The sequence below is a fragment of the Oncorhynchus gorbuscha genome, unplaced genomic scaffold (assembly GCF_021184085.1).
Source record: "Oncorhynchus gorbuscha isolate QuinsamMale2020 ecotype Even-year unplaced genomic scaffold, OgorEven_v1.0 Un_scaffold_360, whole genome shotgun sequence".
Classification (NCBI taxonomy): Eukaryota; Metazoa; Chordata; class Actinopteri; order Salmoniformes; family Salmonidae; genus Oncorhynchus; species Oncorhynchus gorbuscha.
The window spans coordinates 109042-159910 of NW_025745215.1; the positions used below are offsets into that span (position 1 = coordinate 109042).

The 50869-nt window shown below is 43.4% G+C and overlaps 2 protein-coding genes across 2 annotated transcripts; one reads left to right on the top strand and one right to left on the bottom strand.

Moving 5' to 3' along the window:
- Window positions 1-9222: 9222 nt before the first annotated feature.
- Window positions 9223-20946, bottom strand: LOC124017969 (nucleoporin SEH1-like). The gene is made up of 7 exons (XM_046333215.1): window positions 20699-20946; window positions 20332-20350; window positions 20235-20242; window positions 19218-19364; window positions 18823-19034; window positions 16442-16897; window positions 9223-10777 (listed from the first exon to the last, which is right to left on the bottom strand). Exons 1-7 carry the CDS (start codon window positions 20807-20809, stop codon window positions 10570-10572), a joined length of 1161 nt encoding a protein of 386 aa, XP_046189171.1. The 5' UTR covers window positions 20810-20946; the 3' UTR covers window positions 9223-10569.
- A 3740-nt stretch (window positions 20947-24686) lies between these two features.
- Window positions 24687-37314, top strand: LOC124017984 (tyrosine-protein phosphatase non-receptor type 1-like). Its single transcript, XM_046333233.1, has 8 exons — window positions 24687-24827; window positions 28228-28318; window positions 28450-28550; window positions 29894-29992; window positions 33651-33788; window positions 33878-34087; window positions 36954-37193; window positions 37272-37314. The coding sequence occupies exons 1-7, from the start codon at window positions 24771-24773 to the stop codon at window positions 37149-37151; spliced, it is 894 nt and encodes a 297-aa protein (XP_046189189.1). The 5' UTR covers window positions 24687-24770; the 3' UTR covers window positions 37152-37193; window positions 37272-37314.
- The last annotated feature ends 13555 nt before the right edge of the window (window positions 37315-50869 follow it).

Genomic DNA, 50869 nt, shown 5'->3' on the forward strand with positions numbered 1-50869 from the left:
CCTCCTTCTTTCCACTCCTCTCCTCTTTTGACCTCACCCTCTCACCTTCCCCCCCTACTCACAAGGCAGGCAATACGCTCGACCTCATCTTTACTAGATGCTGTTCTTCCACTAACCTCACTGCAACTCCCCTCCAAGTCTCCGACCACTGCCTTGTATCCTTTTCCCTCTCGCTCTCATCCAACACCTCCCACACTGCCCCTACTCGGATGGTATCGCGCCGTCCCAACCTTCGCTCTCTCTCCCCGCTACTCTCTCCTCTTCCATCCTATCATCTCTTCCCTCCGCTCAAACCTTCTCCCACCTATCTCCTGATTCTGCCTCCTCAACCCTCCTCTCCTCCCTCTCTGCATCCCTTGACTCTCTATGTCCCCTATCCTCCAGGCCGGCTCGGTCCTCCCCTCCCGCTCCGTGGCTCGATGACTCATTGCGAGCTCACAGAACAGGGCTCCGGGCAGCCGAGCGGAAATGGAGGAAAACTCGCCTCCCTGCGGACCTGGCATCCTTTCACTCCCTCCTCTCTACATTTTCCTCCTCTGTCTCTGCTGCTAAAGCCACTTTCTACCACGCTAAATTCCAAGCATCTGCCTCTAACCCTAGGAAGCTCTTTGCCACCTTCTCCTCCCTCCTGGATCCTCCGCCCCCTCCCCCTCCTCCCTCTCTGCAGATGACTTCGTCAACCATTTTGAAAAGAAGGTCGACGACATCCGATCCTCGTTTGCTAAGTCAAACGACACCGCTGGTTCTGCTCACACTGCCCTACCCTGTGCTCTGACCTCTTTCTCCCTCTCTCTCCAGATGAAATCTCGCGTCTTGTGACGGCCGGCCGCCCAACAACCTGCCCGCTTGACCCTATCCCCTCCCTCTTCTCCAGACCATTTCCGGAGACCTTCTCCCTTACCTCACCTCGCTCATCAACTCATCCCTGACCGTTGGCTACGTCCCTTCCGTCTTCAAGAGAGCGAGAGTTGCACCCCTTCTGAAAAAACCTACACTCGATCCCTCCGATGTCAACAATTACAGACCAGTATCCCTTCTTTCTTTTCTCTCCAAAACTCTTGAACGTGCCGTCCTTGGCCAGCTCTCCCGCTATCTCTCTCTGAATGACCTTCTTGATCCAAATCAGTCAGGTTTCAAGACTAGTCATTCAACTGAGACTGCTCTCCTCTGTATCACGGAGGCGCTCCGCACTGCTAAAGCTAACTCTCTCTCCTCTGCTCTCATCCTTCTAGATCTATCGGCTGCCTTCGATACTGTGAACCATCAGATCCTCCTCTCCACCCTCTCCGAGTTGGGCATCTCCGGCGCGGCCCACGCTTGGATTGCGTCCTACCTGACAGGTCGCTCCTACCAGGTGGCGTGGCGAGAATCTGTCTCCTCACCACGCGCTCTCACCACTGGTGTCCCCCAGGGCTCTGTTCTTGGCCCTCTCCTATTCTCGCTATACACCAAGTCACTTGGCTCTGTCATAACCTCACATGGTCTCTCTTATCATTGCTATGCAGACGACACACAATTAATCTTCTCCTTTCCCCTTCTGATGACCAGGTGGCGAATCGCATCTCTGCATGTCTGGCAGACATATCAGTGTGGATGACGGATCACCACCTCAAGCTGAACCTCGGCAAGACGGAGCTGCTCTTCCTCCCGGGGAAGGACTGCCCGTTCCATGATCTCGCCATCACGGTCGACAACTCCATTGTGTCCTCCTCCCAGAGCGCCAAGAACCTTGGCGTGATCCTGGACAACACCCTGTCGTTCTCAACTAACATCAAGGCGGTGGCCCGTTCCTGTAGGTTCATGCTCTACAACATCCGCAGAGTACGACCCTGCCTCACACAGGAAGCGGCGCAGGTCCTAATCCAGGCACTTGTCATCTCCCGTCTGGATTACTGCAACTCGCTGTTGGCTGGGCTCCCTGCCTGTGCCATTAAACCCCTTCAACTCATCCAGAACGCCGCAGCCCGTCTGGTGTTCAACCTTCCCAAGTTCTCTCACGTCACCCCGCTCCTCCGTTCTCTCCACTGGCTTCCAGTTGAAGCTCGCATCCGCTACAAGACCATGGTGCTTGCCTACGGAGCTGTGAGGGGAACGGCACCTCAGTACCTCCAGGCTCTGATCAGGCCCTACACCCAAACAAGGGCACTGCGTTCATCCACCTCTGGCCTGCTCGCCTCCCTACCACTGAGGAAGTACAGCTCCCGCTCAGCCCAGTCAAAACTGTTCGCTGCCCTGGCCCCCCCAATGGTGGAACAAACTCCCTCACGACGCCAGGACAGCGGAGTCAATCACCACCTTCCGGAGACACCTGAAACCCCACCTCTTTAAGGAATACCTAGGATAGGTTAAGTAATCCCTCTCACCCCACCCCCCCCTAAGTTTTAGATGCACTATTGTTAAGTGACTGTCCCACTGGATGTCATAAGGTGAATGCACCAATTTGTAAGTCGCTCTGGATAAGAGCGTCTGCTAAATGACTTAAATGTAAATGTAATGTAAATGAAATATCCAGTCAATTCACTCCGGTCCAAGCAACAAGTTAACCAACAACACAAAGTAAAACAAGATCCTGTCACATTGTCCCATCTAGATGAATATTAGATGGCCAGATAAATGTAGTCAATGTAGATAATGTAGTCAAATATAGATAAATGTAGTCAATGTAGATAAATATAGATAAATGTAGTCAATGTAGGCAGTCATTTTTGTCGTTGTGGCCTGACAAAACTTACCTTGACAAACTTTCCTGTGTGTCAACACAAGTTAAGTTATAGTTAACTACAAACACTTTAACCAAAGTGGATGTACACACAAATAAACCTTTTAATCTAACTTACTGAACAGTTTAAAGGCCAGTACTTTCCCCAAAATGCCGAAAGTAAAACAGCGTTACAATGTTCACAACAAAATGAAGAAGCTTCTTCTCTCCCGGAGTGAAAACCGACGAAACGGAGCCGCAAGACACCGTAACCTTACTGTTTCTAACGTAACAACACGTTTAAGTGACTATTTCCTTACACAATTAACTAAAAGTTAAGATAATTATCTATTTTCATAGCCAGTTGAAAGTGTAACGTATTTTTTGTCGGTAACAAACCGTAGCAGGAGCCTCGGAGAAACACTGTATTCGGTTGGACCAATCACAGGAAGCCCGCGCTAAGCGACCATCACTGTGGGCGGGACGGAGACAGGAATGAGACGTTTTGATTGGACTAACCTCTCTGACCGTGTGAAAGGATGTATCACCATTGGATTGTTATCTTGTCATTTAACTATAATTAGTCCAATTGTAGAGGCCTATTCACATACATACATATATATTCTGAAAGTATAGGCCGTCATTGAAAATAAGAATGTGTTCTTAAACTGACTTGCCTGGTTAAATAAAGGTAAAATATATATATATATATTTTTAAATAGCATTGGATTTAAGTGCTTCTCGTCAACTAATTGTTGTCATTTCGAGTTAAATTGTATATTATTTTTGCTCATGAAATGTATATGATATATATTCAAAATGTGTAGCACTTGTTGCAGATTCAATAGGATCCATACCATATGATCCATCCTAAGTCTGAGGAGTGGTCAGGAACTTGCAGGAGTAGCACATGTTCCCCACAGCAGCTGCAGCCATCACTTGGCTAGTTGACAGCTGCACAGTCAATACAACACACCCTACCAATGCTGACCGACTCCCATCTTTCTACAGACTTCAGAGAGATACTTGCTGTGATTTGTGTACAGTGTGAGAAGGACAAGACAGTTTCATGAGAGAAACCTAGTGTTAGAATGTAAAGTGCCCAGGGCCCTCAGTCTGATAGTTTCATGAGATAAACCCAGTGTTAGAATGTAAAGTGCCCAGGGCCCTCAGTCTGATAGTTTCATGAGATAAACCCAGTGGTAGAATGTAAAGTGCCCAGGGCCCTCAGTCTGATAGTTTCATGAGATAAACCCAGTGTTAGAATGTAAAGTGCCCAGGGCTTTCAGATCAGAATCCTGGCTCAGACCATGTGATGCCTCAGGATCACTATGTATTATTGTAAAGGATGATTCACATGGTAGTCTGTCATGGATGATTCACATGGTAGTTAGTCATGGATGACACATTGTGAGTGTAAAGGATGATTCACATGGTAGTTAGTCATGGATGACACATTGTGAGTGTAAAGGATGATTCACATGGTAGTCTGTCATGGATGATTCACATGGTAGTTAGTCATGGATGACACATTGTGAGTGTAAAGGATGATTCACATGGTAGTTAGTCATGGATGACACATTGTGAGTGTAAAGGATGATGATTCACATGGTAGTTAGTCATGGATGACACATTGTGAGTGTAAAGGATGATTCACATGGTAGTTAGTCATGGATGACACATTGTGAGTGTAAAGGATGATTCACATGGTAGTCAGTCATGGATGACATTGTGAGTGCACACGTGCATGGGATACATGGGCTACACAGCTACATTGTATAACCGCGTTGGGTTTTAATGTTACCGTGGTGATGGCATAGTCAGTTTTGACATTTAAATGAGCATTTATTATTTCAAATCTCTCATATGCATCGACTAGCCCCCATTTCATTAATGCAACAACATTAGGCTTGAAATTAAACACACGCACAGGAATTACACCCACATTAGTTACACCCACAGAAATTACACCCACATGAATAACACCCACGGGAATAACACCCACAGGAATAACACCCACGTGAATAACACCCACGTGAATAACACCCACGTGAATAACACCCACGTGAATAACACACACAGGAATAACACACGCAAGAATTACACGCACAGGAATTACACCCTCGGGAATAACACCCGCGGGAATAACACCCGCGGGAATAACACCCACGGGAATTACACACGGGAATTACACCCACAGGAATTACGCCCACGGGAATTACACGCACATGAATTACACCCACATGAATAACACACGGGAATTACACCCACAGGAATTACACCCACAGGAATTACACCCACATTCATTACACCCACAGGAATTACACCCACATTAATTACACCCACATTCATTACACCCACAGGAATTACACCCACACAGGCATTACGCCCACATTAATTACACCCACAGAGCCACGGTCTTGTAAAGACACATTCCAACACAGTGATGTGAGTTTGAACCGCCAGGCACCGTAGTAAACCAGCATGTTGGTTTTTAATTAAATAAAAACACAGATCAAATATATCTAGAGAATCATCACTCACAACTCTGGGAGACTACATCTGGGCCGACTGCCAAGGAGGCAGACTGTCAGACTGTCAGTCAGCACTAGGGCTGTTTAATAATATATGATAATATATGCCATTTAGCAGACGCTTTTATCCAAAGCGACTTACAGTCATGTGTGCATACATTCTACGTATGGGTGGTCCCGGGGATCGAACCCACTACCCTGGCGTTACAAGCGCCATGCTCTACCAACTGAGCTACAGAAGGACCACGTATGGAGGGACTATCGTAAACAAAATGGCTAAGAAATCATTACATTTTTGCTCATGAAGATTCACTGGTTTTATGCACCAAACCAAACTGTTCTGGGAGAGGGGAAGGTCTTCTTCTGATTAGTCACTAAGAAGAAGAGTATCCTCCCAGTCAGCTGTGTTCAGGCAGGGTGTTGAGGGCTCTAGAGGGTCAGTCGTGTTCAGGCAGGGTGTTGAGGGCTCTAGAGGGTCAGCCGTGTTCAGGCAGGGTGTTGAGGGCCCTAGAGGGTCAGCCGTGTTCAGGCAGGGTGTTGAGGGCTCTAGAGGGTCAGCCGTGTTCAGGCAGGGTGTTGAGGGCTCTAGAGGGTCAGCCGTGTTCAGGCAGGGTGTTGAGGGCTCTAGAGGGTCAGCCGTGTTCAGGCAGGGTGTTGAGGGCTCTAGAGGGTTAGCCGTGTTCAGGCAGGGTGTTGAGGGCTCTAGAGGGTCAGCCGTGTTCAGGCAGGGTGTTGAGGGCTCTAGAGGGTCAGCCGTGTTCAGGCAGGGTGTTGAGGGCTCTAGAGGGTCAGCCTTGTTCAGGCAGGGTGTTGAGGGCTCTAGAGGGTCAGTCGTGTTCAGGCAGGGTGTTGAGGGCTCTAGAGGGTCAGTCGTGTTCAGGCAGGGTGTTGAGGGCTCTAGAGGGTCAGTCGTGTTCAGGCAGGGTGTTGAGGGCTCTAGAGGGTCAGTCGTGTTCAGGCAGGGTGTTGAGGGCTCTAGAGGGTCAGCCGTGTTCAGGCAGGGTGTTGAGGGCCCTAGAGGGTCAGCCGTGTTCAGGCAGGGTGTTGAGGGCTCTAGAGGGTCAGCCGTGTTCAGGCAGGGTGTTGAGGGCTCTAGAGGGTCAGCCGTGTTCAGGCAGGGTGTTGAGGGCTCTAGAGGGTCAGCCTTGTTCAGGCAGGGTGTTGAGGGCTCTAGAGGGTCAGCCGTGTTCAGGCAGGGTGTTGAGGGCTCTAGAGGGTCAGCCGTGTTCAGGCAGGGTGTTGAGGGCCCTAGAGGGTCAGCCGTGTTCAGGCAGGGTGTTGAGGGCTCTAGAGGGTCAGCCGTGTTCAGGCAGGGTGTTGAGGGCTCTAGAGGGTCAGTCGTGTTCAGGCAGGGTGTTGAGGGCTCTAGAGGGTCAGTCGTGTTCAGGCAGGGTGTTGAGGGCTCTAGAGGGTCAGTCGTGTTCAGGCAGGGTGTTGAGGGCTCTAGAGGGTCAGTCGTGTTCAGGCAGGGTGTTGAGGGCTCTAGAGGGTCAGTCGTGTTCAGGCAGGGTGTTGAGGGCTCTAGAGGGTCAGCCGTGTTCAGGCAGGGTGTTGAGGGCTCTAGAGGGTCAGCCGTGTTCAGGCAGGGTGTTGAGGGCTCTAGAGGGTCAGCCGTGTTCAGGCAGGGTGTTGAGGGCTCTAGAGGGTCAGCCGTGTTCAGGCAGGGTGTTGAGGGCTCTAGAGGGTCAGCCGTGTTCAGGCAGGGTGTTGAGGGCTCTAGAGGGTCAGCTGTGTTCAGGCAGGGTCAGTGTTGAGAGCTCTAGAGGGTCAGTCGTGTTCAGGCAGGGTGTTGAGGGCTCTAGAGGGTCAGCCGTGTTCAGGCAGGGTGTTGAGGGCTCTAGAGGGTCAGTCGTGTTCAGGCAGGGTGTTGAGGGCTCTAGAGTGTGAGTACAGTCTGTGCAGGGACAGAGGGGATTGGGGGGGCTGGCCATGGATGGCCATGGTGGACTGGGGGAGCTGGCTGTGGGGGCTGAACTGGGCATCAGAGTGCTCTATCAGAGAAGGGGGGCAGCAGGTGGCCACCTGGACCCTGCCCTGGGGGCATCCAGAGGGGGGAAGAAATACCTGAAACAAGAAACAGGGAACAGACAGGAAACAAGACAACAATGGGATACAAAGAAATAAACAAAAACAGAGAAATGAATTAAAATAGGAAAAGGGGAGACATGAACAGGCTACAGCAGCTATACAGAATAAAGAGGGGAGGTGAACAGGCTACAGCAGCTATACAGAACAGAATAAAGGGGAGAGGTGAACAGGCTACAGCAGCTGTACAGAATAAAGAGGGGAGGTGAACAGGCTACAGCAGCTATACAGAACAGAATAAAGGGGGGAGGTGAACAGGCTACGGCAGCTGTACAGAACAGAATAAAGGGGGGAGGTGAACAGGCTACGGCAGCTGTACAGAACAGAATAAAGAGGGGAGGTGAACAGGCTACAGCAGCTGTACAGAATAAAGAGGGGAGGTGAACAGGCTACAGCAGCTGTACAGAACAGAATAAAGAGGGGAGGTGAACAGGCTACAGCAGCTGTACAGAACAGAATAAAGAGGGGAGGTGAACAGGCTACAGCAGCTGTACAGAACAGAATAAAGGGGGGCTAGGAGGAGGTGCAGAAGACACTGTATTCAGCAGAACACAGACACATTAACACAACAGAAGACACAGTATTCAGCAGAACACAGACACATTAACACAACAGAAGACACAGTATTCAGCAGAACACAGACACATTAACACAACAGAAGATTCTGTACTCAGCAGAACTAACAGGAGACTATGTGGTAAGGTACTCAGCAGAACTAACAGGAGACTATGTGGTAAGGTACTCAGCAGAACTAACAGGAGACTATGTGGTAAGGTACTCAGCAGAACTAACAGGAGACTATGTGGTAAGGTACTCAGCAGAACTAACAGGAGACTATGTGGTAAGGTACTCAGCAGAACTAACAGGAGACTATGTGGTAAGGTACTCAGCAGAACTAACAGGAGACTATGTGGTAAGGTACTCAGCAGAACTAACAGGAGACTATGTGGTAAGGTACTCAGCAGAACTAACAGGAGACTATGTGGTAAGGTACTCAGCAGAACTAACAGGAGACTATGTGGTAAGGTACTCAGCAGAACTACAGATCTGTATTGTTATATACTGCTGCTCTTTGTTTTTCTTAAAAAATATATATATTTTCTTAAAACTGCTTTGTTGTTTCAGGGCTTTTAAAATCAGCATTTACCTGCTGTATTCGGGCACATGTGACAAATACAATTGGATGTGTAATAAAGCAACACCTATTAGAAGTATTGCCGAAGCAGTGGCATCCTGGTCCATGCATGGTCACCAGCGTGCTCGCTGCTCAGCGGGCTTTAGGCTAACAGTACGCACGCTGGTGGAGTGTCTTCGGGGCAGGCAGGCAGGCTCCGCAGGCGAGGGCTAAAGGGGATCCTCTGGCCGTTCCTGTGTGCATGCAACAAGCAGCATCCCATCACGTCCAATAGACCACACAGGGATGAGTCCTTATTGAAAACGGGACAATAATGCGCAAGCAAACTGCTTCATTTTTTAAAATTAGATTGTCTGAATGAAATTGTACAAAACACACAGTCGTCAACGAATCACAATACGATGCATTTTTTTAAATCAAAGATTGGACAGGAGTACAGAAAAAGGTTGTCATTAAAAACAGAGAAACGTAACACCATACAATGTAACAGGTTAGCAGAGGCCTTGCAGAACGGAGTGGATTTTAGGGCAGAATAGTCACCTCTAGTGAGGGATAATTAGGCTTTTCTTATGGACCATTATACAGTACTAGGAGTATAATGTCTGGAAACTGAATGTTGACTGTACTAGGAGAGAGTATAATGTCTGGAAACTAGGAGAGTATAAAGAGTATAATGTCTGGAAACTGGATGTTGATGTACTGTACTAGGAGTATAAACTGATGTTGATGTACTGTACTGTATAAACTGAATGTTGATGTACTGTACTAGGAGTATAAACTGGATGTTGATGTACTGTACTAGGAGTATAATGTCTGGAAACTGGATGTTGATGTACTGTACTAGGAGAGAGAGTATAATGTCTGGAAACTGAATGTTGATGTACAGTACTAGGAGTATAAACTGGATGTTGATGTACTGTACTAGGAGAGAGAGTATAATGTCTGGAAACTGAATGTTGATGTACTGTACTAGGAGTATAAACTGAATGTTGATGTACTGTACTAGGAGTATAAACTGGATGTTGATGTACTGTACTAGGAGTATAAACTGGATGTTGATGTTGTACTAGGAGTATAAACTGGATGTTGATGTACTGTACTAGGAGTATAAACTGGATGTTGATGTACTGTACTAGGAGTATAAACTGGATGTTGATGTACTGTACTAGGAGTATAAACTGAATGTTGATGTACTGTACTAGGAGTATAAACTGGATGTTGATGTACTGTACTAGGAGAGAGAGTATAATGTCTGGAAACTGGATGTTGATGTACAGTACTAGGAGTATAAACTGGATGTTGATGTACTGTACTAGGAGTATAAACTGAATGTTGATGTACTGTACTAGGGTGGAATATTGAATATAAACTCAGCCATGTGTGGTGTTAAAGCACTAGCATGGCTCAACAGCCTTCAGTCATTATTTCATTCAGATTCATTGCAGATTACCAGCAGGTTAATAGGGATTATTACCAGATTATATCCCAGATGCTCCTACAACATGCAAAGATTAGGGATTTGGTAATTGTTTTATATATTGAAAATATACGTTTATTATTTATCAATATGCCATCCAAACATTCTACACATGCTATTATAAGATTACATCAAAAGAGTCAATTATTCAATTTAGCCTGTATGTTTGGCCCTGGTATGTGAATGTCTAGACATGATGACCATTTCCAGGGCATTATGTGAGGACCACAGACATCTGGAACGACTCATCTAACATGTAAAAAATGTTTATATTCTTCAAAATAACATTCATGTTCCAATCAACATAAAATGGTGTCAATAAACAATTACCATAAATTATTGTACAATCCAAACATCAGTCTGCTGTTGTACGAACATTTAAAAAACTGTAGCAAATAGCCCTCCCAAACGGTCCTTTTATGACGAGCAGACAGACCTGCCACAGGGAGCAGGCCTACGTGCTGGGTCTGGTCTGCTGGGCCTTGCCACAAGCCAAGCTCTTTGCATGAGCGCAACACACAGTGTCAGTTGACCCAGGGAGGGGTCAGCGCTGCAGTGTCAGTCAGGCCCAGAGACAGTAAAGCAGTGAGGCAGGCAAGTCAGTCGCCAGCTCTGGCCGGCCGACAGCGGGCGCGGCCTCCTACCTTCCTGCAGCAGAGCCGTTCAGTGCATTCTGGGAGGTCTGGACAGTGGACCCCACCATGGTATTCATGGCACCGGGTTGTCCTGACGACCCGTTGACCGGACTTCCGTCTCCCTTCAGGATGCCTGTACACTTCCAGTTGTCCATATAGTTGGCTGGGGACCAGAAGATGGGAACCAATGAAACAGTGTAAATGTGTGGGGGACTTTACACAGTTCACGAGGAGACGGACACTTCTGAAACAGATCCCTGTTTTGTACACTGTCATCCATTCTGTGCACTACGTCATCCATTCTGTGCACTACGTCATCCATTCTGTTGTTTGTGCACTACGTCATCCATTCTGTGCACTACGTCATCCATTCTGTTGTTTGTGCACTACGTCATCCATTCTGTTGTTTGTGCACTACGTCATCCATTCTGTTTTTTGTGCACTACGTCATCCATTCTGTTTTTTGTGCACTACGTCATCCATTCTGTGCACTACATCATCCATTCTGTTTTTTGTGCACTACATCATCCATTCTGTTTTTTTGTGCACTACGTCATCCATTCTGTTTTTTGTGCACTACGTCATCCATTCTGTTTTTTGTGCACTACGTCATCCATTCTGTTTTTTGTGCACTACATCATCCATTCTGTTTTTTGTGCACTACGTCATCCATTCTGTTTTTTGTGCACTACGTCATCCATTCTGTTTTTTGTGCACTACGTCAACCATTCTGTTTTTTGTGCACTACGTCATCCATTCTGTTTTTTGTGCACTACGTCATCCATTCTGTTTTTTGTGCACTACGTCATCCATTCTGTTTTTTGTGCACTACGTCATCCATTCTGTTTTTTTGTGCACTACATCATCCATTCTGTTTTTTGTGCACTACGTCATCCATTCTGTTTTTTTGTGCACTACATCATCCATTCTGTTTTTTTGTGCACTACATCATCCATTCTGTTTTTTTTGTGCACTACATCATCCATTCTGTTTTTTGTGAACTACATCATCCATTCTGTTTTTTGTGCACTACGTCATCCATTCTGTGCACTACGTCATCCATTCTGTTTTTTTGTGCACTACGTCATCCATTCTGTTTTTTGTGCACTACGTCATCCATTCTGTTTTTTGTGCACTACGTCATCCATTCTATGCACTACGTCATCCATTCTGTTTTTTCGTGCACTACGTCATCCATTCTGTTTTTTTGTGCACTACGTCATCCATTCTGTTTTTTTGTGCACTACGTCATCCATTTTGTGCACTACGTCATCCATTCTGTTTTTGTACACTACGTCATCCATTCTGTTTTTTTGTGCACTACGTCATCCATTCTGTTTTTTTGTGCACTACGTCATCCATTCTGTTTTTTGTGCACTACGTCATCCATTCTGTTTTTTGTGCACTACATCATCCATTCTGTTTTTTGTGCACTACATCATCCATTCTGTTTTTTGTGCACTACGTCATCCATTCTGTTTTTTTGTGCACTACGTCATCCATTCTGTTTTTTTGTGCACTACGTCATCCATTCTGTTTTTTGTGCACTACATCATCCATTCTGTTTTTTGTGCACTACATCATCCATTCTGTTTTTTGTGCACTACGTCATCCATTCTGTTTTTTTGTGCACTACGTCATCCATTCTGTTTTTTGTGCACTACGTCATCCATTCTGTTTTTTGTGCACTACATCATCCATTCTGTTTTTTTGTGCACTACGTCATCCATTCTGTTTTTTTGTGCACTACATCATCCATTCTGTGCACTACATCATCCATTCTGTTTTTTGTGCACTACATCATCCATTCTGTTTTTTGTGCACTACGTCATCCATTCTGTTTTTTGTGCACTACGTCATCCATTCTGTTTTTTTGTGCACTACGTCATCCATTCTGTTTTTTTTTGTGCACTACGTCATCCATTCTGTTTTTTTTTGTGCACTACGTCATCCATTTTGTGCACTACGTCATCCATTTTGTGCACTACGTCATCCATTTTGTGCACTACGTCATCCATTATGTGCACTACGTCATCCATTCTGTGCACTACGTCATCCATTCTGTGCACTACGTCATCCATTCTGTTTTTTGTGCACCAAGTCATCCATTTTGTGTGTTGTTGTGCTTTAAGCTGTGATATGTAACTTTTTGGGGAGACCTGACCAAATACACATAGAAATAGAAGTTATAGATCTGTTATTTTCTATGCTACCCGGTCTTGTGTCTTTTACCTTTGTACACCAGCTTCAAACAGCTAAAAATACAATACGCTTATGGACAATATTTCACAGTGATTTAGATGGTACCATTATTACATTAAAGTTGCTTTTTTGAGTCACAAACAGAAAGTAATCAAACTATTAGAATTTCAGCAACCAGGAAATGGAGCGATTTCTCCATAGTACATCTTTAAGATCCCAGAGTGGATCATTAATAGGATCTCTGTGTTCCAGTCTATACAAGATAGATCACCTTCCCAGAGTGGATCATTAATAGGATCTCTGTGTTTCAGTCTATACTAGATAGATCATCTTCTCAGAGTGGGAAACAGCCTTTTCAGTCTATAATAGATAGATCTCCTTCTCAGTCTATACTAGATAGATATCCTTTTCAGAGTGGGAAACAGCCTTCTCAGTCTATACAAGATAGATCACCTTCCCAGAGTGGATCATTAATAGGATCTCTGTGTTCCAGTCTATACTAGATAGATCACCTTCCCAGAGTGGATCATTAATAGGATCTCTGTGTTTCAGTCTATATTAGATAGATCACCTTCCCAGAGTGGATCATTAATAGGATCTCTGTGTTCCAGTCTATACTAGATAGATCTCCTTCTCAGAGTGGGACACAGCCTTTTCAGTCTATACTAGATAGATCAGCTTCTCAGAGTGGGACACAGCCTTTTCAGTCTATACTAGATAGATCAGCTTCTCAGTCTATACTAGATAGATCACCTTCTCAGAGTGGGAAACAGCCTTTTCAGTCTATACTAGATAGATCACCTTCCCAGAGTGGATCATTAATAGGATCTCTGTGTTCCAGTCTATACTAGATAGATCACCTTCTCAGAGTGGGACACAGCCTTTTCAGTCTATACTAGATAGATCACCTTCCCAGAGTGGATCATTAATAGGATCTCTGTGTTTCAGTCTATACTAGATATATCACCTTCCCAGAGTGGGACACAGCCTTTCAGTCTATACTAGATAGATCTCCTTCTCAGTCTATACTAGATAGATCTCCTTCTCAGAGTGGGACACAGCCTTCTCAGTCTATACTAGATAGATCTCCTTTTCAGAGTGGGAAACAGCCTTCTCAGTCTATACTAGATAGATCTCCTTTTCAGAGTGGGATCACCTTCTCAGTCTATACTAGATAGATCTCCTTTTCAGAGTGGGACACAGCCTTCTCAGTCTATACTAGATAGATCTCCTTTTCAGAGTGAGAAACAGCCTTCTCAGTCTATACTAGATAGATCACCTTCTCAGTCTATACTAGATAGATCACCTTCTCAGTCTATACTAGATAGATCAGCTTCTCAGTCTATACTAGATAGATCACATTTCCAGTCTATACTAGACCTTTAGATCAGCTTCTCAGTCTATACTAGATGGGAGTTCAGCTTCTCAGTCTGATACTAGATAGTATCAGCTGCTCTCAGTCTATACTAGATAGATCAGCTTCTCAGTCTATACTAGCTCTGAATGGCTATGATCTGCAACTTCAATACAGCAAGTCTAAAACTAGATAGATCAGCTAATTCTATCAGAAAACTCAATATGTACATTATACTAAGTCAGAAAAAGTTTGTCAGTGTACAAAAAATATATATAAAAAAATATATATTTAAAAAGATAGATCACATTTCCAGTCTATACTAGACAGATCCCAGGTTCCAAAGTCGGATCAGTCAGTCATCAATGTCTCGGCTTTCATATTTCCTGATCAAAGACAGAGAATTTCCCTCTTAAGGTAAGGAGTCTCTGACAACATGATAACGTGAACTACAAGACCAGACTCTCCACACCTGGGAGTGAACTAAAAGACCAGACTCTCTCTGTCAACATGATAACGTGAACTACAAGACCAGACTCTCTCTGACAACGTGAACGTGAACTCAAGACCAGACTCTCTCTGACAAGTAGACCAGACTCTCTCTGACAACTGCTGAACTAAAAGACCAGACTTCCTGACAACATGATACAGAACTACAAGACCAGACTCTCTGACAACATGATAACGTGAACTAAAAGACCAGACTCTCTGACAACATGATATAACATATGACCAGACTCTCTGACAACATGATAACGTGAACTAAAAGACCAGACTCTCTGACAAATGCTAATGATCTGACCAGACTCTCTGACAACATGATAATACAGACCAGACTCTCTGACAAAAAATGAATATAGACCAGCTGACAACATGATCTATCAGAAAACATGATATGTACATTATACTGATAACGTGAACTAAAAAAGTTTGACAACATGTAACGTACAAAAAATGATATACTAAAAAAGATATATATTTAAAAATCTGACAATTTAACGTGAACTAGAGACTGACAACATGATTCGTGAACACCAGACTCATGTACCAACTGTATAAGATCCTAGTGTTTTCATTATACTAATAATTTGGACTGACCTAGTGTTTTCATTATACTACTAATGTAATAGGACTGACCTAGGTTTTCATTATACTAATAATGGGACTGAAGTGTTTTCATTATACTAATAATGTAATAGCCAGGACTGACCTAGTGTTTTCATTATACTAATAATGTAATAGGACTGACCTAGTGTTTTCATTATACTAATAATGTAATAGGACTGACCTAGTGTTTTTATTATACTAATAATGTAATAGCCAGGTAATAGGACTGACCTAGTGTTTTCATTATACTACTAATGTAATAGGACTGACCTAGTGTTTTCATTATACTAATAAGGTAGAGACCTAGTTTTCATTATACAATAATGTAATAGGACTGACCTAGTGTTTTCATTATACTACTAAGTAATAGACTCTCTGACCTAGTGTTTTCATTATACTAATAATGTAATAGGACTGACCTAGTGTTTTCATTATACTAATAATGTAATAGGACTGACCTCTGTTTTCATTATACATGAGGTAATAGGACTGACCTAGTGTTTTCATTATACTAATAAGTAATAGGACTGACCTAGTGTTTTCAACTAATAATGATAACGTGAACTAAAAGACCAGTTTTCATTATACTAATAATTTAATAGGACTGACCTACATACATGACTAACGTGTTTTCATTAACTAAAATGTACCAGGACTGACCTAGTGTTTTCATTATGACAATAATGTAATAGGACTGACCTAGTGTTTATTATACTAATAAGTAATAGCCAGACTGACCTAGTGTTTTCATTATACTACTAATGACTGACGTGTTTTCATTATACTAATAATGTAATAGGACTGACCTAGTGTTTTCATTATACTAATAATGTAATAGGACTGACCTAGTGTTTTCATTATACTACTAATGTAATAGGACTGACCGTGTTTTCATTATACTAATAATGTAATAACTGACCTAGTGTTTTCATTATAATAATAATGTAATAGGACTGACCTAGTGTTTTCATTATACTACTAATGTAATAACGACCTAGTGTTTTCATTATACTACTAATGTAATAGGACTGACCTAGTGTTTTCATTGTACTACTAATGTAATAGGACTGACCTAGTGTTTTCATTATACTAATAATGTAATAACGTGAACTAAAAGTAATACCAGGTAATAGGACTGACCTAGTGTTTTCATTATACTAATAATGTAATAGGACTGACTAGTGTTTTCATTATACTAAAAGTACCAGACTGACCTAGTGTTTTCATTAACTAATGTAATAGGACGACCTAGTGTTTTCATTATACTAATAATGTAATAGGACTGACCTAGTGTTTTCATTATACTAATAATGTAATAGGACTGACCTAGTGTTTTCATTATACTAATAATGTAATAGGACTGACCTAGTGTTTTCATTATACTAATAATGTAATAGGACTGACCTAGTGTTTTCATTATAATAATAATGTAATAGGACTGACCTAGTGTTTTCATTATAATAATAATGTAATAGGACTGACCTAGTGTTTTCATTATACTAATAATGTAATAGGACTGACCTAGTGTTTTCATTGTACTACTAATGTAATAGCCAGGTAATAGGACTGACCTAGTGTTTTCATTGTACTCGTAGATCTGAACCTTCCCACCGTACATCACGTTGCTGTCATCACTTCCCACTGCTATCATGGGAGGGTGGGCGCGAGAACTAAGGAGACAATGATAAATAGACAGTTATTAAACTAGGTAACATGTTAATAGGCATCAATACAATAGCCCATTAGTATCTACAGCTGCTGATAAATAGAGTTATTAAACTAGGTAACATGTTAATAGGCATCAATACAATAGCCCATTAGTATCTACAGCTGAAGGAGAGCTCCAAATGCATTTTGACAGCAGTGGAACACTCAAGTAACATCTTGAGAAACTCTACAGCCCTCAAACTCAACTCTAGAAACTCTACAGCCCTCCAACTCAACTCTAGAAACTCTACAGCCCTCCAACTCAACTCTAGAAACTCTACAGCCCTCCAACTCAACTCTAGAAACTCTACAGCCCTCCAACTCAACTCTAGAAACTCTACAGCCCTCCAACTCAACTCTAGAAACTCTACAGCCCTCCAACTCAACTCTAGAAACTCTACAGCCCTCCAACTCAACTCTAGAAACTCTACAGCCCTCCAACTCAACTCTAGAAACTCTACAGCCCTCCAACTCAACTCTAGAAACTCTACAGCCCTCCAACTCAACTCTAGAAACTCTACAGCCCTCCAACTCAACTCTAGAAACTCTACAGCCCTCCAACTCAACTCTAGAAACTCTACAGCCCTCCAACTCAACTCTAGAAACTCTACAGCCCTCCAACTCAACTCTAGAAACTCTACAGCCCTCCAACTCAACTCTAGAAACTCTACAGCCCTCCAACTCAACTCTAGAAACTCTACAGCCCTCCAACTCAACTCTGGACCTCGAAGCAGCGCCACTGCATTTTATCATTGTTCTAATTTAGACCTGGGACCCCAGGTGGGTGAGTCCCCTCTAATCAGGGACTGGTTTAGACCGGGGACACCAGGTGGGTGATTCCCCTCTAATCAGGGACTGATTTAGACCTGGGACACCAGGTGGGTGATTCCCCTCTAATCAGGGACTGGTTTAGACCGGGGGACACCAGGTGGGTGATTCCCCTCTAATCAGGGACTGGTTTAGACCTGGGACACCAGGTGGGTGATTCCCCTCTAATCAGGGACTGGTTTAGACCTGGGACACCAGGTGGGTGATTCCCCTCTAATCAGAGACTGATTTAGACCTGGGACACCAGGTGGGTGATTCCCCTCTAATCAGGGACTGGTTTAGACCTGGGACACCAGGTGGGTGATTCCCCTCTAATCAGGGACTGGTTTAGACCGGGGACCCCAGCTACGTGCAATTCATTATCAGGTAGAACAGAAAACCAGCAGCCTCTGGACCTCGTAGGGTCAGAGTTGAATACGCAATGCTATAGAGAATGTAACACAGGCGTGTAACAGCGTGTGCACTGTACAATCAGCAACACCAATGAACACTGTAGTTCATTGGACACTGTGTCAATCAACAACACTGTAGTTCATTGGACACTGTGTCCAATGAACACTGTAGTTCATTGGACACTGTTCCAACACTGTTCATTGGACACTGTCCAATCAGCAACACTGTAGTTCATTGGACACTGTGTCCAATCAGCAACACTGTAGTTCATTGGACACTGTGTCCAATCAGCAACATCAATCAGCAAATCAGAACACTGTGTTCATTGGACACTGTGTCCAATCAGAACACTGTAGTTCATTGGACACTGTGTCCAATCAGCAACATCAATGAACACTAGGTCATTGGACACTGTGTCCAATCAGCAACACCAATGAACACTAGGTCATTGGACACTGTGTCCAATCAGCAACACCAATGAACACTAGGTCATTGGACACTGTGTCCAATCAGCAACACCAATGAACACTAGGTCATTGGACACTGTGTCCAATCAGCAACACCAATGTAAACAATTGACAAATAAAAGTGATTTAATCTTAAAAATCACTGACTGGTTTCACCTGGAGTGAATTGGGCCTAAATCTATGGACTCAGTGAAGCTGACCTGGAGGGGTTCCAGGAGATACAGGAGCAGCTGAGTTTACAGGAGATCTCGTGCTGCAGGGACCACTGACTGAGGTTCATCACGTCTGGAGCCTCGTAGACCCTCACAACCCCGTCTGCTGAGCACGTGGTCAGCATCAGACCCATGTGTTTAGGAGCAAACTTCACGTCCGTCACCGATGTCCTGCTGTCCACCAGAGTGGTCCTCTTTATCTAAAGCAGAATGAGAGTTTGTTGCCGATACTGCACACCAAGGCACATGTCTCTTTTACCCAATAACTTGGGTCAAAGAAATCACCACACAGCAGTGGCTGGATAATAGCCTGGTACAAGATCGGCAGGAGAATACAAATATATGTGGGACCAGGCTCGTAGCTGAATGTCCAGGAGTCTTACCCAGTGGCTCTGCCCCCTCTGTTTATCATTAGACTCCCCAACTATCTCCTCCCACACAGCGGCTGTTCGGTCGAAGGAGCAGGAGGCCAGCACCTGTCCAAACTCAGGGTGGGCCCATGTCACCCTCCATACTGACCCGCTGTGTGTCTGCAAAGACAAGTCAATAACAAACCTTCATTCTACAGACCATTTCAGAACTGAATAAGCAAAGAAAGTCCTTTCAAAAAGGGAGAGGAGCTAGCTACAATTCAAAGCACACTTTTAAATCTTGGCGTGTAAGAACTAACACAGACTTAAATCTTGGCGTGTAAGAACTAAAACATACTTTTAAATCTTGGCGTGTAAGAACTAAAACAGACTTAAATCTTGGCGTGTAAGAACTAAAACAGACTTTTAAATCTTGGAGTGTAAAGAACTAAAACAGACTTTTAAATCTTGGAGTGTAAAGAACTAAAACAGACTTAAATCTTGGAGTGTAAAGAACTAAAACAGACTTTTAAATCTTGGAGTGTAAAGAACTAAAACAGACTTTTAAATCTTGGAGTGTAAAGAACTAAAACAGACTTTTAAATCTTAAAACAGACTTAAATCTTGGAGTGTAAAGAACTAAAACAGACTTTTAAATCTTGGAGTGTAAAGAACTAAAACAGACTTAAACTTGGAGTGTTTTAAATCTTGGAACTAAAACAGACTTTTAAATCTTGTAAAGAACTAAAACAGACTTTTAAACTTTTAAATCTTGGAGTGTAAAGAACTAAAACAGACTTTTAAATCTTGGAGTGTAAAGAACTAAAACAGACTTTTAAAGTAAAGAACTAAAACAGACTTAAATCTTGGAGTGTAAAGAACTAAAACAGAAAATCTTGGAGTGTAAAGAACTTTTAAATCTTGGAGTGTAAAGAACTAAAACAGACTTTTAAATCTTGGAGTGTAAAGAACTAAAACAGACTTAAATCTTGGAGTGTAAAGAACTAAAACAGACTTTTAAATCTTGGAGTGTAAAGAACTAAAACATACTTTTAAATCTTGGAGTGTAAAGAACTTAAAGAACTAAAACAGACTTTTAAATCAGAACTGGCAGTAAAGAACTAAAACAGAGTGCCACAGTCCCCACTTTCACTCTTGTCCCAAACCTGAAGGATGCAGAACATTGACAATGGTTCACCAAAGCAACCTCTGGTTACAGTCTGGGCATTTTGTTTACATCCTAGCTAGCATAGCAAACTGGCTGCATGGCTTGCAAACTAGCTAAGTTAGCTTAGTTAACGTTAGCTAGCTAACTGTTTTAAAACTGCAAATATTATCAGTGAATTACTTTTATCTAAAAGTGGGTAATATTAATCAAGTAAACTAGTTAGCTGCAGTTAATTTGATTGCTGAATTAGCTGTTTAGTTCAATATCAATAAGGTAAAGAGTTAGCTAGCAAGCTAGCCTGCTACTAGCTAGTTAGCTTAGCTCACTAGTTTTTTATTTTTTTTACCTTGACACTTTGGTCACTTGAACACGTTGCCATTCTCCGGCCGTGAAAATCGTAGGAAACATCGTGGATTAGATCTTTGTGATCTGCTGCAATGCTACGAGCCACAAACATGTTTATTTTAGTAGTTAAGTGATTTCCCCCACTGAGCCTCTCCTTCTCAGAACGGATGCTGCTGTCATGTGGCCTCGGATCCCAGTGTTCACATGGAGACCACAAAGAGGCGTAACATGTGCTAGACACAATCAAGAGAGTGGAGCTACGCTAAAGAAACTTCACTGGTTATGAGTACCAGTCTTTAGTACTAATTTAAAACCATAAAAACCTTGTCATTTTTTTTTTAAAGAAACGTCCCCTCACTGTCACTGTATTTTCAGCAAACTTAACATGTGTAAATATTTGTATGAACATAACGAGATTCAACAACTGAGACATAAACTGAACAAGTTCCACAGACATGTGACTAACAGATTTTTTCTTTTGGAAATGTTTTATTGACACAATTCCTTTAAAAACAGCTCATACATTTTTTACATCATTTAAACGGCAACAAAGCATAAAACACAGCATTTGACAGTTACATTTAAATTTGTTAAAAAGTATATGTTGTTAAAACCAATGAAAACAGATATGGAATAATGTGTCCCTGTCAAAATCAAAAGTAACAGTCAGTATCTGGTGTGGCCACCAGCTGCATTAAGTACTGCAGTGCATCTCCTCCTCATGGACTGCACCGGACTTGGGAAAACACCCTTTACAATGAAGATCTGTGAAGTTATTTGGAATTTTACGAATTATCTTTGAAAGACAGGGTCCTGAAAAAGGGATGTTCCTTTTTTGCTGAGTTTATTTAGTTTTCTTCTGTGCACAGGCTGAGCGAGAGCGCATGCGTATTTAAGGGTGTAGCAAACTTCTTCGGTGGGGTTTATCGGCTGTTGGCATCCAATGTTAAGGTGCATTACCGCCACCTATTGCGCCACCTATTGTACTGGAGTGTATGACAGAGACGGGAAGACACTAAATCCTACCTGCCAGCCCCGTTGCTCTTTAAAACAAATAAACAACTATTTGAGACTATATCTAATGACGTTCAACTCAATATACTCTTGAAACTAATTTCCTGTACCCCCCCCTCATACTTAATCTCATCCTCTCTCTTTCCCTCCAATAATGTCCACTCTGTATCAATAGATGCTCCACTGTCTCTGTTTCCTGTCATTACTCACATCTTCCTGTTGGATGTTTTAATTTCACATATAAGGTCGTATTCACCTGGCTGTGTCCCAGCCTTAATCTTGTAAATATAGCCTCCTCTCTTCTATCCCTACCTGCCTTTCTCCCCTCCACAACTTTCCTCTGTACTTGAAATCAATTCCTGCCCTCTATTCCACTGCTCCTGCCATCTCTGCACCATCACTGTCCATATCAGGCTTTTAACCTCTGCTTTTCTCATTGAAACTACCACATCAACATCCCCCACTACTTAGTGCTTGTTTAGCCATTCCATCAACACCCCCACTACTTAGTGCTTGTTTAGCCATTCCATCAACACCCCCACTACTTAGTGCTTGTTTAGCCATTACATCAACACCCCCACTACTTAGTGCTTGTTTAGCCAGTACATCAACACCCCCACTACTTAGTGCTTGTTTAGCCATTCCATCAACACCCCCACTACTTAGTGCTTGTTTAGACATTACATCAACACCCCCACTACTTAGTGCTTGTTTAGCCAGTACATCAACACCCCCACTACTTAGTGCTTGTTTAGCCATTCCATCAACACCCCCACTAATCAGAGCAAATAACTACTCTTTCTGGTATACCTTCCTCCACCCACTGCAAGGCCAACAGTATGGCCATCATCTCCTCCGTATATACAGCCAGATCTGTACTACGTTTCCTGACTTTCACCCCATATTCCTGCTCTACAAACACTGACCCACAACTTCCTGTCCTTGGATCTCCTTGAACCATCTGTGTAAATGGCCACAACATCCTGATACACAGTATCCAGATGTCTCTTAAACCAATCAGATGGATCAACACCCCCCCTTTCTTTCTGTAGTGTCTCCAGATGGATCAACACCCTCCCTTTCTTTCTGTAGTCTCTCCACCACTTCTAGATCTACTATTGGACGTGGGAGGAGCCATGGTGGATTTACAGGAATCACTACCGTTGGGCTAAACTCCCTTCCATACAGTCCCATCTCCTTCGCCTGGGTATTACCCACCCACCCACCCAAAGCTTGTGTTCTGTCTTCGCTCCTGTTCCCAGCATGCCTGTAAAATCCCTTTTGCAAGATGAGATACCCCATGTCCCTGTAATCTGACCCAATAATTCATTGCCAGCTGCTGTCTCCTAATCTGCAATGGCATCCCCCCCCATCTCCACCTGTGCAGCCACTAGGGATGTACGAAACACCTCACTACATATTATTCCTCTCTTCCATAAGGCCCCGTCATCTGCAAATAACGACCCCCAATACCCGTCTGTACCTGAGAGTAAACATCATTGATCGTGACTGAGAACAACAGAGGACTAATCACGCTGCCCTGTGGTGTACCATTAACCACAAGGTAGCTGCCGGAGAGACTTCCCCAGCCTCACTTGGATAGACCTTCCAAACAGGAAATCCTTTATCCAGTTGTATGTTCTTCCTCCTACCCCCGTAATATCAAGCTTGACTTACAAACCCTGCTTCCACATCATACGCTTTCTCCACATAAAAAAAATACAGCTACAACAGTCTCCTTGTTCACCTGAGCCTTCCTGACCTCTGCTTCTAAGCAGAGCACTGGGTCCATAGTTCCCCTCCCATTCCTGAATCCACTCTGATGTGGCGATACTAACCCACTGCTCTCCAGGAAGTAAGCACTGGGTCCATAGTTCCCCTCCCCTTCCTGAAGCCACTCTGATGTGGCGATACTAACCCACTGCTCTCCAGGAAGTAAGCACGGGGTCCATAGTTCCCCTCCCCTTCCTGAAGCCACTCTGATGTGGCGATACTAACCCACTGCTCTCCAGGAAGTAAGCACTGGGTCCATAGTTCCCCTCCCCTTCCTGAATCCACTCTGATGTGGAGATACTAACCCACTGCTCTCCAGGAAGTAAGCACGGGGTCCATAGTTCCCCTCCCCTTCCTGAAGCCACTCTGATGTGGCGATACTAACCCACTGCTCTCCAGGAAGTAAGTTAGCCTCTCCGTTATCATATGCTCCATAATCTTACATACATGTGATGTTAAGGCTATTGGCCGATAGCTTATTGGCCTCGTTAGGTCCTTCCCTGGCCTCCAAATTGGTACCACTACTGCCTCCTTCCAACTGCCTGGTAGTACCCCCCTCATCACTAACATGGGCCTCATCACTAACATGGGCCAACATAATATAGCACACCTCATCTTTCCCAGGTGAAGTTAACCCAGCCTTACCTATTGCCCTTTACACCTGTCATGGCGCATTCAACACATCATCTACATCCTCCCTCCTATCCAGCACTCCAGGATGCTCCGCCTCCTCTGACAAATGTACAGAGCTATGCACTGAGACTTTGGCCATCATCTCTGCTTTCTCCAGAGCTGTTACTGCCACATCCTTCCCACTCGTCAACACTGGAAAATCCCACTCCCTTCTGACCCCACTCATCCTTTTAATAATTTCCCACACTCCTCCCACAGGTGCCGCCCTTCCAATGGTGTCACAGAACCGACGCCAACATGACTGATAGTTCTCCTCTACAGGGTTCTGGTGGTTTCCCAAACTATGTCCTGTGTGTACATTTTTGGGCTGATTTAAAATAACCAACTCATAATTACCCTTTGATGATTTGAATCAGCTGTGTAGCGTTAGAGAGCAACAACCAAAACGTGCACCCGGGACCAGAGTTTGGGCAACTCCCCCCCCAGACGAGGTGAACCATCCGTCAGGCAAAGAGGTCTGGCGGATATGACGTAGATCCCCCCCACACAGTCGGCTGACTCTCCGCGGCTGTCAGTTGGGGCTAGCCAGCTAACTCACCTATTAACGATAACATTCAGACTATATTCACAGGACAGAAATATCAATACCTAAAATGGAAAAACAGTTTGAGGAAATAGATTCGTCTGGGCAGTGGCAAAACCTTTATAATGTAAGTTGGGCATTCAATTGTGTTATTTTCGGTTGCTAACCTAGCTAACGTCAGTTATGTTGCTAACTAAATTGGCTAGCTATCTGCCCGGTTACCAGCTAGCAATTATGCACATTTATCCATCATACTAGCTAGCACCAAACTATGTCATTTTAACGGTATATTGAATGGATAATACCAGTTAAACTGGTGTTCATCCTGAAAGATAAACTAAGCTTTTACAGGAGAAGAGTCAGACTTCCGGGAAATGTGTATCAACATTAGCTGGCTCGCCTGTTTCTGAGAAGTCGCAAACACTTCCTGAAATAATATGTGCGCATGCGTTGTCATATCTAGGAAACTGGGCAGATTTACAGCGAAGTGGATGTCTGGAGCTCAAGTTAAGAACAGCCTATATAACTACCTACTCGGCCACAAGGAACACACAGTCCTGTTTTCTAGTTGTTATGACAGTGTTATGGTTCATGTTTGAGTTTTATATCCCTGGAGTTGAAAAATGTGTGATAGTAGTGCAGCAACAGTAGCCTTCTGTGTGTTATTACAGTTGGTTTTATACCATTACTTTTTCCCATAGGGATTTTACTATGACAAACAATGTCAGTATACAACAAGGTATTGCTCACTTATACCCTTTAATCATACATAATTGGAAAGCTTATTGGAAAGACACATTTTCAGAATGTTCATGTCAACAGACCTCTAGTGTTCATATCAGAATGACTTGTATAAATGGCTTTAAAAAAGGAAACTCTATTTTACAAGTGATTCTGAAAGGTCATGAAATTACCTTTCCAATTATATATATCATGTAACCAACTTTGAATGCACCAACACCAAACACCACTGTTGTTTAAAAATCGCCCATAAAGGTGCCATTGTAATGGGGCAGCTATGTTTTTGAAATGTGACTTTGGTTATAGAATCACCAAGTTACACACACACACACACACACAGCTAGAACAGGGATTTGTATTTACAGGGCCATCACAGTTCACACACAGCGAGAACAGGGTTTTAAAGGGATTTGTATTTACAGGACCATCACAGTTCACACACAGCGAGAACAGGGTTTTAAAGGGATTTGTATTTACAGGACCATCACAGTTCACACACAGCGAGAACAGGGTTTTAAAGGGATTTGTATTTACAGGACCATCACAGTTCACACACACACAGTGAGTTAGGTAGTGTATACCCAGTAGTAAGCTGACCTAGGTAATTAGTTAGGTAGTGTATACCCAGTAGCTGACCTAGGTAATTAGTTAGGTAGTGTATATCCAGTAGTAATCTGACCTAGGTAAATAGTTAGGTAGTGTATACCCAGTAGCTGACCTAGGTAATTAGTTAGGTAGTGTATACCCAGTAGCTGACCTAGGTAATTAGTTAGGTAGTGTATACCCAGTAGTAATCTGACCTAGGTAAATAGTTAGGTAGTGTATACCCAGTAGCTGACCTAGGTAATTAGTTAGGTAGTGTATACCCAGTAGTAATCTGACCTAGGTAAATAGTTAGGTAGTGTATATCCAGTAGCTGACCTAGGTAATTAGTTAGGTAGTGTATACCCAGTAGCTGACCTAGGTAAATAGTTAGGTAGTGTATACCCAGTAGTAAGCTGACCTAGGTAATTAGTTAGGTAGTGTATACCCAGTAGTAAGCTGACCTAGGTAATTAGTTAGGTAGTGTAAACCCAGTAGCTGACCTAGGTAAATAGTTAGGTAGTGTATATCCAGTAGCTGACCTATGTAATTAGTTAGGTAGTGTATACCCAGTAGCTGACCTAGGTAAATAGTTAGGTAGTGTATACCCAGTAGCTGACCTAGGTAAATAGTTAGGTAGTGTATACCCAGTAGCTGACCTAGGTAATTAGTTAGGTAGTGTATACCCAGTAGCTGACCTAGGTAATTAGTTAGGTAGTGTATACCCAGTAGCTGACCTAGGTAATTAGTTAGGTAGTGTATACCCAGTAGCTGACCTAGGTAATTAGTTAGGTAGTGTATACCCAGTAGCTGACCTAGGTAATTAGTTAGGTAGTGTATACCCAGTAGTAATCTGACCTAGGTAAATAGTTAGGTAGTGTATACCCAGTAGCTGACCTAGGTAATTAGTTAGGTAGTGTATACCCAGTAGTAATCTGACCTAGGTAAATAGTTAGGTAGTGTATATCCAGTAGCTGACCTAGGTAATTAGTTAGGTAGTGTATACCCAGTAGCTGACCTAGGTAAATAGTTAGGTAGTGTATACCCAGTAGTAAGCTGACCTAGGTAATTAGTTAGGTAGTGTATACCCAGTAGTAAGCTGACCTAGGTAATTAGTTAGGTAGTGTAAACCCAGTAGCTGACCTAGGTAAATAGTTAGGTAGTGTATATCCAGTAGCTGACCTATGTAATTAGTTAGGTAGTGTATACCCAGTAGCTGACCTAGGTAAATAGTTAGGTAGTGTATACCCAGTAGCTGACCTAGGTAATTAGTTAGGTAGTGTATATCCAGTAGTAAGATGACCTAGGTAAATAGTTAGGTAGTGTATACCCAGTAGCTGACCTAGGTAATTAGTTAGGTAGTGTATACCCAGTAGCTGACCTAGGTAAATAGTTAGGTAGTGTATACCCAGTAGTAAGCTGACCTAGGTAATTAGTTAGGTAGTGTATACCCAGTAGTAAGCTGACCTAGGTAATTAGTTAGGTAGTGTAAACCCAGTAGCTGACCTAGGTAAATAGTTAGGTAGTGTATATCCAGTAGCTGACCTAGGTAATTAGTTAGGTAGTGTATACCCAGTAGCTGACCTAGGTAATTAGTTAGGTAGTGTATACCCAGTAGTAAGCTGACCTAGGTAATTAGTTAGGTAGTGTATACCCAGTAGCTGACCTAGGTAATTAGTTAGGTAGTGTATACCCAGTAGCTGACCTAGGTAATTAGTTAGGTAGTGTATACCCAGTAGCTGACCTAGGTAATTAGTTAGGTGGTGTATACCCAGTAGTAAGCTGACCTAGGTAATTAGTTAGGTAGTGTATACCCAGAGCCTTCTCAGAAGTTGATAACCTGTTTGTTAGTGCTCTGACTGCAGATGTCTGCTGGTAGTTGCTGTAGATCAGACCTGTAGATCAGACCTGTAGATCAGACCTGTAGATCAGACCTGTAGATCAGACCTGTAGATCAGACCTGTAGATCAGACCTGTAGATCAGACCTGTAGATCAGACCTGTAGATCAGACCTGTAGATCAGACCTGTAGACCTGTAGATCAGACCTGTAGATCAGACCTGTAGATCAGACCTGTAGATCAGACCTGTAGATCAGACCTGTAGATCAGACCTGTAGATCAGACCTGTAGATCAGACCTGTTCACATTTCAATGAAAATCGTATTCACAGTCGCTGGCTGGTGTTTGTTCTCATTCTTTCTCAGGAAATCCGAAACCAAGCCAGCGACTATTCATATAAGGTGGCAAAACTTCCGGAGAATCAGAATCGAAACCGATATAGAGATGTCAGCCCCTGTAAGTATCTTTGTCTGTGCCATTATCATTCATGAAGTACGCTTCATTGAGTCATCAATGTGATGAATGTTTACACCTTGACGAGTCGCAAATAGTTTTAATTGACACATTTTAAATATATCTGGTTTCAGATGATCACAGTCGCGTTAAACTTGAAAACTCTGAAAATGACTACATCAATGCAAGTCTAGTCGTGGTGGAGGAAGCTCAAAGAGCCTATATTCTGTCTCAGGTCAGTACATACAAGAAGTTTAGTCATAGTGGACAAAGCTCAAAGAGCCTATATTCTGCCTCAGGTCAGTACATACACTATATTCTGTCTCAGGTCAGTCCATACACTATATTCTGTCTCAGGTCAGTACATACACTATATTCTGTCTCAGGTCAGTACATACACTATATTCTGTCTCAGGTCAGTCCATACACTATATTCTGTCTCAGGTCAGTACATACACTATATTCTGTCTCAGGTCAGTCCATACACTATATTCTGTCTCAGGTACATACACTATATTCTGTCCATACACTATATTCTGTCTCAGGTCAGTACATACACTATATTCTGTCTCAGGTCAGTACATACACTATATTCTGTCTCAGGTCAGTTCATACACTATATTCTGTCTCAGGTCAGTACATACACTATATTCTGTCTATATTCTGCCTCAGGTCAGTACATACACTATATTCTGTCTATATTCTGCCTCAGGTCAGTACATACACTATATTCTGTCTATATTCTGCCTCAGGTCAGTACATACACTATATTCTGTCTATATTCTGTCTCAGGTCAGTACATACACTATATTCTGTCTCAGGTCAGTCCATACACTATATTCTGTCTCAGGTCAGTTCATACACTATATTCTGTCTATATTCTGTCTCAGGTCAGTACATACACTATATTCTGTCTCAGGTCAGTCCATACACTATATTCTGTCTATATTCTGTCTCAGGTCAGTACATACACTATATTCTGTCTCAGGTCAGTACATACACTATATTCTGTCTCAGGTCAGTCCATACACTATATTCTGTCTCAGGTCAGTACATACACTATATTCTGTCTCAGGTCAGTTCATACACTATATTCTGTCTCCGGTCAGTACATACACTATATTCTGTCTCAGGTCAGTCCATACACTATATTCTGTCTCAGGTCAGTACATACACTATATTCTGTCTCAGGTCAGTCCATACACTATATTCTGTCTATATTCTGTCTCAGGTCAGTACATACACTATATTCTGTCTCAGGTCAGTACATACACTATATTCTGTCTCAGGTCAGTTCATACACTATATTCTGTCTCCGGTCAGTACATACACTATATTCTGTCTCAGGTCAGTCCATACACTATATTCTGTCTCAGGTCAGTACATACACTATATTCTGTCTCAGGTCAGTTCATACACTATATTCTGCCTCAGGTCAGTACATACAAGTAGCTCAGACATTTCCATTCATTCTGTACTGATCACTAAACAGTGTACTAAGGATTATGTATCTACATTTTAAGGGTTGGTCTGTGTTTCAGTTGGTGATGAAGCAGTGTGTTGTGTTTTCGCCCAAAGGGCCCCTTGAAGAACACCTGCGGTCACTTCTGGTTGATGGTCTGGGAGCAGAACTCCAAAGCTGTTATAATGCTGAACAGAATCATAGAGAAGGGGTCTGTAAGTAGCCTACATACATGTTATAATGCTGAACAGAATCATAGAGAAGGGGTCTGTAAGTAGCCTACATACATGTTATAATGCTGAACAGAATCCCAGAGAAGGGGTCTGTAAGTAGCCTACATACATGTTATAATGCTGAACAGAATCATAGAGAAGGGGTCTGTAAGTAGCCTACATACATGTTATAATGCTGAACAGAATCATAGAGAAGGGGTCTGTAAGTAGCCTACATACATGTTATGATGCTGAACAGAATCCTAGAGAAGGGTCTGTAAGTAGCCTACATACATGTTATAATGCTGAACAGAATCATAGAGAAGGGGTCTGTAAGTAGCCTACATACATGTTATAATGCTGAACAGAATCCTAGAGAAGGGGTCTGTAATTAGCCTACATACATGTTATAATGCTGAACAGAATCCTAGAGAAGGGGTCTGTAAGTAGCCTACATACATGTTATAATGCTGAACAGAATCCTAGAGAAGGGTCTGTAATGTAGCCTACATACATGTTATAATGCTGAACAGAATCCTAGAGAAGTCCCCCCCAACAGGGAACAGACTGACTGATGTATTGTCCCCCCAACAGGAGAAGTGTGCTCAGTACTACAGCTGACTGATGTATTGTCCCCCCAACAGGAGAAGTGTGCTCAGTACTACAGCTGACTGATGTATTGTCCCCCAACAGGAGAAGTGTGCTCAGTACTACAGCTGACTGATGTATTGTCCCCCCCCCAACAGGAGAAGTGTGCTCAGTACTACAGCTGACTGATGTATTGTCCCCCCCCAACAGGAGAAGTGTGCTCAGTACTACAGCTGACTGATGTATTGTCCCCCCCCAACAGGAGAAGTGTGCTCAGTACTACAGCTGACTGATGATGTCCCCCCCAACAGGAGAAGTGTGCTGTACTACAGCTGACTGATGTATGTCCCCCCCAACAGGAGAAGTGTGCTCAGTACTACAGCTGACTGATGTATTGTCCCCCCCAACAGGAGAAGTGTGCTCAGTACTACAGCTGACTGATGTATTGTCCCCCCCCCAACAGGAGAAGTGTGCTCAGTACTACAGCTGACTGATGTATTGTCCCCCCAACAGGAGAAGTGTGCTCAGTACTACAGCTGACTGATGTATTGTCCCCCCCAACAGGAGAAGTGTGCTCAGTACTACAGCTGACTGATGTATTGTCCCCCCCAACAGGAGAAGTGTGCTCAGTACTACAGCTGACTGATGTATTCCCCCCCCAGTACAGGAGAATGTATTCCCCCCCAACAGGAGAAGTGTGCTCAGTACTACAGCTGACTGATGTATTGTCCCCCCAACAGGAGAAGTGTGCTCAGTACTACAGCTGACTGATGTATTGTCCCCCAACAGGAGAAGTGTGCTCAGTACTACAGCTGACTGATGTATTGTCCCCCCCAACAGGAGAAGTGTGCTCAGTACTACAGCTGACTGATGTATTGTCCCCCCAACAGGAGAAGTGTGCTCAGTACTACAGCTGACTGATGTATTGTCCCCCCCAACAGGAGTGTGCTCAGTACTACAGCTGACTGATGTATTGCTCAGTACTACAGCTGACTGATGTATTGTCCCCCAACAGGAGAAGTGTGCTCAGTACTACAGCTGACTGATGTATTGTCCCCCCAACAGGAGAAGTGTGCTCAGTACTACAGCTGACTGATGTATTGTCCCCCCCAACAGGAGAAGTGTGCTCAGTACTACAGCTGACTGATGTATTGTCCCCCCCCCCAACAGGAGAAGTGTGCTCAGTACTACAGCTGACTGATGTATTGTCCCCCCCCAACAGGAGAAGTGTGCTCAGTACTACAGCTGACTGATGTATTGTCAGTACCCCCCAACAGGAGAAGTGTGCTCAGTACTACAGCTGACTGATGTATTGTCCCCCCAACAGGAGAAGTGTGCTCAGTACTACAGCTGACTGATGTATTGTCCCCCCCCAACAGGAGAAGTGTGCTCAGTACTACAGCTGACTGATGTATTGTCCCCCAACAGGAGAAGTGTGCTCAGTACTACAGCTGACTGATGTATTGTCCCCCCCCAACAGGAGAAGTGCCCAGTACTACAGCTGACTGATGTATTCCCCCCAACAGGAGAAGTGTGCTCAGTACTACAGCTGACTGATGTATTGTCCCCCCCAACAGGAGAAGTGTGCTCAGTACTACAGCTGACTGATGTATTGTCCCCCAACAGGAGAAGTGTGCTCAGTACTACAGCTGACTGATGTATTGTCCCCCCCCAACAGGAGAAGTGTGCTCAGTACAGGAGAAGTGTGCAGTACTACAGCTGACTGATGTATTGTCCCCCCAACAGGAGAAGTGTGCTCAGTACTACAGCTGACTGATGTATTGTCCCCCCCCCCAACAGGAAGTGTGCTCATTGTCCCAACAGGAGAAGTGTGCTCAGTACTGGCCTACAGCTGACTGATGTATTGTCCCCCCCCAACAGGAGAAGTGTGCTCAGTACTACAGCTGACTGATGTATTGTCCCCCCCCAACAGGAGAAGTGTGCTCAGTACTGGTCCCCCCCAACAGCTGACTGATGTATTGTCCCCCCCAACAGGAGAAGTGTGCTCAGTACTACAGCTGACTGATGTATTGTCCCCCCCAACAGGAGAAGTGTGCTCAGTACTACAGCTGACTGATGTATTGTCCCCCAACAGGAGAAGTGTGCTCAACAGCTGACTGATGTGTGCCCAACAGGAGAAGTGTGCTCAGTACTGGCCTACAGCTGACTGATGTATTGTCCCCCCCAACAGGAGAAGTGTGCTCAGTACTACAGCTGACTGATGTATTGTCCCCCCAACAGGAGAAGTGTGCTCAGTACTACAGCTGACTGATGTATTGTCCCCCCCCAACAGGAGTAGTGTGCTCAGTACTACAGCTGACTGATGTATTGTCCCCCCCAACAGGAGAAGTGTGCTCAGTACTGGCCTACAGCTGACTGATGTATTGTCCCCCCCCAACAGGAGAAGTGTGCTCAGTACTGGCCTACAGCTGACTGATCCCCCCCCCCAACAGGAGAATTGTACAGCTGACCCCCCAACAGGAGAAGTGTGCTCAGTACTACAGCTGACTGATGTATTGTCCCCCCCAACAGGAGAAGTGTGCTCAGTACTACAGCTGACTGATGTATTGTCCCCCCCCAACAGGAGAAGTGTGCTCAGTACTACAGCTGACTGATGTATTGTCCCCCCCCAACAGGAGAAGTGTGCTCAGTACTACAGCTGACTGATGTATTGTCCCCCCAACAGGAGAAGTGTGCTCAGTACTGGCCTACAGCTGACTGTACTACAGCTGACTGATGTATTGTCCCCCCCCAACAGGAGAAGTGTGCTCAGTACTACAGCTGACTGATGTATTGTCCCCCAACAGGAGAAGTGTGCTCAGTACTACAGCTGACTGATGTATTGTCCCCCCCCCCAACAGGAGAAGTGTGCTCAGTACTGGCCTACAGCTGACTGATGTATTGTCCCCCCAACAGGAGAAGTGTGCTCAGTACTACAGCTGACTGATGTATTGTCCCCCAACAGGAGAAGTGTGCTCAGTACTGGCCTACAGCTGACTGATGTATTGTCCCCCCCCAACAGGAGAAGTGTGCTCAGTACTACAGCTGACTGATGTATTGTCCCCCCCAACAGGAGAAGTGTGCTCAGTACTGGCCTACAGCTGAGGAACAGCAGCTATCTTACACTGACACAGGGTTTGTCGTGACGCTAGTGAAGGAAGAGGACAAGTCCAACTACATCATACGAGTGTTGGAGCTGAGGAACACAGAGGTGAGCTCTTCGTCTCCGCGGACTCTGTGTCATGAGGACGTTGCTGTTAGCAACAGTCACCGTAATAAAACGACATGTCCTTTATCCAGACAGGAGGAACCACAGAGATATACCACTTTCACTACACCACCTGGCCTGACTTTGGTGTCCCAGAATCCCCGGCCTCTTTCCTCAACTTCCTGGTCAAGGTGCGGGAGTCTGGCTCATTGGGGCCGGAGCACGGGCCCTCCGTGGTCCACTGCAGCGCTGGGATTGGACGTTCGGGGACCTTCTCGTTGGTCGACACGTGTCTCATCCTGGTAATATCAATACTTCCTGTTTTTACATTGTAATTTAATCCCCGAGGTTGGTATGAAAGTAGACTAGCTTCCTGTTCAGGGGCTGTCCTTGGACATTGAGCCTGTTCCCGCTACAGACAAGCCCGAGGTTAGACCAGCTTCCTGTTCAGGGGTTGTTCTCGGACATTGAGCCTGTTCCCGCTACAGATACAGGAGATTCTGTCTCGGACGAGGCTCTACTACGTGGTGTTTCACATCAGCTCCTGGTCAAACTGTATTTTTATTTCACCTTTATGTAATATACATAACCCTAACCCTTTAATTAACCAGGTATTTATATATATATAACCCTAACCCTTTAATTAACCAGGTATTTATATATATATAACCCTAACCCTTTATTTAACCAGGTATTTATATATATATATATATTTATATATATATATATATATATAACCCTAACCCTTTATTTAACCAGGTATTTATATATATATAAATATAACATTTATTTAACCAGGTATTTATATATATATATATATAACCCTAACACTTTAATTAACCAGGTATTTATATATGTATATATATATACCTAACACTTTATTTAACCAGGTATTTATATATATATAAATATAACACTTTATTTAACCAGGTATTTATATATATATATATATATATATATATATATATAACCCTAACACTTTATTTAACCAGGTATTTATATATATAATATATTATTTAAATATTTATATATATATTATATATATAACCCTAACCCTTTATTTAACCAGGTATTTATATTATATATAATAACCCTTTATTTAACCAGGTATTTATATATATATATATATATAACCCTAACCCTTTATTTAACCAGGTATTTATATATATATATAACCCTAACCCTTTATTTAACCAGGTATTTATATATATATATATATATAACCCTAACCCTTTATTTAACCAGGTATTTATATATATAACCCTAACCCTTTATTTAACCAGGTATTTATATATATATATATATATAACCCTAACCCTTTATTTAACCAGGTATTTATATATATTTATATATATAACCCTTTATTTAACCAGGTATTTAGATATATAACCCTAAACCTTTATTTAACCAGGTATTTATATATATATAACCCTAACCCTTTATTTAACCAGGTATTTATATATATATATAACCCTAACCCTTTATTTAACCAGGTATTTATATATATATATAACCCTAACCCTTTATTTAACCAGGTATTTATATATATAACCCTTTATTTAACCAGGTATTTAGATATATAACCCTAACCCTTTATTTAACCAGGTATTTATATATATATATAACCCTAACCCTTTATTTAACCAGGTATTTATATATATAACCCTTTATTTAACCAGGTATTTCTATATATACCCTAACCCTTTATTTAACCAGGTATTTATATATATATATATAACCCTAACCCTTTATTTAACCAGGTATTTATATATATATAACCCTTTATTTAACCAGGTATTTATATATATAACCCCTAACCCTTTATTTAACCAGGTATTTTTATATATATAACCCTAACCCTTTATTTAACCAGGTATTATATATATATAACCCTAACCCTTTATTTAACCAGGTATTTATATATATATAACCCTTTATTTAACCAGGTATTTATATATATAACCCTAACCCTTTATTTAACCAGGTATTTATATATATAACCCTAACCCTTTATTTAACCAGGTATATATATATATAACCCTAACCCTTTATTTAACCAGGTATTTATATATATAACCCTAACCCTTTATTTAACCAGGTATATATATATATAACCCTAACCCTTTATTTAACCAGGTATTTATATATATAACCCTTTATTTAACCAGGTATTTATATATATATATAACCCTTTATTTAACCAGGTTATTTATATATAACCCTAACCCTTTATTTAACCAGGTATTTATATATATAACCCTAACCCTTTATTTAACCAGGTATATATATATATAACCTAACCCTTTATTTAACCAGGTATTTATATATATAACCTAACCCTTTATTTAACCAGGTATATATATATATAACCCTAACCCATTATTTAACCAGGTATTTATATATATGTAACCCTAACCCTTTATTTAACCAGGTATATATATATATAACCCTAACCCTTTATTTAACCAGGTATATATATATATATATAGATATAACCCTAACCCTTTATTTAACCAGGTATTTATATATATATATATATATAACCCTAACCCTTTATTTAACCAGGTATATATATAGATATAACCCTAACCCTTTATTTAACCAGGTATATATATATATATATAACCCTAACCCTTTATTTAACCAGGTATTTATATATATATATAACCCTAACCCCTATTTAACCAGGTATTTTATATATATATATAACCCTAACCCTTTATTTAACCAGGTAGGCCAGTTAAGAACAGGTTCTCATTTACAACTGGGACCTGGTCAACATAAAGCAAAGCAGTGTGACACCAACAACAACACATAGTTACACATAAACAAACGTACAGTCAATAACACAATAGAAAAATCTATGTACCGTGTGTGCAAATGTAGAAGAGTTGGGAGGTAAGGCATTAAATAGGCCCTAGAGGAGAAATAATTACAGTTTAGCATCAACACTGGAGTGGTAGATGTGCAGATGCTGATGTGCAAGTAGAGATACTGGGGTACAAAAAGAGCAAAAATAAATAACAATATGGGGATGAGGTAGTTGGCTGGGCTATTTACAGAGATTTGGGCTGTGTCCCCAGGCTAAATGTCCTGTTCAGCATTATGTAGACCAGCCGGTCTTGTCCCTGGTGTTGTGGGTGAAGTCATTCTCTCTCTCCTGTCCAGATGGACAAGAGGAAGGACTCGTCGTCAGTGGACATTCTGAGAGTTCTGCTGGACATGAGGGAGTACCGGATGGGTCTGATCCAGACTCCTGACCAGCTACGTTTCTCCTACAGGGCTGTCCTGGAGGGAGCCAAGAGCATCATGGGAGACTGCTCTGCACAGGTAAACACCGCTAACCCTAACCACACACCTAGCTAGCTGGAGGGAGCCAAGAGCATCATGGGAGACTGCTCTGCACAGGTAAACACCGCTAACCCTAACCACACACCTAGCTAGCTGGAGGGAGCCAAGAGCATCATGGGAGACTGCTCTGCACAGGTACACACTGTAACTAGTGTAAGGGATGAGTCCTGTGTCACCGTGAAACAATTTGGGGGGTTGTGACACTGTACAGGGTCATTCTGGGGCGGCAGGTAGCCTAGTGGTTAGAGCGTTGGACTAGTAACCGAAAGGTTGCAAGATCGAAGCCTGAGCTGACAACGTAAAAATATGCTGTTTTGTCCCTGAACAAGGCCTAGGCCGTCATTGAAAATAAGAATTTGTTCTTAACTGATTTGCCTAGTTAAATAAAGGTCAAATTAAAAAATATTGCTGTATGGGAGTAGGGAGACTGTCAATGTGAAACTAGACATGAGCAGAACTGTGTCTTCATTAACAAGTCCTGTCTCATTGTCTGTCTGTCTGTCTGTCTGTCTGTCTGTCTGTCTGTCTAAAGGTCAAATGTCTGTCTGTCTATTGTCTGTCTGTCTGTCTGTCTGTCTGTCTGTCTGTCTGTCTGTCTGTCTGTCAGTCTGTCTGTCTTCATTAACTACTGTCCTGTCTGTCTGTCTGTCTGTCTGTCTGTCTGTCTGTCTGTCTGTCTGTCTGTCTGTCTGTCTGTCTGTCTGTCTGTCTGTCTGTCTGTCTGTCTGTCTGTCTGTCTGTCTGTCTGTCTGTCTGTCTGTCTGTCTGTCTGTCTGTCTGTCTGTCTGTCTGTCTGTCTGTCTGTCTGTCTGTCTGTCTGTCTGTCTGTCTGTCTGTCTGTCTGTCTGTCTGTCTGTCTGTCTGTCTGTCTGTCTGTCTGTCTGTCTGTCTGTCTGTCTGTCTGTCTGTCTGTCTGTCTGTCTGTCTGTCTGTCTGTCTGTCTGTCTGTCTGTCTGTCTGTCTGTCTGTCTGTCTGTCTGTCTGTCTGTCTGTCTGTCTGTCTGTCTGTCTGTCTGTCTGTCTGTCTGTCTGTCTGTCTGTCTGTCTGTCTGTCTGTCTGTCTGTCTGTCTGTCTGTCTGTCTGTCTGTCTGTCTGTCTGTCTGTCTGTCTGTCTGTCTGTCTGTCTGTCTGTCTGTCTGTCTGTCTGTCTGTCTGTCTGTCTGTCTGTCTGTCTGTCTGTCTGTCTGTCTGTCTGTCTGTCTGTCTGTCTGTCTGTCTGTCTGTCTGTCTGTCTGTCTGTCTGTCTGTCTGTCTGTCTGTCTGTCTGTCTGTCTGTCTGTCTGTCTGTCTGTCATTAACTACTGTCTGTCTGTCTACTGTCCGGTCATTGTCTGTCCTGTCTGTCTGTACAGAGCCAGAAGAGAGAGCTGTCCAGAGAGGACAGAGCGACAGTATGTGATTCACCGCCTGCCCCTCCTCCCAGGTGGCTCTCTGACACCCCCGCCCCTCCTCTACCCCCACCACGACCTTTAGACACCCCCACCCCACCACAGCCTTTAGACACCCCCGCCTCCCCTCTACCCCCACCAGCCAGACACCCCCACCCCACCACCGCCTTTAGACACCCCCGCCTCCCCTCTACCCCCACCACGACCTTTAGACACCCGCGCCCCCTCTACCCCCACCACGGCCTTTAGACGCCCCCCCGTCCCCCAGTCGGCCCTCAGAAAAGCCCAACGGCCAGCCACTGCCCAGTGTGGAGCCTGAGCCTGTGGCGTTGTCCAGAGAGGACCGGACATCAGGAGACGGGATGGATCCAGACAGCTCAGAGAAGGACCTGGCGGAGGTGCCAAGGTCAGTACACCTCCAGGTGTATTCCCCTCTACTGCTTCTCTCTATTGTCTGCTTACCTCCTCCTACTGAAGCTGGCTGTGGGCCTTCAGTGCTGGGCAGACTGTTTAGACCCTTCCAGACTCGCATGTATAGATGGCAATCAATTAGGACCCCCAGACTCGCATGTTGAGATGGCAATCAATTAGGACCCCCCCAGACTCACATGTATAGATGGCATTCAATTAGGAACCCCCCCCCAGACTCACATGTATAGATGGCATTCAATTAGGACCCCCAGACTCACATGTATAGATGGCATTCAATTAGGACCCCCAGACTCATATGTATAGATGGCATTCAATTAGAACCCCCAGACTCACATGTATAGATGGCATTCAATTAGGACCCTTCCAGACTCACATGTATAGATGGCATTCAATTAGAACCCCCAGACTCACATGTATAGATGGCATTCAATTAGGACCCCCAGACTCACATGTATAGATGGCATTCAATTAGGACCCCCAGACTCACATGTATAGATGGCATTCAATTAGGACCCCCAGACTCACATGTATAGATGGCATTCAATTAGGACCCTTCCAGACTCACATGTATAGATGGCATTCAATTAGGACCCCCAGACTCACATGTATAGATGGCATTCAATTAGGACCCCCAGACTCACATGTATAGATGGCATTCAATTAGGACCCCCAGACTCACATGTATAGATGGCATTCAATTAGGACCCCCCAGACTCACATGTATAGATGGCATTCAATTAGGACCCCCAGACTCACATGTATAGATGGCATTCAATTAGGACCCCCAGACTCACATGTTTAGATGGCATTCAATTAGGACCCCCAGACTCACATGTATAGATGGCATTCAATTAGGACCCCCAGACTCACATGTATAGATGGCATTCAATTAGGACCCCCCAGACTCACATGTATAGATGGCATTCAATTAGGACCCCCAGACTCACATGTATAGATGGCATTCAATTAGGACCCCCAGACTCACATGTATAGATGGCATTCAATTAGGAACCCCCAGACTCACATGTTTAGATGGCATTCAATTAGGACCCCCAGACTCACATGTATAGATGGCATTCAATTAGGACCCCCCCCCAGACTCACATGTATAGATGTCATTCAATTAGGACCCCCCAGACTCACATGTATAGATGGCATTCAATTAGGACCCCCAGACTCACATGTATAGATGGCATTCAATTAGGACCCCCACAGACTCACATGTATAGATGGCATTCAATTAGGAACCCCCAGACTCACATGTATAGATGGCATTCAATTAGGACCCCCCAGACTCACATGTATAGATGGCATTCAATTAGGAACCCCCAGACTCACATGTTTAGATGGCATTCAATTAGGACCCCCCCCTCCAGACTCACATGTATAGATGGCATTCAATTAGGACCCCCAGACTCACATGTATAGATGGCATTCAATTAGGACCCCCAGACTCACATGTATAGATGGCATTCAATTAGGGCCCCCAGACTCACATGTATAGATGGCATTCAATTAGGCCCCCAGACTCACATGTATAGATGGCATTCAATTCCCCCCAGACTCACATGTATAGATGGCATTCAATTAGGACCCCAGACTCACATGTATAGATGGCATTCAATTAGGACCCTTCCAGACTTCTCTAACCATGTAATGAAACCCTCATCCTATTATCTTCTTCCAGTCTGAGGAAGAGACACAGGGGGGCTAGTGCCCAGAAGCTTTGATGAAACTCTTCGAACACAGAGAGGCAGAGAGAACGCTGGCTGTACTGGAGGCCTGTCCTGCTCCTCTGCCCTGGGGCTGGAGCTGCCGTGGCCCTGGGGCTAGTGGTGGTTTGGCTCTTCTCCCAGTGATTTCCCTCCCTCTGTCAGAGCTGCCGTGGCCCTGGGGCTAGTGGTAGTTTGGCTCTTCTCCCAGTGATTTCCCTCCCTCTGTCAGAGCTGCCGTGGCCCTGGGGCTAGTGGTGGTTTGGCTCTTCTCCCAGTGATACCCCTCCCTCTCTGTCTTTTTTTGCACCAGTACCTGGGACACCCTCTCTCTCTCTCTCTCTCTGTAAGATACATTCTCATGGTCTGTTTGTGTATTTATTTCTACAGGTCAAAACCAAGATTGGGGTCAATTCCATTTTTGATTCCTGTCAATTCAGGAAGTACACTGAAATTCCACATTTCAATTCTCTTCAAGATTTTTTTATTTAATGATTTAACATTTTGAATGTAGTTTTACTTTCTGAATTGAAATGGTATTGAAATGGTGTTGAACTCAACCCTGGTGGAAAGGTCACTAGATCAAACCGTCCCGGTGTATATTTTGTTTCCTGTTTAAAGTTCTTGGTGGTAACATCTTGGTCTCAGGCTGTTGGTGCTCCAGTTGGCAGCACCTGATGAATGTACTGTCTGAAACCCCCCCCCCCTATGCAGCGGCAACAGACATCATGTGCAAAAGGCTCAGTACGAAACAACAAACATCTTGACCTTTTTAAAAACTTTTTCTTCCGTTCATTCTTTTTATTTCATTTTAAAAGGTCAGATTGTGTCATTACATTTTACATTTGGTTCAAATATGTTTATTTTACATTACATTTAAGTCATTTAGCAGACGCTCTTATCCAGAGCGACTTACAAATTGATATGGTTGATGTACGTATTTGACAGGAAGCACTTCAAAGGCTGGGTGTCACCTCTTTTTTGGGGGGGGGATCCTCTCATAGAGCACACAGTGCAACGGGAACATAGAGGTCAGAGGTCAACAGTGGAACTGTTCTCTAACCAAAACATGTTTTGTTCTTCATAATGCTGATGGTGCTTTGACATGTGTTCCTGACCAGACACGGTTCTTGTGTCAGCAGGGCCCGGACCGGGCAGGTTCCCCCTGGTCCGTTAGTCTGGTCTCTACCTACCAACCCACGTTGTTGTGTACTGGGTCCATACAGCAGGTTCCCCCTGGTCCGTTAGTCTGGTCTCTACCCACCAACCCACGTTGTTGTGTACTGGGTCCATACAGCAGGTTCCCCCTGTTAGTCTGGTCTCTACCTACCAACCCACGTTGTTGTGTACTGGGTCCATACAGCAGGTTCCCCTGTTAGTCTGGTCTCTACCTACCAACCCACGTTGTTGTGTACTGGGTCCATACAGCAGGTTCCCCCTGGTTAGTCTGGTCTCTACCTACCAACCCACGTTGTTGTGTACTGGGTCCATACAGCAGGTTCCCCCTGTTAGTCTGGTCTCTACCTACCAACCCCGTTGTTGTGTACTGGGTTAGGTTCCCCCTGTTAGTCTGGTCTCTACCTACCAACCCACGTTGTTGTGTACTGGGTCCATACCAACAGCACTGGGTTACCCCCTGTTAGTCTGGTCTCTACCCACCAACCCACGTTGTTGTGTACTGGGTCCATACAGCAGGTTCCCCCTGGTCCGTTAGTCTGGTCTCTACCTACCCCGTTGTGTACTGGGTCCCAAGGTTCCCCCTGTTAGTCTGGTCTACCTACCAACCCACGTTGTGTAGGTTCCCCCTGTCTGGTCCATACACGTTGTTGTGCAGGTTCCCCTGTTAGTCTGGTCTCTACCCACCAACCCACGTTGTTGTGTACTGGGTCCATACAGCAGGTTCCCCTGGTGTTAGTCTGGTCTCTACCCACCAACCCACGTTGTTGTGTACTGGGTCCATACAGCAGGTTCCCCTGGTCCGTTAGTCTGGTCTCTACCCACCAACCCACTGGGTTACGTTCTACTGGCAGCTCATCCAGGATGTCTCTCCTGGTGGACTGACTGACTGGCAGCTGGCTGACTGACTGGAGCTTGTGCAAAGTCTGCTTATGAGGTTATATCTGATATGACAAGTTTTGCTAACCTGAGTTTATTTTATTTAGTTGTAGTATTATTCATCTGATGCTGGCTGACTGACTGGCTGACTGACTGGCTGGCTGACTGGCTGGCTGACTGACTGGCTGACTGGAAGATTGACTGACTGGCTGGCTGGATGACTGACTGGCTGGATGGCTGACTGACTGGCTGGCTGGATGGCTGACTGGCTGGCTGGCTGGCTGGCTGGCTGACTGACTGGCTGGATGACTGACTGGCTGGATGGCTGACTGGCTGGCTGGTGGCTGACTGACTGGATGGCTGACTGACTGGCTGACTGGCTGGCTGGCTGGCTGACTGGCTGGATGGCTGACTGACTGGCTGGATGGCTGACTGGCTGACTGACTGATGGCTGACTGGCTGACTGGCTGGATGGCTGGATGGCTGGCTGGCTGACTGACTGACTGACTGGATGACTGGCTGGCTGGCTGGCTGGCTGGATGCCCAGCAGACAGTAAGGAGAAGTGATGTATAACAGTAGCCTTGGTCTCTGTGTTGCAGCATGGACAGAGAAACTCCTGTGTGTGTGTGTGTGTGTGTGTGTGTGTGTGTGTGTGTGTGTGTGTGTGTGTGTGTGTGTGTGTGTGTGTGTGTGTGTGTGTGTGTGTGTGTGTGTGTGTGTGTGTGTGTGTGTGTGTGTGTGTGTGTGTGTGTGTGTGTCTGCCAGTCCAAGGTTAAGGAAATGAATGCTGTTCAAAGAAAGCAAGGTGACAATATGATGTGTTTGTATATTTTACTCTGTTGCTTTTAAACTCCCCAAAATACTTGAATGTGCCTTTACGGTAGTCCCAGGGTTACCATAGTAACGTGGTAGGGAACGGAGCCCTGTTTGCTATTAGGACAGTGTGACAGAGTTGACTTCATATACCCTGAATGGTCATTGTCCTGTATACTGTCGATCAAAAATAAACCGTGTGGCTAAACTCACATAGGAATGTATGGTTGTGTTGACCCACGGTCGCGTACCCAATGTGTTGTTAGCGTGTACTGACCTAGGATGTCTTCTTTATGTCGTCCGGGGACTCAGTCCTTATGATAGAATCACTCATTGGTTACGTTCTTAGTGGTGCCCTATTCTCTTAATAGTGCACTACTTTTGATATACTATATAGGGGAAAGGGTTCCATAGGGCTCTGGTCAATAGTAGTGCACTATATAGGGAAAGGGTTGCATAGGGCTCTGGTCAATAAATATGGTCATATAATATAATAAATATTGCCATTTAGCAGACTCTTTTATCCAAAGCGACTTACAGTCATGTGTGCATACATTCTACGTATGGGTGGTCTGGGGATCGAACCCACTACGCTGGGTTAAAGCGCCATGCTTCCAACTGAGCTCAGAAGGACAACAGTAGTGCACTATATAGGGAAAGGGTTCCATAGGGCTCTGGTCAATAGTAGTGCACTATATAGGGGAAAGGGTTCCATAGGGCTCTGGTCAATAGTAGTGCACTATATAGGGGAAAGGGTTCCATAGGGCTCTGGTCAATAGTAGTGCACTATATAGGGGAAAGGGTTCCATAGGGCTCTGGTCAATAGTAGTGCACTATATAGGGGAAAGGGTTCCATAGGGCTCTGGTCAATAGTAGTGCACTATATAGGGGAAAGGGTTCCATAGGGCTCTGGTCAATAGTAGTGACACTATATAGGGAAAGGGTTCCATAGGGCTCTGGTCAATAGTAGTGCACTATATGCTGGGGAAAGGGTTCCATAGGGCTCTGGTCAATAGTAGTGCACTATATAGGGGAAAGGGTTCCATAGGGCTCTGGTCAATAGTAGTGCACTATATAGGGGAAAGGGTTCCATTTGGGACTCCAACATTGTGATGACACTGGACGATCCTCCACCATTGGTTATGGTTTAGGCAGGTAATGCTGCCTCGGTAATACTGGCCTCGGTAATACTTCCTGGCCTCTGTAATACTTCCTGGCCTCTGTAATACTGGCCTCGGTAATACTGGCCTCTGTAATACTGGCCTCTGTAATACTGGCCTCGGTAATACTGGCCTCGGTAATACTGGCCTCTGTAATACTGGCCTCTGTAATACTGGCCTTGGTAACTGGCCTCTGTAATACTGGCCTCTGTAATACTGGCCTCTGTAATACTGGCCTCTGTAATACTGGCCTCTGTAATACTTACTGGCCTCTGTAATACTGGCCTCGGTAAATTTACTGGCCTCTGTAATACTTACTGGCCTCTGTAATACTGGCCTCTGTAATACTGGCCTCTGTAATACTGGCCTCTGTAATACTGGCCTCAGTAATACTGGCCTCGGTAATACTGGCCTCGGTAATACTGGCTCTGTAATACTGGCCTCTGTAATACTGGTCTCTGTAATACTGGATTGGTAATACTGGCCTCGGTAATACTGGCCTCTGTAATACTGGCCTCTGTAATACTGGCCTCTGTAATACTGGCCTCTGTAATACTGGTCTCTGTAATACTGGTCTCGGTAATACTGGTCTCGGTAATACTGGCCTCAGTAATACTGGCCTCTGTAATACTGGTCTCGGTAATACTGGTCTCTGTAATACTGGTCTCTGTAATACTGGTCTCTGTAATACTGGTCTCGGTAATACTGGTCTCGGTAATACTGGTCTCGGTAATACTGGTCTCGGTAATACTGGTCTCTGTAATACTGGTCTCGGTAATACTGGTCTCGGTAATACTGGTCTCGGTAATACTGGTCGTGGTAATACTGGCCTCGGTAATACTGGCCTCTGTAATACTGGTCTCTGTAATACTGGTAATACTGGCCTCGGTAATACTGGCCTCGGTAATACTGGCCTCGGTAATACTGGTCTCGGTAATACTGGCCTCTGTAATACTGGCCTCTGTAATACTGGTCTCGGTAATACTGGCCTCGGTAATACTGGCCTCGGTAATACTGGCCTCGGTAATACTGGCCTCGGTAATACTGGCCTCGGTAATACTGGCCTCGGTAATACTGGCCTCTGTAATACTGGCCTCGGTAATACTGGTCTCGGTAATACTGGTCTCGGTAATACTGGTCTCGGTAATACTGGCCTCGGTAATACTGGCCGTGGTAATACTGGCCTCGGTAATACTGGCCTCGGTAATACTGGCCTCAGAACAGCGTGGACCATAACATTCCATTTGTTTGTTGTTTCCCATGAGATTCAGGTGAGTTTTATGTATCTGCAGTCACAACCTGACTGATAATGTTTTACAAAACAACCTGAACTTGTTCAATAAAATGTATTTTTTTAAACCGTACATGCTTATGACTGAGTTGATCCGCTTTCAATCAGTGATGCTTCAACACAGGTCTTAGAAGGAGCTGAAATCCCGTGTTCATTTAGAAGGGAGAGATGTGATTGGAGCTGAAATCCCGTGTTCATTTAGAAGGGAGAGATGTGATTGGAGCTGAAATCCCGTGTTCATTTAGAAGGGAGAGATGTGATTGGAGCTGAAATCCCGTGTTCATTTAGAAGGGAGAGATGTGATTGGAGCTGAAATCCCATGTTCATTTAGAAGGGAGAGATGTGATTGGAGCTGAAATCCCGTGTTCATTTAGAAGGGAGAGATGTGATTGGAGCTGAAATCCCGTGTTCATTTAGAAGGGAGAGATGTGATTGGAGCTGAAATCCCGTGTTCATTTAGAAGGGAGAGATGTGATTGGAGCTGAAATCCCGTGTTCATTTAGAAGGGAGAGATGTGATTGGAGTTGAAATCCCGTGTTCATTTAGAAGGGAGAGATGTGATTGGAGCTGAAATCCCGTGTTCATTTAGAAGGGAGAGATGTGATTGGAAACAGATTGTTCATTTAGAAGCCCAAACAGATCATGTTATTATTTATTTATTCTAATTTAAAGTTGTATTAAGTGATCTTGTTTGTCAACCAACCAACCAAACACATTCCACATTCACAGATGTGACATGCTTAAAAAACAATAAAAAGTCCAAAAATATAATAATAATAATACATTTGAAAAAATAAAAATAAAATTAAAATGAAAAATAAAGTCAAATAAAAGCACTTATTTTCACAGATAATGTTTGACTAAAATATATTTTCAGTCTACAAATGATTTGTAATGCTGTCCAACGGAGGAATCTATTTGATGATCCGTTCTCTCGACCGTGTCCCAAATGTCTACATTTAGGAAGTAGACCTAGTCTTGTTTAATCTGTGCTTGACAAGAGGTTAAAGGTGCCCCCATAATTCCATCCTCCCACCCTGCTGTCTCAGGCTCTAACTGGTCTCTGGTGATCATGGTGATTTTCATTGTGGTTTATGATGTGAATCGATGCAGGTACAACTAGAGACCACTCACGCCACATTCCAGGAAGGTAATTCCAGTGTTTTCTAGAAGAGGCCTTTTGGTCATACATCCAGTCATTTCATTTCCTCCAGCAGCATCCGTTTGCCCCACGCAGGACCGCTGAGTTCTTATTATCTGGGAAGAAGTGTCATTGGATTTGCGGTAAGGCTCTGGGGAAAACACTTTCTCTCATCTAAACAAGGACATCATATTTCTTGTGAATGGATGGTGGGGTGCGATAATGTGCTGGTCTTTTTTTATACTATGATTTATTAAAACATGAACTGGCACAGTGGAGAGGGTTTAAAGATCTTTTAAAAACAGTTATGCTATTTGATTCATTATAAGAGTCCTGACTTGGGGAGTATGAAACCGTTTTAAATGTCAGTATGATATGTAGATTAACATGTTTATACACAGGGCCTTCAGAAGGTATTTCACACCCCTTGACTTTTCCTTGTTTCGTTACAGACGGAAATTTTAGACAGACGGAAGTTTTTTTGGCAATCAAATATTTATATATTTTTTACAAATAGTATAATTTTCCTTCACTCTTATATTAGAGTATTTTGTGTAGATAGTTGATAAATAACAACAATTAAATGAATTTTAATCCCACTTTGTAACACGACAAAATGTGGAAGAAGTCAGGTGTGAATACTGACTGACAACCAGAGATATTAGAGAAAGGAGGAGATAGGAATCCCACGACCAGAGATATTAGAGAAAAGAGGAGATAGGAATCCCACGACCAGAGATATTAGAGAAAAGAGGAGATAGGAATCCCACAACCAGAGATATTAGAGAAAGGAGAAGATAGGAATCCCATGTCCAGAGATATTAGAGGAAGGAGAAGATGGGAATCCCACGACCAGAGATATTAGAGGAAGGAGAAGATGGGAATCCCACAACCAGAGATATTAGAGAAAGGAGGAGATAGGAATCCCATGGTCAATAAATGGCAGAATGCATATAAATTCAATTCAAGGGGCTTTATTAGTATGGGAAACATGTGTTAACATTGCCAAACCAAGTGAGGTAGATAATATATCATGTGAAATAAACAATAAAAATTAACAGTAAACATGAGATATTAGTCACACGGTTGCTAAGATAATCGCCACGCAATCCCTTTTCACAGTCAGGGTATGATATTAAAAATGTCCAACTTGATATCTGGTTGTAGATGTGCACGTGCCACGTTCAACCAGATAGAATCGAACATTTCCCTGCGTTCCAACAAGCACACGCAGCAATCATTAGAGGAATTTAGTGGCAATTTCTGAAGGATATTTTTGTCAAATGAAACCCACATTTCTGATGCGCTTTTGACAAAACAGATATTCCCACGAATTGCCATTTTGGAACATTTGTGCATATAGCCTTCTGCCTTGTGGGCAGAAGGCAGGGTAGCCTTCCGCTCCGTGCCTCCCCGTCACGTGACTGAAACAGGAACCCCTTACTAAAATGTACCATGGTACTTTCACTGATACCATGGTATAGTCTGAATCATGGAAATGTACCAATGGTTTTAGCCTTGAAACATGATGGTACTCCCATGATGCTGCCATTGGTCCCTAAATATTACCATGGTAGTGCATCATTTATATCATGGTATAGATGTGGATCATGGAAATGTACTGTGGTTTTAAACTGCATTTTACAGTCTACCATAGTAATGCTCAATTATTATAAATGGTACTAACAATGTATCATATGGTCCCATCTTTAGTAATGGTGTGTTACTGTAGTACAATGGCAGTATAAAGCATTAAGGTCAGAAGAGGTTGGTTGGCATTATAGTGATCTGTTGTGGAAAACGTCCCCAGTTGTCACACTTGATTCAAGTAAAGATCCTTAATAGAAAATGACTCAAGTATAAAGTAAAGTCACCCAGTAATGCTACTTGAATAAACATCTAAAAGTATTTGGTTTTAAATATACTCAAATATCAAAAGTAAAAATAATTTATATTTCAAATTCCTTATATTAAGCAGAGCAGACGGCAAAAATGTTCTTGTTTTTAACATTTGCGTATAGCCAGGGGCACACTGCATTTGTGTTCAGTGAGTCTGACGGATCAGAGGCAGCAGGGATGACCAGGTGTTCTCCTTATACCTGTGTGAATTGGACCGTTATCCCAACAAGGGAAAATGTATGGGAGTAAAAAGGACATGATTTTCTTTAGGAATGTAGGTAAGTAAAAGTTGTCAAAAAATGTATATACTAGTATAGGCAAGTTTCTGATGAAGTCAGAGGCAGGCTGCTGTTGTTGATCCTAGTTTGTCTGTAAAGTCAAAGAAAAAGTGATCATACTTATGTATTGATAGTACCGTTTTCTTCTTCTTATATTTGGGTTCCCTGTGTTGCCAATCTGAAACGTGAGAGATACGGTAGCCTAATCTTTGGCATGTTTTAATCATTTCCACTACTTATCGTCCAGGGGTGTGGCGCTTGTTTCGGGCCGCAGATGGAGCCGGTCGCTGTAGCGGTCTCTTCCGGTTCTCTCTCTAGCCTGCCGGGGCAGCCGAATGACACACATACCAGATAAACGGAATATATTTTAAACGTTATCCCGGTGAGCGGGTTATAAAGCATATGGTATGAAACACCAAGAGGGGGGGGGTGTAATTGTATTTTTTATTTATTTAACGTTTTGATAGTTTAATTAGTTGATCCGTTAGCATAGAAGCTAACGTCGGCTAACGTTAGCTCCAGTCAAGCTAGCCTGGGGGTGTCATGGCAACAGGACCAACGAGCGGCCCGTTTCCTGTGGAAACAGGAACACATCACTTCCTGTTTTTAGGGGAAAGGTTGACAATTATATGATGAAAATGTATCTATCTATGAGATAAGATGAGGATGTATACATTTTTACAAATAGTTTTTAGTATGTTGGCCATTTAGAATTGTATATGAGTATCCAAGTCAGCTGAATAAAGAGAGACAACTGAAAACTGTATTGAAGAGAGAAGCCCCTGATAAATTATTTTAAATCTTCAATGTTTCAGACTCCATTCATTCTTCTCACCATACCCTGTCCAGGTCCCAAGGTTTAATAGGGTACACTACTCGAACATGTGTGTTGTGGTTTTTCACTGAGTTAACAGGGTTGAAGAGGGTACTTCGCTTTGCCATTGCAGAGCTAGTAGTCAATGTTGCATTATGTGAGTACCATAAATTATTACGTTTTTTTTTGGTCACTTTACTCCAAAAACGGTGGGACACAGACCACCATAATACATTGTATACAACTACCATGCTTTCATGTTTCACCACATGCTGCTAGTACAAAACCATGGTGTTTTTTCATCGCAGTACCATGGTTCATTTTACCATGGTAGCTAATACCATGTAAAAAAAATGTTTTTGGGGTCACTACCATGGCAGTAAAATACCATTGTATTTTCCTGCTGTAGTAGTACAATTAAAAAACTACCATGGTACGATCATGTTTTTTGGTCACTACCATGGCAGGAAAATGGCATTTGCACCAATATCAATGTATTTTCCTGCCATGGTAGTGACCCAAAAACCATAATAGTAACGTTACCATGGTATTTTTTAATTTTTATTTTACTACCATGCTACATTTTCGTAAGGGACCAACTTTGCCACGATTCATGTACAGTGAAGTAATACAAATAAATGTGATTTTAGAGACTCTCTCAATGATTGATTGTAATAATGTACCCAAAATATTTCAGCTTGTGAGTGTGTGAAATGGGGTTGGAGCTATGTTTTACTTCTAAACAATG

Coding starts and splice junctions, on each gene's coding strand:
- LOC124017969 (XM_046333215.1), bottom strand. CDS start 20,809: ATGTTTGTGGCTCGTAGCATTGCAGCAGATCACAAAGATCTAATCCAC. Junction 19,035..19,217: donor AGAGGGGGCAGAGCCACTGG/GTAAGACTCCTG, acceptor ATTCTGCTTTAG/ATAAAGAGGACCACTCTGGT. Junction 10,778..16,441: donor TTAGTTAATGAAAACACTAG/GTCAGTCTGGTA, acceptor AACTGTGTAAAG/TCCCCCACACATTTACACTG.
- LOC124017984 (XM_046333233.1), top strand. CDS start 24,771: ATGGAAAAACAGTTTGAGGAAATAGATTCGTCTGGGCAGTGGCAAAAC. Junction 28,319..28,449: donor ATATAGAGATGTCAGCCCCT/GTAAGTATCTTT, acceptor ATCTGGTTTCAG/ATGATCACAGTCGCGTTAAA. Junction 33,789..33,877: donor TGGAGCTGAGGAACACAGAG/GTGAGCTCTTCG, acceptor TCCTTTATCCAG/ACAGGAGGAACCACAGAGAT.